This window comes from Pseudonaja textilis, chromosome Z, assembly GCF_049901715.1.
Source record: "Pseudonaja textilis isolate UNSWEBS1 chromosome Z, rPseTex1.2, whole genome shotgun sequence".
NCBI classification, from domain to species: domain Eukaryota; kingdom Metazoa; phylum Chordata; class Lepidosauria; order Squamata; family Elapidae; genus Pseudonaja; species Pseudonaja textilis.
The window spans coordinates 91,629,179-91,701,267 of NC_142008.1; the positions used below are offsets into that span (position 1 = coordinate 91,629,179).

The following is a 72,089-nucleotide window of genomic DNA, read 5'->3' on the forward strand; positions in this document are numbered from 1 at the left end:
ATTATTATCAAGGTGTAATGTCATCATATTATGAATTCCTAATTGCATGCAAGTCCACAACTGTCCAGATGATATTTATTATTTTGACATACATTTTAGCTTTATCATTCATAATTAAATCTACAAATTCACTTCCATGTCATTAACTAGTTCTAAGCAAAAGCAGAACCACAGCTTAAGTAACGTTGGCATGTGCATGTCAAAAATAAGATAAGGAAACGGGCAGAGACAGTATAAATTACAGCATGACTGGCTGAAATGTTTTACACAAACCCATCTGGGTGACTGTTTCATTAGGTATGCCTTTGATTCAATTTGCCATGAATGCTTTCTTACAAGGAAACTTTAAACAGTTCTCATGTGTGGGGAGGTATATCATAGACTGGTAATGAATGCAGCTCATGGATGGATGGAGGAGTACCTTTTATCACCACACTTGGCAACATTTTCAAAGGTATATTCCTTCTTTTAGGACAGAGTGTCACTGGGAGTGGTCTAAGATCATCCAGCAGCTGGCTTCATTCTTAAGGCAGGACTAGAACTCACAATCTCTAACCTGTGCCTTAACCATTACACCAATCTGGCTCAAGTTGCTTTACACTGTGTAATCAGACTGATATATAACCATCTCCAGAAGAGGCACAATATTTTTTAGAGCTCTATTTCTTTATATGGAAACATATTTTCTTAATTTTAGGTTTTACAACTATGTAAATATGTTTTAAATTTTATGTCTTTTTGTCACTTGTGATTGGTCACTGGCCACAATGTTATATACACATGATATATACTTGCAGCAATCATTTTCATATGTGTTTTTTCTCATCCATTGTTTCTTCTGCTCCATCATTCCATGAAATATTATTTTTCATATTTCCCCTTAGCATTGCTCCACACAGTTTGTATCCATTCTTTTGACTCTGCACTAAGCAGCTTTCAAACAATGGTTTCTTATTTTATATTTATTCTGTTAGGAGATGAATCTGTCTTCTAATAGTTTTTTCTATGGAACTACATACTGTGATATTGCGTTCGCACAAGACGCTGACACGACACGGAACTTCTTCAAGACAAAGCAGTTTACGATTCTGCAGAAGCGGGTTCACATCCAAGGCTGCAGGATGGAACCCAGAGCTAAGTTAAATACACACTTTTATACTCCCAGTACAAAGAAGCGAGATACAATGTATCAGTAATACGGAACATTCTGTTGCTTCATCTATCTGGAACTTTGCACGTATACTAGCTAAGCAATAACCACTTCCTTGTTCTTTGTTTCTCCGAAAAACCGCTGAGGTTGCTTTTTGAAACACACACACATACACACACTGGAAAAGTACAAAATACAAAATGGAGAGCTTATCTAAAATGGAGTTACATTGGTTCACTTCTCACAATACTTTCTCTCTACAGTGTGGTAAAATCAATTTACAGTTGTAATAAAGTGGACTATCCCACATTCCAGAACTAATTTTCCTTATGTTTCATAATAAGCAAACTAATCATGCGTTCACATTAATTCCTTTGCTATATGTAAGCAGACTTGCAATAACATGACAAACAGCCTTTCAAGCAACCTTAAATTTAAATATTGTAAAAGTATCCAAACTACTTCTAAACAGATAATCCTTCACAATTTCTGCCCAATTACTTTGTGTACCCTCATCTCTTACCCATCCAGCCATTCAGAATAATTTTCTCCTGGATCACTTTTATTTAAAATGTTTTCCCCCAAAATACATCCTAGGTTTTTTAATTACTACCTAAGCATAACATTCTCATAGTATGAATTTCTAATTTCATGCAAATTCACAATTATACCAATTTAAACTTTTGACATTCATTTTAGCTCTGTCATTCATAATTTAACCTACAAATTTACTTCCTTGCCATTAACTTAGAATTCTTTTACCACAATCCTATTATTTATATTGCATTTTCTTATTTTTGTTCTTTCGTAAACCAGTCTTCTGCAAAGACATTATATGACATTTGGTCCATAGTATGAACGCCTTCTAAGAATGGCACTTAAACTTAGTCAATAAACTTTAAATAGAAATGCAAACACTGTCATATTGCACTGAAGCATATCATCTATAGTGACCTGCTTAGTTGAATTTTCTTTTATAATGTCATTAATATCACTTCATGCCATGGGCTTGCAAGTAATACTTAGTATTATATTAGCAAAGGAGGAGTATGACAGTAATTCTGGCATTTATTTACCAAGGGTTACTGCCTAGCAATGAAAATATTTTATTGTTTCCTTAGATGACAATTAAATAAATAATTTAGTTTAAAAAACAGTAACTAGAAGTCACATTTTGCATGTCATGAATTGGTTAGAAAAATAAATGATTAACCTTACCATTTTTTTATGAACTTCAGTTTTCAGTCACTCCAAAGTGGTGGTGAATACTGCCAGAACTGTAACCCCAAAACCTAAGGAACATGTGAATATGCTTGCAGAAGTAGAAAAAACATTGTAGATGAAAAGTAATCTAATGAAAACAGTTCATTTTCATAATTTTTTATTGGTGGAATCCTATTCCAAATAACTTTCTGTAGGAAATAAAGTACATGACATCATTATTTTGCAGGCATTTGTATATTCAGCATTTTCATCGTCTTACATTCACAGGTTTATATCCAATATGATATGGTATGGGTTTCTCTCCACCTTTCCTTCTTTTCTAATTATGCTTTGTTTTTCTGTGCATCCAAAGGCAGAGGCCTAGTCTGAAAATATCCATAAATGAAGCATGATAATTGTTTCAATAAGATCTTTTCACACATGGTATAAAACTCATTGTTTAATATTTTGAATATACATTATTTGAGTCTATACATTTATAACTAAAGAACTGCTTTCTGAAACAAAAATATGAAGCTATTTGCTTCCTGTTAAATAATATATTTATGAAAATGCAATTGCAAAATAATTTTTTATGATGCTGCTGAAGTCTTGTGAATAAAATACCTGAATTTCTCCTTTTACTAAAATGGCTACATTCGATATCATATTTGTCTGTGAAACATGGCTCAACACATCTCTCCCTGACTCCATTACCACAGTAAGAGATTATCATGTTTACTGATCGGATCGTGAAATTCATAGAGGAGGTGGTGTTGCTATCTTCTATAAAAAGTCCTTACATCTAAAAAACATCCAAGTTACCCAGGAGCTTGCTCTTCCTGAGACCATCATCTGTGAACTATCCTTAAATATCATATTTCGATTCTTACTATGTTACAGAGGCTCTGATTATGACATCGAACATGTAAACAAGCTAAATTCACTACTAACAGGGGCAACACCCTGCCCACACGCTTTTATCTTTCTTGGTGACTTCAATCTACCTCATATTAACTGGACCCTAAATGAATGTAAAACTGAACCCATACATGCAACCTTCTACAATGCTGTTACAAATCTGGGACTAGAACAACTAGTAACCAACAATACTTAAATTCTTCCTTTTTAATTTTCATCCCTTTTATATTCTTTTCATCTCTAATATTTCTATTTAGCACTTTCAAAGTTAATGCAAACAACAGAGGTAATAGTGGGCACCCTTGTCTTGTTCCTTTTCTTATATCAATAGAGTCTGTCAGTTCTCCCTCTATCATTACCTTTGCTGTTTGCTTATGATATATAGCTTCTATTGCTTGAATAAATTTTCTAGCAAAGCCCATCTGTTCCAGCAGTAACAATATGAATCGCCAATTCACATTGTCAAATGCCTTCTGTGCATCTAGAAATATCAAAGCCATTTGTTTTTCAGGATGTGCCTCGTGGTATTCCAAAGTGTCCAAGATTACTCTCATATTGTCTTTAATTTTTCTCTTTGGCAGAAATCCATTTTGATCAGGATGGATAAAATTATTTAAGTATTTTTTTAAGTCTTTCTGCCAAAAATTTTATAATCTGCGTTTAGTAGAGAAATAAGTCTATAGTTCTTGATTTGTAATGGATCAGCCTCCTCTTTTAGAACAAGTGTAATATAAGCTTCTGACCATGATTTAGGTATCCTTTTCTTTAACATAACTTCATTCATAACTTCTAGCAATGGAAGATTCAACTATTCTTGTAATGTTTTGTAAAATTCTGCTGGAAGTCCATCTGCGCCTGGTGCCTTTCCATTATTTTGCTTCTTGAGTGCTTCAGTTAACTCCATCATCGTTATATTGTTTTCTAATATTGTTTCAATCTCTTTAGGTATCTGGGGTAACTTAGCATTCTGTAGGTACTGTTTGACTCTTTCCTCATCAACATTCTCTTGTGTGTATAGTTTCCCATAATAGTCTCGAATGATTTCCTTCTTCTCTTTACTACATAGCAAACTTGGCCTTGATCATCTATTAATTGCAATATTTTCCTTGATTCTTTCTCCTTTCTTAATTTATATGCTAACCATCTACCTGGTTTATTTCCACCTTCAAAGTAATTCTGTTTAGCACCTCTAATTTTCTGTGCTAATTCTTCTTTTTCTATTAGACCCATTTTATGTTTGGTTATATCCATTTTTAATTCAATGTCCTTTTTATGTGGCATTTTCTGTAGCTCTTTTTCAAGTCCTTTATACTCATCCTCTAATGCCTTAGAGGCTAATCTTTTCGTGGTATTTCTTTTCCTTGTATAGTCTATTATCAAGCATATGCCTTCATTGTATCCCATACATTCTGGATTGATGTATCTTCTTTTTTGTTTTGTCTAAAGAAAAAAGCCAGTTCTTTCTCCATCCAATGTGTGAAGTCTTTTTCCTTTAAAATAGCATTATTTAGAATCCATCTAGATCTTCTTCCTTGTCCTTTCCATTTAATTGTCATTGGGTTGTGATCTGCCCAAGTACTTGTTTCAATATTTATTTCTTGAATATTAGTTAACAATTCTGTTGACATCTATGTCATATCTATTCTGGACCATGATAAGTGTCTATTTGAGTAGAAGGTGTATTGTTTAGTTTTAGCATTTCTTTCTCTCCATGTATCTTTTATTTCATCTACCATATTAAAAAAAGATGTAGGGAGAGTCTTTCTGTTTTGCTTTATTGTTTTCTGTGCTGTATAGTCCAGTTTGTTGTCTACAATTCCATTAAAATCTCCCATCATAACTATATTAGCATAGTCCAGTTCAATTATTTTGATATGTCATTTTTTATAAAATTCTTCTTGTTTGTCATTTGGGGCATAGATTGCAATCAGGAGTGTTTTCGTATTATTATCCATTATTTCCACCATTAGTATTCTTCCATCATCATCAGTATAAATCAATTTCTCTGGAATGGTCTCTTTAATATATAAAACCACTCCTCTTTTCTTGCATTGTGTCAAGGAGGTAAATATTTTCCCTAGTTTTGGCTGTATCAACAATTGTTCATATTGCTTTTTAATATGTACTTCTTTTGTAGGCAGATTATATCAAATTTTAATTTCTCTAATTTATGGAAAGTTTTCCTTCTTTTAACGTCTGAATCAAGTCCATTTATATTAATTGTAATCAATTTTTTCTCTTCCATGGTTATATTTTATAATTAGGTTTGGCAGCTCGTGGATCTTGGTTCACGTTGTTCTTTGGCTTCCTCCTGTCCACCTACTGCACGTTCACCTTTTTCAGTCATCATTTGGCAGTCCTCTTGGAATTCAGTTACTGAAATTTCTTTTTCTGCCTCTTCTGCTTTCCCTCTGAAAAATTCTGTATAAAATGATTCAGTTTTCTCAATTGAATCAATTCTGTATCTCTGTTCTTGCCATGTGAACATTAAACCTTCTGGCATCAGCCATCTATAATTCACCTCTTTTTTAAGTAGCAATTTGGTCAAGAATCGGTATTCTCTTCTCATCTCTCTCACTCTTCTGGGTACTTGTTTCAAAACCACAATCTCCTTATCTTTATATTTCAATGTTTTCTCTCTTGCCACTTGCAATATTTGTGTTTTAATGGCTTTCTTTGTAAATATGATGGGAACTTCTCTTGGTAGGCTATTTCTCATTGCGTATCTTGTGAAGACTCGATAAACCTCATCTATTCCATCCATCATCTTCTCTTCAGTTATTTCCAAAGCTTCAGCCAATATTTCTATCATTATCTCAGCTAGATTTTGTCCTTTTTCTTCTTCTATGTTTTGGAATCTGAGATAAAATTCTGATCTGTCCATCTCCCATCTTAGCATACCACTTTTATCTTGTTCAGCCATAGTTAATCTAGTATCAATGTCTCCAATATTCTTATCTCTTTTTTATCCTTTTCTTCAATTTTTAGTAGTCTCTCATCATACTTCATCATCATTTGTTGGATGTTCTCGACTTTTTCATTGGTTTTCCCTGTTCTTTGTTCAGTGTTCTCTGTTCTTTGTTCAATGTTCTCTATTCTCTTTTCAATATTTTCTGATCTTGTTTGAATGTTTTGAATTCCTTGCATAATCATCTGCAGGGTCACTTTTTCTTTTTCTTTCTCTTGCCTTAACATTGTCTGTATTGAACGTTGTCCTCCAGATGGTGGAGAGGAGGAAGTAAAAGTTGAAGAACCAGGAGCTGTTAATTTCCTACTCATTTCAAACAAAATCTTCAGGTTCTTCTAGACCTTAATCCAATTGTGAAGTAACCAATTGCGATTCCAAATAAAAATAGTAGAGAATAAGAAGCCAAATAGTAATAATAATAATAAAAAAAGAAAAAAGAATTTCTTCAGGTTCTTGTATACCTTAATCCAATCGATTAGTTAGATAACAATGAACATTCAAAAATGAAGGAAAAAAACATAAACATACACAAAAGAGAAAAAGTTGTAAAATCCTAAAAAAGATGGAAAAGTGAGGAATAAAAAGCTTTAAAAAAGGAAAAATTCTTCAGGTTCTTCAACACCTTAATCCAATTAAAGGTCTCAAATATAAAAGGCTGCATAAGGGAAAAAGAGAAAAAAAGTCAGGAAGATAAAAAGAAAGAAAAAAACAGTATTGGAGGTAGATGGAAAAACAAAAGTACCAGAAAGGCAAAAAGAAAAAAAGGCTACTCCCTTAAAAAGAAAAGGAAGGGAATCATTAATACTAAAACGTTTCTTTTAAAATAAAAAACAAACGTAAAAAATTAACTTCCAAAGACAAGCATTTTAAAAAAAAGGAGCAAAGACAAGTTCCAAAGAACTAAAAATCCAAATAGCTATTTCAAAAAGTAAACTGTTGAGGAGCAGTAACACAGCTTAGGAAAAATCAAGAAAACACACTGCACTTTGTTTAGTTATCCAAGGCTCTTGTTATAACACTCTTCTCCAGAAACTTATCACCTTTTCTTTTCCTATAAACTTCAACATCAGACTTCAGCTGTTGATAGAAACCCAGAAGAGCACCTGCAATAATACTCTCCCATGCTCTTCCCTCTATCTTATCAAATAGCAATGTCCTTGAAAAAAAAGTCTCAATTCTTTCTTTCTCAACTTTGTCTGGTCACAAGAGAAATAGAATATTTCCAAGCCTCTAGTTGGCAGTGTTACAAAGTTTCTTTGCTTTCACTTTCCCCCTCCTTTTCCAAGCAAAATGCAATAAGAATTAATTAAAAAAAAGAAAAAGATATTTTAAAAAGAAATAACTAAAAGGGAGTCTCTAGTCTAAAATGTTACAAAATCAAAAAGGAGGAAAAAAAATAGATGGAAAAGAAAAAACCAGTCCAGTTTCAAAATATAAGATCATGTATAGAAAATCCAGCAATGAGAAAAAAACATTACTTTGACATTCCTGTTCAAAATCTCCGCTTAATCACTTCTGTCAAAACTTTTACAGATTCTTCCTTTTCCTTAGGGTGTCCTTTCAGATCTTAGAATAAAGAAAAAGTTCTCACCAAACCAGCACACTCTCTCTTTCTATTCTGTTTCGGAGCTGTCCCAACTTCAGCAGGTTTAATGGCTGCCTCTTTGCTGCTGGCAAGAAGAGCTTCTCCTGGATCTACCAGGGACTTTGCAGTATCCCTGGGATCGACAGGATGTGCTCTTCACTTTCACCGTCTCTTCGGGATGGTTTAGATAGGATCATCTAGGAGCAAAGATATCGGCAGCAATCTCAGACCTCCAAGATCCCATGCCGTATCGTCGCGATGCCAGCTCTGCCCCCTGGAAGACCTATTGAAAATTCAGATAATGAATAAGATTAAGTACTTGGGGATATACTTGACATCAAGGTGCAGTACACTAAAAGAATAATTATATCAAACTTAAACAGCAGATAGCGCTAGATTTGACAAAATGGGAAAATTTACAACTGTCATTAATAGGGAGAATATCAACAATCAAGATGAATATATTACCCAGAATTTTATATTTGTTTCAAACAATTCCAATTAGGCTTGGAAAAGACTATTTTGAAGATTTAAATAAAATTGTGTTGAAATATATATGGCAAGGTAAGAAAGCGAGAATAAAGTTAAAACTTTTACAAGATGCTAGAATAAGAGGAGGATTTGATTTGCCTAATTGGGAGTTGTATTACCAAGCTACAAATCTGATGTGGGTTAAGGAATGGATAACATTAAGAAATACTAGATTGTTGACATTAGAAGGACATGATCTGTTATTGGGGTGGCATTCTTTTTTATGGTATAAAGGAGCTAAAACACAGGGGTACTTTAGAACAGTGGCACCCAACCTTTTTTGTGCCATGGCCTGGTACCGGCATCACAAAATGATCCCTGGCCCGGTACAAGCATCAGCACGCATGACAAGGCAAAGTGAGCCGAGCGACCGGCCAGCCAGCCTTCCCCCACTTCTCCCCGCCACCTTCAACTCCTCCTTTGTACCTTTTTTGTGCTTTCTTAATCTCCTCCGCCATCGGGATGGCTCTTCATTCAAAGCCACCACCCCCCTTCAATGAAACTAAGGCGCGAGGATTCCTTCAGGACCCAAACGCCGCTTTGCAATTGGAAAAGCTCACCCAGAAGCACTTTCTCATCAAAACAAGATGGCGGCGCCTAGCAAACTGGCGGCCTGGTAGAAAATGATCCACGGACCAGTACCAGTCCGGGGCCCGGTGGTTGAGGACCCCTGCTTTAGAAGACATTATATAGGGGAGTCTCTGTGGTTAAACTGGGAGAAGATTAAAAGACAATGCTCCTGATGAGGTGGTGGATGGTCTCCTGAGGGATCTCCTCCCACACCTGGATTAAAGCATCTCCCAACTCCTGGACAGTCTGTGGTGCAACGTGGCATTGGTGGATGGAGCGAGACATGATGTCCCAGATGTGCTCAATTGGATTCAGGTCTGGGGAACGGGCGGGCCAGTCCATAGCATCAATGCCTTCATCTTGCAGGAACTTCTGACACACTCCAGCCACATGAGGTCTAGCATTGTCGTGCATTAGGAGGAACCCAGGGCCAACCGCACCAGCATATGGTCTCACAAGGGGTCTGAGGATCTCATCTCGGTACCTAATGGCAGTACCTCTGGCAAGCACATGGAGGGCTGTACAGCCCCCTAAAGAAATGCCACCCCACACCATTACTGACCCACTGCCAAACCGGTCATGCTGGAGGGTGTTGCAGGCAGCAGAATGTTCTCCATGGCATCTCCAGACCCTGTCATGTCTGTCACATGTGCTCAGTGTAAACCTGCTTTCATCTGTGAAGAGCACAGGGTGCCAGTGGCAAATTTGCCAGTCTTGGTGTTCTCTGGCAAATGCCAAACGTCCTGCACGGTGTTGGACTGTAAGCACAACCCCCATCTGTGGACATCGGGCCCTCATACCGCCCTCATGGAGTCTGTTTCTGACTGAGCAGCCACATTCACATTTGTGGCCCACTGGAGGTCATTTTGCAGGGCTCGGGCAGTGCTCCTCCTGTCCCTCCTTGCACAAAGGCGGAGGTAGCGGTCCTGATGCTGGGTTGTTGCCCTCCTACGGCCTCCTCCATCTCTCCTGATGTACTGGCCTGTGTCGTGGTAGCGCGTCCATGCTCTGGACACTATGCTGACAGACACAGCAAACTTTCTTGCCACAGCTTTCATTGATGTGCCATCCTGGATGAGCTGCACTACCTGAGCCACTTGTGTGGGTTGTAGACTCTGTCTCATGCTACCACAAGAATGAAAGCACCGCCAGCATTCAAAAGTGACCAAACCATCAGCCAGAAAGCATAGGAACTGAGAAATGGTCTGTGGTCACTACCTGCAGAACCACTCCTTTATTGGGGATGTCTTGCTAACTGCCTATGCTTTCCACCTGTTGTCTATTCCATTTGCTCAACAGCATGTGAAATTGATTGTCAATCTGTGTTGCTACCTAAGTGGACAGTTTGATTTCACAGAAGTGTGATTGACTTGGAGTTACTTTGTGTTGTTTAAGTGTTCCCTTTATTTTTTTTGAACAGTGTATTTAATATTGGATTGAAAATACAAGATCATATACAATGTAATTGTAATTGAAGACTACGAAATGGAAGCACAAAACAATTTGTAAACTGCACACTGTATGTATATGGAAGATGTTTTGTTTGTTTATGTTTGTTTTAAAAACCAATAAAAATTTATATATAAAAAAGAGTTGTTAACCTAATCCTACATAGCTTTTCTCTGGTAATATCACACTACTAACTAGAGCATACAAAATATTTGCTAGACCAATACTTGAATACAGCTCATCAGTCTGGAACCCACATTACGTATCTGATATTAGCACAGTTGAGAAAGTCCAGAAATATTTCACAAAAAGAGTTCTCCTCTACTCGTAGAATACCTTATGCCACCAGAGTTGAAATTCTAGACCTAGAAAACCTTGAATTACGCCGTCTTCGGTCTGATCTAAGTATGGTATATAAAATCATACATTGCAATGACTTACCTGTCAATGAATACTTCAGCTTCAATCATAACAACACAAGAGTACACAATAGATTCAAGGTTAATTGCCCCAAGAGTACACAAGGTTAATTGCACCAAAGTTGATTGCAGGAAATACAACTTCAGCAACAGAGTCGTCAATGACTGGAATACTCTACCTGACTCTGTGGTTTCTTCCCCAAACCCCAAAAACTTTAACCTTAGACCGTCTACTATTGACCTCACCCCTTTCCTAAGAGGTCTGTTGGGGGCGTACATAAGTGCACCAACAAGCCTATCATCCCTGTCCTATTGTTTCTTTTATTTTTCTTATATGTACCCATTTCATGTATTCATAACTATGTTTTAACTTATACCTGTTATCTTTTAAGCAATTGACAAATCAAAATAAAAAATAAAATAAATAAAACTCTGAAATTCCTTTACATCTGTAATGCATGCCCATTGCTCCATTTTCCTTGCACATTTTATCCTCACCTTCTGCAGATTGAAGGCACATTCAACATGGAGATCCTGGAGTTATTATTGCACCTTTACCTATTGCTCAATTTAAAGCAGCCAATACTGAGCACTGAGCAGCCAATCAGCACTCATTCTCTCTGCTTTAGGTTGGTCAATTACAGTGCTGAAATCACCATGAATTTGTCTATATGGACTTGTATTTACACAGGTGGTCTTTCTCAGATTACCATGGCAATTGGGTCTGGAATTTCTTTCACCAACTGATGCAGTTATAAAGCATGATGCGACATGACTGAATAGCTTAGCAATGGCAATCCCAGCATTCCCCATTGCCATTGTTAAAAATTGCAAGTTTTAGGCAATTTAGGTAACGACCCACAACTTCCTTCAGCTTCCAACAAGCAAAATCTGTGGGGAAATTGCAAGTTTTAGGCAGCTCGCAAACAGGATGGCGAACAGGTATGTGGGTGAAGGAGTGTGTGCAAGAGTGCAGGGGTAGCCATCAAGGTGGGTGGATGCTGTGGGTAGGGGATATAACTAGGCCACTCAGGAGAAAAAGCTGCTGGACTGCAAGTGACCTACAGAATGACTTGCGAACTTCCCTGCCTGTTTCCACACTGACTGCTTGTGAAAAGTCAGCAGAAAGGGTTTCAAATGATGATTGTGTGACATGAGATGCTGCAACCATCTTAAGTGTTAGCCAATTGCCAACCATGTGGATCATGATCATGTAACTTCAGGGGTGCTGGGACTTCCTTAGAACTTCAAGGACCAGTTTTAAGGAGCATTTGTTCAAAGCTGTTGTAATTACAAATGGTCACTGAATGAGTGGTTGTTAATCAAGGGCTACCTATATTGATCTGGAGGTCTGCAGAAGCATTTTTCCTGTTAGACTACTATGATATGAGTTGCAAGGTAAGGTTGACTTTGAAACTGCTCCCACGTGTAAAGGTGCCTCAGAATTCTTTCTTTAACCTTGGTGACATATCAGCATGCAGGAGGTATTGTTGAAAATCTGAATATTGTTATTAAACTTGCAAACAATCTAAGACATTTAGGGCTTTTTTCCAGTCTGAGAATGGGCACTCCAATTAAAAAAATACCCATTAGCTCTGGGAAAATGTGCTGAAATTGGGGTTTCCTTCAAAAAAGAAAAAGAGAAGTGCTGGTTTGCAAAGAACAATAGATACAAACTTTTTACTACAAAATACTGGGTTTTGATCCATACAGTGCAATGGGTGTTGCGTAATAAGCAAGAGTACGTAAAGCAGTGTGGGCTTAGTAAATGTGATAAAGCACTTTAGTTGGCATAAGAAGCCAAGTGGGAGCAATTTAACTTTGTATAGACATTATTGATTGATTCTCAATAAGCAAGCTGTTCAAAAATCTAGTTTACTCTGATGTCCTGTCAGTTCCTTCCTATACAAAGCAAATTTCCCAAACTCTATTTAAAGGCATTTTCACATTGATTACGTTTACAAAACACATTTTCCCTTGCCTTATTTAATTAGTTCAATTGGGTTAATTAATTGGTTAATTATGGGTTCATATAATACTCTGAATCACAAAATAAATACACTAGCAAAAATAGTACTGTCCAATTTGTAGAATGATGTTTAAATATATCAAAAATAGGATTGGGAGCATTATGCTGATCATCTGTGGATTTTCAAGACATCTATAACTGAGGCCTGTTTTGGATTTTAAATGAGGGGGGAGAGGGGGAGGGAGGGAGGAATGGAGGGTGGGGGAGTGGGAGAGGGAGATATATGTGTTTCTGTCTATCTATATCTATCTATCTATCTATCTATCTATCTATCTATCTATCTATCTATCTATCTATCTATCTATCTATCTATCTATCTATCTATCTGCCATACATTTGGATAGGACAGTGGGAAGTAAAGGAACTATGAAATCCATGCACAGTTACTGTTTATTCTGTGTAAATCCAACACTAAAGTGATCTCTGATCCCTTCATAGTAATCATCAAGAAAGATATTCAGTCAATGCACGAGTATAGAATTTTAGTTACATACTCTTTTTTTAAGTGCTTTTTTTTTCAAGTCCTATATTACAAATCTTTGACTTGTGGTCAAACCTGTGGTTACAGCTGTGATGCAGCTATTATTATCTCTGACATACACTTTTTTTCCTTTGATTTTGTGATTTTTCTGGCCAAATATTTCTCACAAGTGTGAGATGGAATACATAGGTTTAAATAGTTTAAATCCCAAAGAATCTCTAAAGAATCTCTTGTTTCCCCCAGAAACAAAGGGAAAAAGGAAACTTCTTGACCCTAAACATCACAATCTTTCTGCTATCAGGAAATAAGTTTGGCTCCATCTACACAAATAATGTTTGTTCCTATTGTAAATAATATGCCTTATCATGAACCAAAATGGAACAGTTGCTTCTAAGAGTCAAACAAATTCCATCACCTTTACTGGAATAGCTTTAGGTGCATAAATGTGTCCCAAAATGTGACTTCCCAATCTGTATTAAAAAGCAGAAAAAGTCTTAATATGTCTTTTATGCCCTGATAAAGAAAAAAATATTTATAAATTTATATAAATTTGGACTGGACATAGCTATTATATAACTATGTCTATTACTGGAGTTGTGCTAAAAATAATCATGATTGTTCTAAGTGAAAAACTGTTTCATGTCCTGGAGATTGCCTGTCAAAAATAGTGGTGTAGTAATAATATAAAGAAGAATTCAGGCTCCATATCAGCAGCTGACATCCCAGGTCAAATACTAAGTTGTAAACCAGGGTTAGCATCTTTACCAGGCAAGCCAATCTGAGGTACAAAAAAAAAAAAGAGTACACCATATCATTTCTAGCTGCTATATCTGCTATTCCCTCAAGTTTGCAATAGCTGTATTTAATCACAACACAAACATGTCCAGCAAACTTTTTTCCGCTGCCTATCCATGAAATTGGCTTTTCTAAGCCCAACCTTGTTGGGATTTTTGTTGTTTTTTTCTTGGTTGTACACTGCCCAGAATCTCACAACTGGTGCAGCTTGCAAAGGCTATAAATAAATATATAAAACAAAAGACAAAGAAGTTTCTTTGACTTCCAAAGTACTCATGAAAAAGTGGCGTTTTTCCATAATACAAACATTAAGACATGAGTTCCTGTCATTTTATCAGGAAAAAAAATTGCCAAAAACTTGGAGTCTGTTGAAAGTTTGCTGCTTGAGATAATACACAAAAATGACAGCCCACCCAGACTGAAACCACACAGTAAATTTAAGGTTTCCGATAAAAAGGGTGATGAGAGCAAAACGGTGGTAAGTAAGAAATATTCACCTTCTGTGCAAAGTTGTTCTTCTCATTTTGTTATTTTATATCGGTGTTTTTGTAATCTTAATGGATGTTCATTAGAACCTTCCTGTAAATATGTTCCTTTGAACACTCTTACTTCGTCCAGGGAGGGATGGGGGATTTGGAAATCGCTTCCTGCCCTGTGATTTACTGCTCTTCCTGCCAGCGTCGAAAAGAGAAAATAGTGCATATATCCTGCAGCTGACTCGCATGACAGGGTAAAGGGCATACTATACTTAGGAAAAGCCCCGTCGATCGCTGCAATATTTTCAATTCTCCACACATGGAATTTCTCAATTTCGGAAACTACCGATGGAAGCAACAACCCATTCTCTAACAATCCCCGCCCTTTCCGAGCAATTCGTTCTCTCATTAGCTGCGGTCCCTCGAACGGTGTACAAGCACCTACTCAAAAATAAGCTTGTTAATGTTGTAAGCGTAAGGTAGAACACCGCAATATTTTCTAAGAATAGAAAAAAATACGAGTTAATTATCGGCTTCTTCAAAAGAAGCAAAAGAAAACAAAATAAAGCCATTCTAACGCACTACCTAATCCCCTGCGTATTTAGCTTCTCATCCCTACAAGTCAAAGATTGAGTTTCTCCGGAGCGCCGTTTAAAGGATAGACGAAGGTAAGAAAAAATAAACTTTTTTTTTTAACTTAAAGCTTGCTCGGCGGCGGATTGTTGAATATTATTCTTCCAATTAAGCAAACTTCCCAGGGACAGGAATGAATCGGGAGTTCTTTTACTTGCAGAAATTATAAATACAGTGTTATGTATCGCTTCTAGTTTTTAAACTAACTCAAAAACGATGGCGCGAAATAAAATGGGGAACTAAAGATAACAAACAATGTTTGAAAGGCGGACATTATCTTCGTGTATACATTGTTTCCCAAATCTGGGTAAATTGTTCCAAATCAGTCAAAAATAACTTTTTTCTGAGTAAGGATACACAAACCCATTACCCAATCTCAACAGGGACATTTTGAGAAGGATTTTGGGCAAAGAAAGAAAATGTTTTGGAAACACTAATGTATACAATATTAGATGCTTCATCTTTTCTTTAAAAAAGAGTGTTTCTTTTTAAAAGTATCGGCTATACCAAGGATGTATTCAAACTTCATGTTGGTGGATAATAGTATTTTGACACAGAAAACCACTTTCCTCAAGTGGAAAAGCCTAAAATTAAACACTGTTGCTGTTGTTTTGATCCAATCCCTAAAGCAGGGGTGTCCAACCTTGGCAACTTTAAGGTGTGTGGACTTCAACTCCCAGAATTCCCCAACCAGCATGTGCTGGCTGGGAAAGTCTGGGAGTTGAAGTCCACACACCTAAAGTGCCAAGGTTGAACACCCTGCCCTAAAGCCACTGGAGGTTCTGATATTTCCAATTCAGGCCAAAGCAATCATTCATGAAATCTGGAGCAATCATCCACTTATTTTCTCCATCTGCACTTTAACATACTTTTTATAATTGGCAACACACCTTAAACTTTATATCATATAAACTTTAGGATGGGTCAGATGGACTGTCTGAATGTTGGCTGTGGAATTCTGAGTTGAAGTTCACCCAGCTCTAAGTTGCCGTGGTTGAGAAATACGGCTTTATAGCATAATTCAATGAGAAAAATCAAACAGGAAATTGAAGGAGACTTGCCTGGTTACATACTTATTTGAGTGGAGGCATATTTTTTTCCCCACAGGGAATTCCACAGACTTTCAAGTAGGGTATTCATTTTTAAAGACATTTTATTCAATTTCTGTTGTGAACATTCCCATTTTAGTTTAGGGATATTTAGTGGAAGGGACTAGGAGTGTGCACACCCTGCCAGATCTGATAGGATGGAATGGTGGTCCCTGAGATAGCCAGGTCTTGTATCATATTGGGTTTTCAAACGAATCACTTGCACTTTTAATTGCACTTGGGGGTGGGAAGAAGAAGGAAGCCAGTGCATTTTACACAATAGAGATGTTACATGGACAAACATACCCCCACCCCAATTATTGTGTATACTACTGCATTCTGGATCAGTGGAAGTTTCTGAATAGTCTTCAAGGATAGCCCTATGTAGAGCAATCCAGATGGAAGGTGACCAAGGCATGAGTGAATCTGAGCAGGACCTCAATAAGGCTGCCTGTTATAGTCAGACCTCTTTTGCTATGACAGTCATAAAACAGGTTACCACCTGTCAGGACCCAGTTTTATTTTTTTCACTGTAGTTGTAAAGCAAATGCCATGGTCATTAAGTGAATCCATTGGTCGCAGGGAAGGGATAGCCAAAACCTGATTTCTGGCAAAAATGTCATAAATCGCGGTTACCCAAATGGCAGTAAATGCTGGCCAGTTGTCAAGTGCCTGAAATTCGGTTACATTATCACATTATGTGGGAGGAGGACTGATATCAGAAGCTGAGCTGTCCCTTTTCCAGCATCTGTCATAACACTGAATGGTTGCTAAGTGATTGGTGTTAAATAGAGAGCTGGTACCTGTACTTCCATATTCTTAGTTTGTCTTTTAAATTAATCTCTGATTAACTTATGATGCTGGGTTGATCACAGTGGAATACAGACTGCAGAATATAACAGGGGTCACCAACCTTTGGGACCTCAGGGACCACCAAACTCATAATTTTAAATCCCAGGGACCACTAACTGATTATGTGGGTGTGGCCTAATTTGTGGGTGTGGCTTGGAGGTCGTGACTGGCTGGGCATGGCTTGTAAGTAAATATTATAAATATTGATATAAATATTGATTTTTTTATTAAAAAAGAGCAACTTTTACCCAAAATCAGGCAAAGCAGGCAGGCAGATTGAGTTGCTCACAGAATCACAGATTCATTCAGATATCTATCTACCTGCCACCAGCTAGCTTAGTCTGTCACATAAAATTTACTTGCAAGCAAACTCACAAAATTAACTCACAATACACCATGTATGTTAATATTGAATATTTAATATATAAAGGGCTACTTTTACTCAAAATCAGGCAAAGCAGGCAGGCAGATTGAGTTGCTCACAGAATCATTCAGTGATCTATCTATCTGCCATTGGCTAGCTCAGTCTGTCACATAAAATTTGCTTGGCGTGAGTCTGCACTGAATAATAGAATCTTCAGTCATAAGGGAGGTTAGGCTGTGCTTAAAAGCAGAGCTGAAGGTCTAAAGACTAGCTAGAAAGCAAGAAATCCAACCATTTCCTGCTTCCTAGCTAATCTAAATCTCCCAGCATAGCAGAACAGCTGATGGTTGGACAAATAGCAATTTAGCAGGCAAGTTTTCTGGGTAAAGAGTGAGTGGGCGGGGAAGGTTCCCGCGTGCCATGTGAGCAGTGCAGCCTTGTGTTTTTCTGCACAGCCTGGATTAATTGCTTTGGGGGGGGTGCTCTAGGGGTGAGATTTCTCTGCAGCTCACCAAAATTTTCTCATGGCCCACCGGTGGGCAACTGCTGGACTAGAAGTCCTGAACTTGTTAATATCAGGCTGTAACATTTCACAAGTTGTAGAACTACACCATCCAACAAGATGCAGCAAGATGGAATTCAGTGGTGAGAAAAATAAGGTCCTGCACTTAGGCAGGAAAAATCAAATGCAAAGGTATAGAATTAGTGGTACCTGACTCAACAGTAATAATTGTGAAAAGGATGCAGGTGTCTTAGTGGACCACCATTAAGTATGAGCCAGCAGAGTCACTATCATTATAGTGAAATATCATAAGAAGTAATAGTAACAATGACACACTGGCTATTGAGGCCACAACTTAGAAAGCTGCATTCAGTTCTGACCACCATAAGACAGGTAAGCAAGAGAAAGGAAAGGAAAGGAAAGGAAAGGAAAGGAAAGGAAAGGAAAGGAAAGGAAAGGAAAGAGAGAGAGAGAGAGAGAGAGAGAAAGGAAGGAAGGAAGGAAGGAAGGAAGGAAGGAAGGAAGGAAGGAAGGAAGGAAGGAAGGAAGGAAAGAAGGAAAGAAAAGAAAGAAAGAAAGAAAGAAAGAAAGAAAGAAAGAAAGAAAGAAAGAAAGAAAGAAAGAAAGAAAGAAAGAAAGAAAGAAAGGCAACAAAGATTGAAAGGGGTCTGGAGGCAAAACTGTATAATGAACAATTAAGAGAACTAGGCCTAATGAAGAGAAGGAATAAGGATAAACAGTTGTCTTCAGCACTTGAGGGGCTACCCAGAGAAGAGGGGGTTGACTTATTCCTAAAAGCACCTGAGGACTGGACAAGAAGCAATGGGTGCAAGCTGGTTAAAGAGTCCACCAGGACCTAAGGAGAAATTTACTGTAAGAAATTTACTGTAAGAAGCTTGCCTCCTGCAACTGTGCATGGTCCATTGCTGGAGTTTTTCGAGAAAATATTGGGCAGCCATTTGCCTTGGGCAGGGTTCCAACATTCCTTCTAGTCCTATGATTCTATGAAAACTTTCCAGCATTTCTAAATAGCACAGATAGTGGTGAGCTGCACTGGTGGTTGTTATCAAGCAGCATCTGAAGACCTATATGTTCTCCAAATAACAACCCACTACCCATATTTGGAAAAGCTATTGTAATATTGAATTAGATTACTTCAAAGCCTTACAAAATATGCAATTAGCAATACATGTTTTAAGCCTAGGAAGTGACAATGTAACATTAAAAAAAAATCTCCAAATTGCAACTCATTGCATGGATTCAATATTAACTAAATCATAATGTGTTTGGGTTAGGTTGGGTTGGTGAGAACCCAGACAGTTGTAATTTGTTCATTATTAAACCAGGGTTTAGCATACTGTGTGGACTTAGTTATGATTTTGTTTCTTTCCTCATTCCTTCTCTTAGACAACATTTCTTCTTCAGATATGACATTTTATAACGCAACTAAATCTTTGGCAAAAATGATAGATTCACATGGAGATTGGATTCCAGTACCCAGCTTGATAGACCAGAACAATTTTAGGCCCTTTTGCGTGCTGCAAAAGAAAAGGAAGACATCGTGGTGGCAGAGCTGTCCTTTTCTCAAAACTGACTATCAGTTACATCATCTGCTGTTATCAGGAAATGACACTTCAAGTCTAGGTAATCTTCAAGAGTCTATCTCATTCATATATTTTTACTTATGGAATTATCTGTCTGTTACATTTTGCGAAAAGTATAAAAAAATTGAAGAATACAACATTTTTATCACTAACTTTTGTATTACCCGTATGTATGTACTCAAAATGTATGAACAAAGTTTTCTGAGATTTTCAGAGGCAGAAAGATAAGAGAATGAATATTCAGTGATTGATGGTAAGCTTTCAGGACCCTTGATCTCATGTTTATGAAAACTGGAATAAATAGCAAAGTTGAAAAAATAGATTATCCAAAATCCATTTATACTGTCTAAAACAAGACTCAGCATGCATTTTTATAGCGTTTATGTCCTACTAAAGCTTTGTAAGGCTAAGGAGATGATGTCACAGGTGTTGTTGAGACTGCAAGTTTTGGACTCATTTTCCCACCCACTGAGGGGTATTTAAGGACCAAGACTGAGTGCCCGAGGGCTACCTTTTCTACATAGAAACATTTTTACCATCATCATCATCATCATTATTATTATCATTATTATTATTATTACAGTATACATAGAAGATGAGATAACCATGCTTCGTTTCGTATCACAAATCACTAGTCGAACACTTCCCAAGTGTTTAGGACTGCGTGATGTATTGGCGAATTATGCAAGCAGATCCCAGTAAGATGGCCTTCTGCAGCTCACCAATGGTGATCTTGTCAGTGCCAATTGTTTTTAAGTGCTTACCTAGGTCTTTAGGCACAGCACCCAGTGTGCCAAGTACCACTGGAACCACCTGCACTGGTTTATGCCAGAGTCTCTGCAGTTCGATTTTCAAGTCCTGATATCTGGTGATTTTTTCAAGTTGTTTCTCCTCGATTCTGCTTTCACCAGGTATGGCAATGTCAACGATCCACACTTTTTTCTTCTCCACAATCGTGATATCCAGGGTATTGTGTTCCAAAACTTTGTCAGTCTATATTCGGAAGTCCCACAGTAGTTTTGAATGCTCATTTTCGACCACTTTCTCAGGGTTATGATCCCACTTGAGAATAATAATAATAATAATAATAATAATAATAATAATAGTTGTTGTTGTTGTTGTTATTGTTATTATACATAAAAATGTCTACATAAACAGTGTGTTGTTTGGGTACAGTTCATTTTGAGAAATAATAATGATATAGCAATAATAATCACATCATCATCATGAACATCATCATCATGAACATCATCATAGCTTATCCATTTTAGTAAACCTTCCTTATATAATTAAGCATTCTCTTATGCTTTTAAATGTCTAACTTCTGTTTCTGTTAGTTAGCCATTCGTAAAACAAATCCAATGTTAAAAAACATTCAGTTTCTTCTTTCTCCTTAATTTTAAGTATTAATCTATCCATTTGTGCACTTACTACACTTTCATCTGTAGGGATCCCTTCATTTTTCCACTGTTGTGCAAACACAATTCTAGCCACTAGAATTTAACCCATGTAAAATTAAATATGTATTTCCTTTATTGTATTTTTCTGGTAAGATACCCAACAAAAATATTTCTGGTTTTAAATCTATATGTTGCTTTATCATTTTTTCTCACCATGTATGTATTTTTGTGCATTTTTTTTTGTTTTTGGGCATGTCCACCACATATGATAATATGAACCCAATAACTGATTACATTTCCAACATTTAGCGGACATGTCATTAAACATCTTTGCCAATCTTTTTGGTGGAAAGTACCATCTATAAAACACTTTATATAAATTTTCCTTATGTGCAGTTGACATTGTTAGTTTATAGTTCCTATCCCTCAATTTCTATTTATCTAACTATAGTCGGGGGTGGGATTCAAATTTCTTAAAAACCAGTTCTGTTGAGAGCAGTTACAGCAGCACAGGCGACTCAGGAGTAAGGCTGCAAGGTAATGACCCCTCCCTCAAAAGGATAAAATCCAGGTTTAAAGAAGCATTCTTTGCAGAAGGCAAAGATGCTCTGAAACTCAGCCTCGTGGACATTATAGCAAGTATTTGAAAACTCTTGTAAACTATTTCTTATCTGTGGGTTTTGGCAGCCTCGGAGAACAACTTGACAAGGCTCTTTCTTGTTGGAGTTAATTACTGGCGGGGCTTGTTGCCTTTGCCTCCTCACTCACCAATTGGTGGAAGACAAGGCAGAAACAACGGTGCAGTGGGCTGCGGGCGAGGGAAGATGACAGCAGGCAAACAAAGATGGCGGCTGGCCAAAGATAGCAAGCAAAGACTGGGTGACCCGGGAATTGGCATTCAACTGGGGCTGGCAGCCGTGGCAGCAGGAGATAGGCGACCGCCTTACTGCCTTTGCCTCCTCACTTATCAATCGGTGGTGGAAGGCAAGGCAGGAACAATGGAGGGCCGCGGGAAGACAGTGGCGGGCAAGGCAGGCAGTGTCGGCAAGGGCATCTGCAGTCCAGGAGTCATTGTCGGGACTCAACCGGGGCTAGTGGTGGCAGCAGGTAGGCGACCGGGTGTTGCTTGGAGGTCTCACTCACCAATCTGCATTTTTGGTAACAGAAGCCAGTCGGGGGAGGCAGTCTAGGCAAAGCAGGCCGTCCAGGCAAGGCAGGAAGGCAGGCCTGGGAGGCAGGCTGGGCAAGGCAGGCCTGGGGGGCAGGCCTGGGGAGGCAGGCGGGGCAAGGCAATCTGGTCGGGCAAGGGCAGCAGTCCAGCCAGGCTAGAGGGAGGTAGCGACCGGGGCTTGCCCTCCCTCACCCAGGGCAGAAGAAGGCAAGCAGCAATGTCTGGCTAGCTGGCTGGCTGGCTCAGCTGCTGATGCTGCTGGGAGCAATGGTGCCGGGCAGGAAAATGTAGGAAGCGTAGCACATGAGCTATAAGTAGTGACTGGGCGGGGAGGAACAGGGCAGATGGGGGAGAATACAGTCAGCTATTGTCATGCATGTGCGTGATGTCGTGCATGCGCAATAATGGCTGACTGGGCCAGGAACTGAGGAGTGGGTGGGGCGGGACTGGCAGCAGGGGAGAATGCCATCCCCGATTGTTGTGTATGCATGCAATGTTGCGCATGTGCAATAATGAATGATTGGACCAGGAACAGAGGGGCGGGTGGGGGAGAATGTTGCGCATACGCACAAATGTCGCACATGTGCAATAATGAAAAACTGTTCCAGGAGCAGGTGAGCAGGTGGAGAGGGGCGGGGTCAGCCAGGGGCCCGTTTTACTGGTTCTCCAAACTACTGGGAACATTAACAAGCGGTGTGAACTGGTAGAATCCCACTCCTGCCCACGGACCATATCTAAACATCCAGTACTGGTCCGCGGGCCTTGAGTTTGACACTCCTGGTCTTGACTCTAGAAAAATAATGCAGTCTCTTGAAAGGCCATTGCAAAGAATAAAAGACTCTTATAGTCAGGGTTCCAAATAGAACAGAATTTCTTTGTTCCAAATAAAAAGGTAGAAACAGTCTTGATTGATGACAAGTATCACAAGATGATATCTGCCATCAGAAGTAGCAAAACACTCAAATTTGTCTTAACAGTTCTTTGTCAAGGTAGATTTACAATATTTTTTCTCTTAAGCATAGGGAAATAAATAAGTAGCTGTTGTGAAACAACTATCTATTATTCACAGACAAAGATGAAACAAGTTTCTAGAGCACACCCTCACCTTTCAAAGGCACTTTTCAAGAGATGTCAAGAAGTTTAAATTGAAAATATACCAACGTGCAAGTGGAAATATTTCCCACTTTCTGGAACTCTTAATATGAACTGTAATTAATTCTATAATACTGATTTAGATTAGAAACAGTTTGATTCATTATCAACAAAATGCTTTACTGGTAGGATAGTTTTTCTCTCATTAAAATAGTTGTCTGCTGCTCTATTTCTATGTGTTTCTGTAGTACTTCTTCAAACTTATAATTTTTGACAATATTTGTCCTCTAGTTCAGAAGGATTCAGAGTTATTCACCCTTGAAGAAACTGTAGATGGAATGCTGAAGGGGGATATTAGTGGAATTACTGACACTGAAATAACTAGTGCTGTCAGCATTTCTCATGAAAGGTCTGTAAAGATGAAAAAGATACATGTTCCAATTGAAGACCTTGATTCTTTGATGAAAGAAAAGTAAGTATAACATAAACAGCCAAATGAAAAAAAGACTCCAGTCACATTTAACATTGTCCTCAAGTTTGCCATTCTTCTAAAACAGTGCTTTATATAAAGTCTCTGATTAACTGACTTCAATTAGTTTTAATTTTTGCAATCACAAGCTTTTCTGCAGGAGAATCTGTACCCAACCTAATCTTTCAGGTCTTCCAGTTGAGCCTATCTTCCTTATTGTTGCTGGTCCTCTTTCCTTCTACCCTTCCTAGCATTACAGCTTAGTCATAGAACTATGTCATTGGGACTCCAAAATATAGTATAATTTAAAGCCTTTAGACAGCTATAAATCTTCAATTGCAACAAGATTTAATTATTTCTAAGCATTAACCAAATATGGTAAAGAACATAGCTTAGAAATGTACGCAGAAAATGGAAAGGAAATCAACAGTATAGGATTATGAGCTGTGGTGGTTAGAATGGGCATTGTTATAATTACCTGAGAATGCCCTTTCTATCTACGCTGCAAGAGTGTCCAGGAATGAGTTAAGCTCCTCCTTCCAACATCATAGAGCTGAGTCTGCCACTATAAAAAGCCAGCCTCAGGCTGGCCCACCCATCTTTTAGGTGAGGATACTTGACAGACGTACTGTCTCTGGAAGATAAAGAAGAAATTAATTTCACCCCTCCCCAACCATCATAACCAGATATATAGGGTGGGGCTGGACTCTCTTGCAGCGTAGATAGAAAGGGCGTTCTCAAGTAATTATACCAATGCCCATTCTCCTATATGCTGCTTCGAGAATCCAGGAATGGGACATACCAAAGCCTGCATGTTCATGGGAGGACCAACGTCTGGTCCAGTCACTCTGACTGAGGAACCACCTGTTGAAGCATCCTCTGACCAAACAATACTTGGGCTGAAACAAATAAATTCAGGCGATAATGCCATATAAATGGCGAAGTCAAAGCCCAAGTAGCTGCTCTGCAGCTCTCCAGTGATGCCTGAGTAGACCAGGCGGCCAAAGTAGCTGCACTCTTAGTGGAGTGGGCTGTGACATGTCTGGAAACTAGCATGGACAAAGTTTGCTATGCCTTGGATATACAAGCTCTAATCCACCTACCAATTGTCAATGCAGTCACCTTGTTCCCCAGGGTAGAGGGATGGAATGACACAAACATGGCTTCAGATTTTTGAAAGACTGCCATCTGTTTGATGTAAATCCGAAGGGCCCGCCTCACATCCAAAGTATGCTATCTGTGTTCCAATTCATGTTGTCATCTGGGGCAAAAGTCTGGCAACACATCTTGTGCCAGGTGAAACCACATGTTTATCTTAGGGATAAACGTGGGGTCTAACCTAAGAACTACCCTGTTCTGATAGAAAAGACACAGGTCCTGTCGCACCAAGAGTGCTGCTAATTTGGACACTCTCTTGGCCAAGGTAATGGCCACTAAAAATGCTACCCTGAGGGACAGCATTTGTAGAGATACAGATCTGAGGGGCTCAAAAGGGGGCCTTGTTAGAGTTTGTAACACTTTAGGTAAATCCCAAGTGGGAAACCTATGTACAACAGGGGGTCGAAGGTTAGACCCCCTGCACACCGAAGGGTGATGGGACCAAGAAGCATAACTGTCCCAGGATAGAACAGGGGAGAGAGGCACTACCTGGCAGCGAAGCGTGTTGGGGCAAGTCCCTTGCCTAAGCCCTCTTGTAGGAACATTTGAACCTCTGCCACAGAAGCAGAAGAGGGGTCTCTGGCCAAAGGCATGCACCAGGAGCAGAATACTCTCCAAGTCGCATCATAGATGCATGTGGTAGACGGCTTTCGGGATGCTTGAATGGTGTCGATTACCCTTTCAGGAAAGTTGGAAGCCCTCATAGAGTGCCGCTCAAGCGCCAAATGGTTAAGCTGAACCACTGGGGGTTCAGGTGAGTAATGCCCCCTGATGCAGGGAGATCTTGGATGCCAGGATCTTCCATGGCTGGGACACAGACAGGTTCACCAGATCTGCGAACCAGTGTCTCCTGGTCCACTGGGGCACCAGGAGAATTAGCTCCACCTTTACCTCCAACAACTTCCGAATTACAGCCAGAATAATGGGAAGAGGAAGAAAGGTGTAGAGGAGACCCGGAGGCCAGGCACTCCAAAGCACATTGGTCCCCTCCACTCCCTGGGTCAGAAACCTGATGAAGAACCTGCCCAACTGGGTATTCTGGGGGGTGGCAAAGAGGCCTATGGTTGGAGGATCCAATCAGCATGACAAGTCCTGAAACAGAGAGAGGTGTAGACTCCACTCTGCCTGGTCTGCTGTGGACCAACTCAACCAGTTGACCTGGACATTGTCAACTCCCAATATATGGCCCACCCTGATTGAAAGGAGGTGTCTCTCTGCCCACCTCCCAGGAACTCTGCCTCTCTCATCAAGGCCCTGGACCTGGTCCCCCCTTGCCTGTTGGCATGGGCCTTTGCGGCCACATTGCCCGTCATGACTAACACATAGTGAAGCCACCCTGTTCTGGAAGTGTTTCAGGGCTAAGAAAATAGTTCCAGCCAATTTATGGGGCATGTCATTTCTGACTGTGACTAACACCCCTGGGCTATTTCCCCTTCTAGATGGCTCCCCAGCCGTGGAAACTGGCATCTGTGTTGAGCCGGATCCTGTCTGACTCCTTGAAGGGAAACCCCCTCTCTAGAGCCTGGGACTGCCACCATGTGAAGGAGCGAAGGACCTGATAAGGAACCTGTACCCTTATGGTAGCATGGCTGGCTCCTGCCTGTTGAAAGGGGAGCAAGAACCATTGGAGTTCCCGGGCATGGAGATGGGCCCACGGGATGATCCCAATGTAGGAGATCATCTTTCCCAGGATCTGGGACAGTAGAGACAACGAGACAATGCTCTGTCGCCGAATCTGACTGATGCCACTTTAAAGGCTCTCCCCTCGGTCCGGGGAGAGGAACACGGTGTAAAGTGATGTATCTATAATTGCCCTGAAGTGAAGCAACCTGGTCGTGAGGGAAAGGTGACTTTTCCTTAGATTGATCAAGAACCTGTGGTCTCTGATCTGCAATGTGATGTGAAGGTTGTGATTGGCCGAGTGGGTTGACTGTGATTGTATGAGTATGTCATCCAGGTAGCACTGGACCCTCACCAATATGGTGTGAACCGAAGCTGCCAAAACTGCCAAGATTTTAATGAAGACCCTTGGAGCTGACGAGAGACTGAAGGGTAAAGCCTGGTAATGGAAATGGTCATTCTGATAACAAAAATGGAGAAACTGGCAATGATGAGGCCAGATAGGAATGTGGAGATAAGCCTCTGTGAGGTCTATGGAGGAGAGGAGGTCACCCTCTAGAACGCTCTCAAGGATAGAAGGCAAGGTCTGCATCTTAAAACACCTGTATGGGATACATTTGTTTAAGAATTTAAGGTCCAAGATGGCTCGCCACCTCCCCAAAGGCCTTTGGGATCATGAAGAGGCAAGAATAGAAGCCTTGCCCTCATTGATTCTCCGGAACCGTTTGAACACCTTATATGTCAATGAGATCTTGGATTGCCGATTCTGTAAGGGCCCGTTTAGAGCGGTCCCTGGAAGTGGGGCAGCGAATGAACTATTATGGAGGTGGGGAGAGAAACTCCAGTTGGAGGCCCGACTTCACTGTCTCAAGAACCCAGGTGTCCAATGTAGACTCCTCCCATTTGGAGGCGAAGAAAGCCAAATGGCCTCCGATGGGGGGGAGATGGTGCACCCATTTTGAGCATCTGAATGAATGACCTACTCCCCCTCGAAAGGGCCATTTACTGGGGACTTGTTGCTGCCTGCCGGAAGCTTCAGGACACTGTTCTTGGTGAGCAGGAAAGGACCTCTGAGGTCTAGAGAACCGAGAGCTGGGTTTGGGTCTGAAAAACGAGGGGCAAAAGTATGGCCCGGGGCGAGACTCAGACCTTTTCCCCATCGAAGAGAGGACCTTCCTCTTGTCCTTGGTCTCTGTCAACTATGGTTTAAGGACATCACCAAATAGGTTATCGCTCATGCATGGAGCTGATGCCAACTTCCATTTACCATGGGAATCAGATTGCCAGTTGCATAGCCAAAATAGCCACCTGCCCACCACTTCATGACATGAAGAAGTCATGGCCCTGGAAGCGAACTTGGCCGAGCTCAGAGTGGTGTCTGCCATAAACTCCGCCGCCGCAATTATGTTATTGAGATCTTGATGTGCTCTGAACTCAGTGGCCGGGAGCCTCTATTGAAGCTGGGGAAGCCAGTGCAGTGAAGATTTTTTTAAAAAAAGAGGGTGCCGTTGGTGCTCTAATCGCCCAAGCTGCTGCCCGGTGAGTGCGCTTTAGGGTTTGCTCAGACCATTTGTCCTCTGCCTTGAGCACATCCTCTGGTTCAGTGTGGGTGCCTGAGGAAGAAACAATGCCACCAACGAGCATTCACCAAAGGTACCAGCAGGGCATTGGCCAGGGACGGGCCCACATTATAGAATCGTCTGTTGTGAGCAGACGGGCGAGGCCCTGCCCCTGGAGAGGTACACTGTTCCTTCACTAGATCAAGGAAAATCAGTGGGGAGGGGAGCACCTCTGTATGTACCACTGGCTTGGAGAACAATGAATCAGTGTGACCAGATTGGTAGCCTGTGGTTCTGGGGCCACCTCCTCAGGGTTTAGCTGTGCAGTAACCAAAGCCTTGTGTAACAGAGGCTTGAATAAGGAAGGCCTCAAAACTCCTGCTGATGGAGGCTGATCAACTCTAAAGTCCTCTTCCTCAGACATATTGGGGTCTATGAGTTCTCCTTCCTCTTCCTCAGAATGAGTAGAGCGACTATGGTCAGAGGCCTCGGAATAGTCTACTTCTTTTTCCTCCCCCCACTCCAAATGGGAGGGCTGGAAACAGAACTGCTGTCTGGGAATACCCTTCTGAGAGTGGGGGACTCCTTGGGGAAAACCCTGATGTAACAAGAACATGCCTTCCCCTTGTGGGTGAAGGAATTGTTTAAATCCTTCTGCTAGACCCTGCCTTATGGTTACAGAGACCATTTCCCTAAGGTCCTCGGGACTATTCTCCTCAGGAGGTAAGCCTGCAGCTGTGGGGGTGTAGGTTGCTTCAGGCTTAAGCCTATGCCCCACTTGAACCCCCTGACCACCGAGGGAGGAAGGAAGGGCCAGACCCCCAGGTAGCCTGTCTAGAGGAAAGCCCTGATCTGCTTAGGTCCTGGGAAAACTGTTCTTCCTCCACTTTCTCTGGGGATCAAGCTAACAGGTGACTGTGAGCAGATTCCGGCCCCCCTTAAAAGAAACTTCAGGGCTAACGTGCACCTCCCCAGAGTGAGGAGAATGCTGAATCTGGGCCTTTATCTGAGCCTTTTGCAAATTGTTCCTTAAGTGCTGCATTGAAGCAGCCTCTCTGTTAGCAGAAAGGCCTCTTTGTCTTTTCTTTTTCCTCAAAGGGGCTTGGGAGTGTTGGGAGTCTTCCAGTCCTTTGGGGCCAGGTTGAGGGGCTTCCCTCTCCATCTGGTTAGCAGAGCAGACACCAAGAGTACTGTGAGCTTCCTTCATGTAGGTGCTACCTGTTGCCTAAGCCAGGCGAGTTAGGAGACTGTGAGGCCTTGGGGAGGCACTTTCCACCAAAACAAAATGGCCACCTGGCAATTCTAAAATGGCTACCTGGCAATTCTAAAATGGCTGCCCGGCAATTCTAAAATGGCCACCCACCAGTGGGGTGGCCCTGGGATGACCTAGCCACCATCTTTGCTCTTTAGTCTCTTACCAGGCCCTGAGCAATCGAATTAAGCCGGAACAGCTGAGAAGTGGCAGGAATGAAGTTCCGGAGTCAGCTATAAAGCGGTTTGGCTGGTGGCGGCAACAACAAGGTTGCTATCAGTGGGGCTCCGTGGGAGGTTCCTCTAAACGTTCCCTGGGTCCACAGTCCTTGTGCAGCAGGGCCGAAGCCTCGGCACTGCAGGAGAGTGGATCCCCGCTCTCCTGGAGACAGAGCTCTACCGGATCCCCGGGAGCTGGATTTTAAATGTATTGCTATCTCTTTGAGTTCAAACTTTTCCTTTAGCTGTTTAAAAGCACTTCTTCCAGAGACTATGCTGTCAGACAAGAAGCTGAGCCAAAAGATGGGCAGTCCAGCCAGAGGCTAGCTTTTTATAGTGGCAGACTCAGCTCTATGATGTCAAGGAGGAGCTTAACCCATTCCTGGACTCTCAAAGCAGCATAAGTACTGCAAGCTCCTTCTGCTGACTGCTGGCTGCAGTTCAGCAGTTCAGTTCTCACCAGCTCAAGGTTGACCCATCCTTCCATCCTTCCATCCTTCCAAGTTAGATAAAATGAGGACCCAAATTGTTGGGTAAACCTCTTAGAGCAGGCTGTAAAGCACTGTAAGGCAGTATATAAGTAAGTGCTATTGCTATTACTTATTGCAATGGAACCTATACTTATTGGATTGGGGGTTTTGTTCCCAAAAAGTTATACATTCAATTGCAGTGTATTTTACTGAGGTATACATGTATTCTTTTTTAGAAAAATCAACAATGAACATCCATTTATTAAACAATCAAAGAAGCTTCAGAGGAACTTATATCTGATCACTGCATCAGCAGAAGCTGTGGAAACGGCAACGTTTGGAGAATCTAACAAAGTGGAAAGCAGCATCTTTCATAAAGCCTACATCAAACTAAGCCTGGAGGTCTAATCTGAACACTGAATTATCATGAAATTGAAGGAAAGAAAATGCATTTCCTCTCACCAAGTTATTTTATCCCATATAGCTGATGCAAGATTTTATTTTGTCTTTTAGGGTGCCAGAGATAGGAAGAAAATAATCACTATTCCAAAGGGATGCATCTTGGCATTCAAAGCTAAGAAATTATTTATAGGAGAAGAAACTGTAGGTAAGGGGGTTTTTTTATCTGAGGCTTGTGTCAATGACTAGTTTTCTGGAAATGTTACTGTTCTAGCCAAGCTGAAAGTTTCAATGATCTAGCAGTTGGCTGATAACAGATAGAAGTGAGCCGGATAGATATTTGGTATAATAAAGTGCTCATGTTCATCCATTTTCTTAAAAAAGGCAGATGTTGGTACATTTGAGTTCAATCTTCTATTCAATGCAGCACAGCTGCCTATATCTCCTACTCCCAGTCTCTCCACTTTTCAACTGCTTTTATTGTTAAACTTGCTTTACATAATGCAACTGAAATCTTTCTTCCTACAATTTAAAGTCATCATTTTATTCCTGAATTCTGGAATGAATGAGAGCAATGTATGTTCTTCATAACATACAGGTAGTCTGTGATTTACAACTACAATTGAGCCCAAAGTTTTCAGTGCTAAGCAAGACAGGTGTTAACTGAGTTTTGCCCTATTTTACAAACTTTCTGGCCACAGTTATTAAATGAATAACTGCAGTTGTTAAGTTAATAAAAATGTTGTTAAGTGAATCTGGCTTTCACATTGACTTTGCTTGTCAGAAGGTTGCAAAAGGTGATCACATAATCCCAGGATAATGCAGCCATCATAAATACATGCCAGTTGCCAAGTGTCTGAATTTTGATCATTTGACCATGAGAATACTATAATGGTCATGTGAAAAAGCAATGTCACTTTTTTCAAAGCCGTTGCAACTTTGATAGGACACTAAAAGAATAGTTGAAAGTCGATGACTATCTATACAGGTGTTTGAAGAGTGCTATCATACCCTTCCAAGAATAGAATAGAATAACAGTTAGAAGGGACCTTGGAGGTCTTCTAGTCCAACCCCCTGCCTAGGCATGAAACCCTACACCATTTCAGACAAATGATTATCCAACATCTTTTTAAAAACTTCCAGTGTTGGAGCATTCACAATTTCTGGAGGCAAGTTGTTCCATTGATTAATTATTCTGTCAGGAAATTCCTCCTTAGTTCTAAGTTGCTTCTCTCCATGATTAGTTTCCACCCATTGCTTCTTGTCCTGCCCTCTGGTGCTTTGGAGAATAGCTTGACTCCTTTGTGGCAGCCCCTGAGATATTGGAACACTGCTATCATGTCTCCCCTAATCCTTCTTTTCATTAAACTATACATTCTCAGTTCCTGCAACCCTTCTTCATATGTTTTAACCTCCAGTCTCTGCACTGTTTCTAGAGACTCAACATCATGGCGACCAAAACTGAATGCATTATTCCAAATGTGGCCTTACCAAGTGGTCTTAAATATCACGTGATCTTGATTCTATCCCTGTTTATGCAGCTTAGGATTCTATTGGCTTTTTTGGCAGCTGCTGCACACTGCTGGCTCATATTTAAATGGTTGTCCACTAGGACTCCGAGATCCCTCTCACATTTACTACTGTTGAGCAAGGTACCACATATATTGTATCTGTGCATTTGATTTTTCTTGCCTAAATATAGAACCTTACTTTTTCACCATTGAATTTCATTTCGTTAGATAACACCCAACATTCCAATCTGTCAAGATCGTTCTGTATCTTAAGCCTATCCTATGGAGTGTTGGCTATTTCTACTAGCTTGGTATCATTTGCAAATTTGATGATTTCCCCATCTATCCCCTTGTCCAAGTCATTGATAAAGATGTTAAAGAGTACTGGGCCTAAAACAGAGCCTTGGGGTACTCCACTGCATACTTACTTCCATGTAGATGCAATTCCATTGAGGACTACACGTTGAGTGTGGTTGGTCAGCCAGTTACAAATCCATCTGGTGATGATGCTGTCTAATCCACATTTTTTCTACTTTACCTAGTAGTAGGTTATGGTCTACTTTATCAAATGCCTTACTGAGGTCCAAGTAAATTATATCGACAGCATTCCTCTGGTCAATTAATTTTGTCACTTTGTCAAAGAATGCAATCAGATTAGTCTGGTATAATCTGTTTTTAACAAACCCATGTTGGCTTTTGGTTATTACTTTGTTTGTTTCTAGGTGTTCGCTGATTCATTGCTTGATTATTTTTTCCAGAATCTATTTCTTTAATCCTCTTATCATTACTTTCCTTCTCTGAACTTATTTATTCTATCTGGATATGTCTGGAAAGGAAGTGACTTTGACTGAACACAATACTTAAAATAATGTTTGACCAAAATAAATAAAATCAAAGTATTACTTCCATGATAAAAAGTAACTTCTATTGGTACAAACCAAAATTTCATTTGCCTTTTTGCAGCCAGCCATATTGCAAAATGAACACAAGTCAGCAATGTAATCAACTATTATTCTAAAATCTTTTCCTGATTCCACACTTCCACCATCCTATTTCCTAATCCAAAGCATTTCTTTTTTCTAATACAGATAACAGATAACAGCAGAGGTGAAAGTGGACATCCCTGCCTGACTCCCTTTCCTATCTCAAATAAATTTGTCGTTTCTCCATTAATTATTATCTGTGCTTTTTGGATTGAATATATTGACTTTAACATTTTTTCAAATTTGTCCCCAAATTTCATCTCCCTTACTTGCTGTCTCACGAATTGCCAATTTACTTTATCGAAGGCTTTTTGAGCATCCAGAAAAAGTAGTACAGCCTGTTTTTCTGGATGTGCCTCATAGTACTCCAGGATATCTCATACCATCCTTGTATTGTTTTTAAGTTGTCTTATTGGAAGGAAACCATTTTGATCTGTATATATGTATCTACTCAGTATTTTTTTAAATCTCTCAGCCATTATATTCATAAATATTTTGTAGTCAGCGTTCAATAAAGAAATTGGTCTATAATTTTTTATCTGAGTGGTATCTGCACTCCCCTTCAGTATCAGTTTAATGTATTCTCTCCACGACAGTGGTAGCTTTGCCTCTGTAAGTGCCTCATTATAAATTTCTAAAAGAATTGGGTCAAATATTTCACCTAAATTTTTATATACAGTTCTACAGATAATCCATCTATTCCACTGCATACTTACAGGGGGGTTTATTATTTTTTTGTTTACTAATTGCCTCTTTTAGTTCCCCCTTAGTGTTCTCTTCATTTAATCTTTCCCTTTCTTCTGTTAGTATTGGAATATTTTCTTCCTCTAAGTACTGTTTAATTCTGTCTTTATTCATATCTTCTTGTTTATAGAGTTCACTAAAATATTCCAGTACTATTTATTTTCCATATTGTTTTGTATCTTTCCCTCCTTATCTTGTAATTGCTGAATCCATCTCTTTTCTTTTTCCTTTCTTAACCTATATGCAAGCCACCTTCCTGGCTTATTTGCATTTTCAAAATAATTTTGCTTTACTAATTTCAATGCTCTTAAATTTCTTTCCTGTTCCAATATGTTCAGTTTATGTTTGGCTAAGTTACATTTGCTTATAATTTGCTCATTCTCTGGTATTAATTGTGCTTGTCTTTCCAATTTTCTAATATCATTCTGTAACTCATTACTTTCTTTTTCTCTTTCTTTTCTCTTTCTGGCATTATATGCTATTGTTATTCCTCTTAGGTAGGCTTTCGTTGTGTCCCACAGATTCTGTAAAGAAGTATGTTCTTTTATATTTAATTCAAAAAACAAAATTATTTTTTAAATTTAGCTAAATATTCTTTATCTCTCAGAATTTGTGGGTTCAACGTCCATCTTCCTCTTTGTTTTGATTGGCCTTTCCCTGTTACTATTAGAGGGTTATGGTCTGCCCACACATTTGGTGCTATTTCTACTTGCACTATATCTTTCATTAGAGTTTTACTTATCCACGCCATATCAATTCTCGGCCATGATTTGTGGGGAATAGAATAAAAGGTGAACTGCTTTTCTTTTAGGTTATATGTTCTCCAAATATCAATTAAATTTTGTTCTTCTGCCATATTAAAAAAATGTTTTTGGAAGGGTGTTCTTTTTTTTCTTTTTTTTAACCGGTGCTTGGTAGTCCTTTTTTATGTCTGAGACTGCGTTGAAATCTCCTATCATACAAATATCTTCTTTGCCTAATTCTAAAAAATGTTAATAGAAATTTTGTTGTTGTTTGTTAGGAACATATACTGCAATAAATAAAAGTTTCCTCAGTTCCCATACAACTTTTATCATTAATGTTCTCCCCACTGAATCTGTATATAATACTTTTGCCTTGATTCCTTCTCTAACATATATTACTACTACTCTCTTTTTTTCTTCTGCTAATGCTGCATAGAATTTTCCTAGTCTTTTATATTGTAGATATTTCTTATCCTGAGCTCTAATGTGTACCTCCTGGAGGCACACTATATCCATTTTTTGTTTTACCAATTTCTTTAAGGTTTGATTTCATTTAGATGGAAAATTGAGTCCATTTACATTTACTGACAATATTTTCAAATTATTTTCCATTTTCCTTCTTTGTTGTTACTACTTAGTTCCTGTTGTTTTTTGCCTCTGTTTGTGCCCTTGTTCTTACTCTGTTCTCTTCTTGTGGTCTTTCTTCTCTTTTCTCTACCTCACCTTCCTGCTCTTTTTCTTTCGTTTCTAATTGTTGGTCTTCTTGGCTGCTCGATTCCAATTCTTCTCTGCTGCTACCTGCTTCTTCTGTTCCTACCAGTTGGGTGTGGAAGTCTTGCGCCTTTTCCAAGGTATTTATCTTAAATCTTCTTCCCTTGCCACGACACCAACATTCCCTCAGGTGTTATATCCATCTAAACAATCTGTTATTTTTATTAAATTGAGAGTCCAGGAAGTGATATTCTTTCCACTGTTCACGCACTCTTTTCGGGATTTGCTTTAGCGTAATAATTTCTTTTCCTCTATAGGACATAGGCTCATCTCTGGTGATTTTGTAGATTATATCCCTCACTTTTTTTCATGCAGAACGGATGTGGACCTCCTTTGGCAATTTAAATCTTCTGGCATAGTTCATGTAAACTTGGTAAACTTTGAACAATTCATTAGTTATTTTGCTCTTATCTCTTTGGAGAACTTCTGCGATTATTTCAGCCATTATTGCTGTTAAGTCTTCTTCCTTCGCCTCTTCCATATTCAGAAATTGCAGGTAGAATGAGGCTCTCTCCATTTCCAGCTGGATCAAAGAGTTTTCCACTTCCTTATTCTGTTCTTTCATTTTCTGGTCCACCGATTCCAACTTCTGTTCTGTTTTTTCTGCTCTCTTCTCAATCATTTGCAGTCTGGTCGTTTTTTTGTAAAACCTCTTGGATCAGCCCCACCTTCTCATCCAGCTTCTGAATATCATTTCTGACTTCTCTTTTCACTTCCTCCCTTTCAATCTTCATTTCTCCATGGTTTCTAGTCATATTTTCCTGTAGCTTTATTGTTGTAGCCTGCATGTTTGTCACAGAGGTTGTTTTGTCTGTTGTGAACATTCCTTCAATAGATCTTTGTGTAGATGGGGATGGTATAGCTGTTGCTCTTGCTGGAACGGGTTTCTTCCCAGTCTTCATTGTAATTGTTGTGAAACTTGTCATTTCTTGCAGTATTTTATGTTACTGTCCTAGTATTTTTTCTATCCTTTCCCACAACACCATTCAATGTTTTCCTGATTTCTCTGGTCCTTCTTTTTACTAGACTAGTCAAGTCCAGTTCCTATAACTGTTCTTCATATGTTTTAGGCTCCAGTCCCCTAGTCATCCTGGTTGCTCTTCTTTGTACTTTTTCTAGAGTCTCAACATCTTTTTTATAATGTGGTGACCAAAACTGGATGCAGTACTCTAGGTGTGGTCTTACTAAGGCTTTATAGAGTGGTATTAGTACCTCCCTTGATCTTGATTGTATCCCTCTGTTAATACAACTTAGGATTGCATTAGCTTTTTTGGCTGCTGCTGCACACTGCTGGCTCATATTTAGCTGGTTGTCCACTAAGACTCCAAGATCCCTCTCACAGTTACTGCTATTGAGCCTGGTTTCACCCAGTCTATATGTGTACTTTTGGTTTTTCTTGCCTAAGCGTAGGGCTTTACTTTTCTCTACATTGAATTTCATTTTGTTAGATACGGCCCAGTGTTCTAGTCTGTCAAGATCCATCTGGATCTTGAGCCTATCTTCTTGGGTGTCCGCTAATCCTGCCAGCTTAGTATCATCTGCAAATTTGGTAAGTTCCCCTTCTTTTCCCTCATCTAAGTCATTAATGAAGATATTGAAGAATACTGGGCCTAAGACGGAACCTTGTGGCACCCCACTGCTTACTTCCCTCCATGTAGACTTAGACCCATTAAGGACTACTCACTGAGTATGGTTTGTCAGCCAGTTGTGAGTCCATCTAGTGGTGGTGCTATCTATTCCACTTTTTTCTAGCTTACTAAGACGTAGGTTGTGGTCTACTTTGTCGCATGCCTTGCTGAAATCTAAATATATTATGTCCACAGTATTTTGCTGGTCTACTAATTTAGTTACCATGTTGAAGAATGAAATAAGATTGGTTTGGCATGATCTGTTCTTAACAAATCCGTGCTGACTGCTAGTTATTACTTTACTTGTTTCTAGATGTTGGCAGATCTCAGGGGTGGGATCCGACGGGGTTAACTATTGGTTTGGTGATTTACAAGATTTGGTGATTTACTATGTGCATTTCCTGCATGCTGTGTGTGCGTCTGTAAATCATCATCAGCCTGGTACCTGGACAGCTGAGCAGCACTGCATGCCAAGAAGCAGCCTTTGAAAAAGTACTTTTTTCCTGCTTTTTCAACTATAGCTGTGCCTCATACGGCAGCTGAAGTTGAAAACTCAGGAAATAAAGGTCAGGTAAGAGCCTGGGTGGGCAGGTAGGCAAAAACATCAGCAGACATAGAACCGGTTCTATGTCTGCTGCTCTTCAGAGCTACCGGTTCTACAGAAGTGGACAGAAGCGGTAGAAACCCACCACTGGCAGATCTGTTTTTTTATTATCTTTTCCAGTCTTTTCCCAGGTATTGATGTTAGGCTGACTGGTCTATAGTTTCCTGGGTCTGTTTTTTTTTTCCTTTTTTGAAGATGGGAACCATATCAGCTCTTTTCCAGTCCTTTAGGAGTTCCCCAGTGCTCCAGAGTTTTTTAAAGATATGGTGCAGTGCTTCTGAGATGACCTCTGCCAGCTCCTTTAAAACTCTAGGATGTAATCCATCAGGCCCTGGTGATTTGTGTTCATCAAGATCAGAGAGGTGTTCTCTTACAATTATTTTGCTTATTTTAATTTATTTCTGGTCTGTCTTTTACAGTTATGTTTTGGGTGGGTTGAGCTATAGTTTGTTTTTGCGTGAAGACTGATGCAAAGAATGAGTTACGTAGTTCTGCTTTTTCTCTGTTGCCTTTTACTTCCTTTCCGTCTTCTCTCTTTAGTCGACCGACTGTTTCCTTGATTTTTTTCTTGTTATTTATATGTTGGAAGAAACTTTTTTTATTATCTTTGACTTTTGTAGCAAGTCTTTGTTCGTTCTGAGCCTTTGCTATCCTGACTTCGTCTCTGCAGATTCTGGCCTTAGTTATATGTCCTTCTTTCCATTTTTTGTACTTGTCCTTTTTTTCTTTCAATTTGCCAGAGAGATCTTTGTGCAGCCATGCTGGTTTTTTCTTGGATTTCTTGTTATTCTTTCTCAGAGGTATTGTGCTGATCAGGGCTTCTATGATCATACTTTTCAGAGTTTCCCAAGATTCTTGGGTTGTTTTCCCCTTTAGGATTTTCATCATGGAATTTTTCCCAAGTTCTCTCTGAATTTATTAAAATCAGCTCTTTTAAAATCGAAGACTCTGGTGCATTATGTTCTATTGCTTGTGTTTGTGTTATGTTGAATTCTAGTATGACATGGTCACTCTCACCCAGGCTGCATTTCACCCAAGGTTCCTGCAGTTTCAACTCCTTCTATCACTTCCTCTCTGTTTGTAAGAATTAAGTCCAGTATGGCTGTCCCTCTAGTTTCACCGTCTACCTTTTGGACAACAAAGTTGTCAGCTAGGTTGGTTAGGGACTTATTTGATTTCTCACTTGGTGCAGAATTAGTTTTCCAATTGATATCAGGATAATTGACGTCTCCCATAACTATCGTTGTGTGTTTCCTGCATATGTTTGTTAGTTGCTTGGCAAAAAGGACATCTATTTTTTCTGCTTGATTTGCTGGCCTATAATATGTACCTATGACCATGTCATTCTTTTTTTCTTTTATATTGACTCATATGCATTCTAGGAGGTTTTCATCTTTGGTTTCATGCATTTCTGTAGCAATATAGTGGTCCTTTACATACAGTGCAACTCCATCTCCTCTTTTATGGGGTCTGGTTTTTTTAAATAGTTTGTACCCTTCTACCAGTATGTTCCAATCATGGGTTTCATCCCACCAAGTTTCTGTTATTCCAACTATATCATATCTACCTTCATATATTCATAGTTCGAGTTCACCCTGTTTGTTCCCCAGACTTTTTGCATTTGTATATAGGCACTTGAGATCTTTATGTCTGACACTTTGTTTACTGTCTGCATAACTTGTGTTGTGCCTGTCTGCCCCTACTTTCTTGCCACCTGTTTGATTAATACACATGGTATGGCACTCACTATTAAAAGCTTGGTTTTGGTTGACAGGAAGATTGATAATCTTACCTGCACAAACATCTATTTTGTATGCATTCGTATCATTATTAATTTTAGATTGATGGGGACAGAAATGTTCTGTTTCTCCATAGAGCTGCTACGAGCATCCAGAGTGGGAGGTGCTCCAGTCTCGGCTCTCACAGGCTGAGCTTGAATTGAGGAACGCTCCTCCCCATCACGTGGTCCCTCATAGCGTTCCCCAGTTTTAGCTCAGCCTCGTGACAGTCAGGCTGTGTTTTCTTGAGCTCTTGGCTGATTCAGGTTTTCTCTGTAGGATTTCAACACCAGGTTGGACCTTTGATTTGATTATTTCTGCGCAGTTGCCTTGGGGTCTATAGCTCCCTACGGGAATTTCCCCCATCCTGGGGGTGGGGGGGAGTTTTTAATCTTTCCTTTTGGGCAGAATTCCAGCGCTTTGCGTTGCTGGTGCCCCCCCACCCCCCTCGCCTACCACTTTGTTTGCTCTATCGCTGAGCACCATTTCGTTCCTGCCTCGATCGGTTGTTTCCCCCCCACTGAACACCCGTAACCAGGAGATACATCTACCCCCTGTTCCTCCCATTTTTGGGCCCTTATAGGCCTCTTCAACACTGGGAGAGTGACCGCCGCTGATAGCCCCTCTCGCAACTCACGGCCACCAAATTTCTCACTAGGCAGATCCCCGGGGATTGCTTAAAGCTGTAGCTCGTTCCCTCAAGGTTTTTTTTGAGGGTTCCCGAGCCTCCACAAGGTCCGTTGGCTCCGCAGCCATTCTCAGCTGGCGAAGTAGCAGCACTTCCAACCCCCCCCCTCCAGTCTTCGTCTGGGGGACAGCTGCTGTAGGCCATCAGACCACAGGCCTGGCGTTCTTTCGGCTAATTGGTCTCCACCTGCACCGTACAACTGCTGCTCCCTTCGGAGCAACTTAAACCGCTCTGATAAGAGTAGCAATGAAACTGAACGGGCAATAGGCCCAGCTTCTTTATATATTCCAATTCAGTCCGTTTTCAAAAAAAAAAAAAAAAAAGAAGGAAAGCGAAATAAGGAGAATGATTAATGATTAAATGATTGATTCAATGGAATATTTAAATAAATAAATAAATAATTTTTTACACTAAAAGGGAGGCGTGAAACAACTGTTGTGATACCCGGCCTTGGTGTAGGTCGCACTCAGACGAGCCAACCATCTCATACTAACTTAAATAATTTTTTTCCAGCTTCTTTCTAGATGGCAGATGACAATTCTTCACGTGGCCCTTCTCTGAAGGCCAAATCCAAAACAAATTACCTGCGCAAACAGGCACAGGAGACCTCCAAAGCCTCACAGAAGGATGCCCTCATACGCCACAAGGCATTAGAGAGGGAAATAGACAGGCGGTCTAGAAAGTCAAGCTCCGTGCCTCTGGTCCTTTCTCCTGCCACACCCTCAACCTCCACCCAGCCCCCTCCTCCTGCCTTGCCTGCTCATTCTTTGGCCTCGGTGCCTAGACAAGCTCCTGAAGCTACTTTCACCCCCACTGCTGCCAGCTTGCGCCAGGAGGAACCACAGGAAGATTCCATGGCGAAATCCCTGAGAAAATGAGATCCTGGATGGAGTTTGCCATCCACCAGGGAATCGCGCAAGGTCTCCAGCAGATGGCCGGTCTGGCCCCTCGGCCTGCGGCCTCTGAAATCCAGGCTCCATCTGTCAGATCGCTCTCCAGGTCGGATGCTTCACATGGTCAGGTACTCTCCCAGAGGGAACTGCCTCTCTCTCATGGGGTAGAGGAGGAGGAGCAGGAACACGATCAAGGGGACCCGACCCATTTCGGGGAAGAGGAGGACCTTGATTTGGGGTCCATGATCTATAGCAAACCCCTCTTGGGGGCAGACCCAATGGAGGGGGAGATGTCAGAGGATGAAGGCCTCACCCCGGACCAGCCCACCTTTGTGGGGTTGTTTAAACCAGACCTGTTTAGGTCCATCCTTTTCAAGGCCAAAAATATTTCAGGCCTGATCTCCCAACCCCCCCCCCTGAGCCTGCAGCCTCGGGGGGGGCACGACTCCATCTTTAGTCAGCCAGTGGTAGAGACCGAAGTCATTCCGGTCCCACCTATCTTTTTCTGATCTGGTTTCCCAACAACTGGCCTCTACAGGGGCACCTCCAGCCCCCTCCAGTCAGGACAAACACTTTTTCAACCTTGACCCTGACTTCTCTCTCCTGCTAGACCCCCCCTCTGTTGACGAACCCATTGTGGGTTTGGCTTCTTCCTCGACCCCTAGCAATGCCTTAGAGGCCCTGAAACCAGAGGACAAGTGAGCCGAGCTGGCCTTGCGCTGGGCCCACCAATCCGACGCCTGGGCCATTAGATCGGCCACGGCCACATCTTTCTTCACCAGATCCTCAATCAGATGGCTCCGCCAGCTAAAGCAACATGTCCCCATGTCCAATCTCAGGGTGCATCAGGACATCGCAAAGCTCACGGCCGCGGCTGAGTTCTCAGCCGACGCCACTTATCAGGCTGTGAAATTCTCCACCAGAGCCATATCCTCACAGGTCACAGCTCGCTGCTTGCTCTGGCTCCGTCACTGGCAAGTGGACATTAAAAACAAAGTGAAATTGGCATCTGCTCCCATTTCGGGAGGTAAATTATTCAGTCCGGTCCTTGATCCCTTGCTGGTTGAGAGCCATAACAAGTGCAAATACTTCCCCTCTCTTTTTCAGAGGTCCGACTCCAGAGCCCCCCCCTCCTTTCGACGAGGATCCTTTCATTCCTCCTTCCAGACCTCCTTTCCCCCCAGATACCAGAGATCTCCCTCTTACAGGCCACCCCCATCACAAGATCGGGCCGAATCAGCCGAGAGGTCCAGAAGGGGTGGCTCCTATAAAAGGCCCTTCTGGGGATCTGGGAGCAGGCCCTTCCGGTGCTCCAGATAACTCAACCCTCTCTCTCCCCATCGGTGGCCGTCTCAGGTACTTCGCCAACCGATGGGAGGCCTCTACTACTGATGCATGGGTCAGGGACACGGTCTGTTTTGGCCTTGCCCTTGAGTTCCAGTCCCCCCCTCCTGATTTCTTCATGTCCTCCTCCCTCTCCAAAGACCCTGCCAAGCAGGACCTCATGGACGTCAACATCAGTCACCTCCTCGATATAAAAGCTATTCAACCCGTCCCCGTCGCTCAACGAGGACGAGGTTTCTATTCCCATCTGTTTGTAGTGCCCAAACATTCAGGGGGTTGGAGGGCTATCTTAGACTTAAAAAGGCTGAATCGCTTTCTAGCCCCCCGCAAATTCAAAATGCACACGTTACAATCAATACTCCTGGGAACCAGACGAGGGGACTGGCTCACTTCAATTGACCTCTCAGAGGCGTATTTGCACATCGCAATTCGACCCTCTCACTACAAGTTTCTACGCTTCTCCTACAATAAACAACACTTCCAGTATGTCGTGCTTCCCTTTGGTCTGTCTTCCGCTCCCAGGGCCTTCACCAAGGTCTTGGCAGCCCTGGCTGCCCACCTTAGATCCCTCCCGGTCTATCTCCACTGCTACCTGGATGACATCCTCATCCAGTCCTCCTCAAAAGATCAGGCAGAGAGAGACACCAAACTCACCCTTGCTGCCCTTCAGGACCATGGGTTTCTGATAAATTGGAAAAAAAGTCACCTTTCCCCTTCTACCCAGCTAACCCATCTGGGGGCGGTGATTGACACTATCCAGGAGCTGGTCTTCCTGTCCCCAGAAAGGCTCCTTAGCATTCAACAATCTATCAAGCTCATTAGGCGTGCAAAAAAGGTGTCTCTGTTAGACTTGTCAAAATTGTTAGGCAAGTTGGTTTCATGTATCTCTGTTATTCCTTGGGCCCGTTTCACACCAGATCCCTTCAATGGTTCCTGCTTCCGCATCAGCGATCAGGAAGGAGCAACTCAAGGCTCCTGGTCAGAGTCCCTCCAAGAGTCCTCACATCCCTCCTTTGGTGGACCAGACCGGCCATCAACAAGGGCCACTACTTCAAAGAGCCCAACCGGCTGACCCTCACCACAGACGCGAGCCTCTTCGGATGGGGCACTCACGTCCACTCTCTCTCGTCCCAGGGCAGATGGTCGACCACAGAACGACTCTGCAGCATAAATTGGTTGGAGCTCCACGCTGTTTACCTGGCACTTCGCAGTTTCCTACCTCAGGTACGCGGGCGCCACATCCTGGTCCTTACAGACAACGTCACGGCAAAAGCCCATATCAACAGGCAAGGGGGCACCCAATTGATACGGCTCATGAGAGAGGCCGAACGCCTTTGCCGATGGGCGGAAGCAGACTATATCTCGGGGGCTCTAAACATGCAAGCAGATTGGCTCAGCAGAGCCACCCTAGACCAAGCAGAATGGTGTCTCCACCCATCCCTATTCAGGGAGGCAGCCTCAATCTTCGGCCTTCCCAAGGTGGACCTTTTTGCATCCCTCCTCAACGCCCAGCTACCAAGGTTCTTCTCCAGGTACCCCTCTCACGGGGCAGAGAACCACAACGCCCTGCATTGCCCTTGGCCCCAGGGCTTCTTTATGCCTCCCCCCCCCAACCCTTATCCCCAGGATCATCCACAAACTGATCCTGGAGCAAGCGGAAATTCTTCTGGTGGCCCCTTATTGGTCCAGACGCCCGTGGTTTGCGGACCTCCGCAACCTCTCAGTGGCCCCCCCCGAAGGATCCCACCCGACAAGATTTCTCTGTCCCAGGGCCCACTTGCACATCCGAAACCCCAATGGCTCCAATTAGCCGTCTGGAGGTTGAGCGGGACCACTTAAGGAGAGAGAAGTTTTCCAACCAGGTCATAGACACTATCCTGGCAGCCAGACGGCCCTCGACCACATGAATATACAACGCCACGTGGGTTGCCTTTCGTAATTGGTCTCACAAACTCCAGATCAATCCCCTCTCTCCCTCCATTGCACAGGTCCTGGATTTTCTTCAAGAGGGCCTCAACAAGGGTCTATCCCCTAACACCCTAAGACAGCAGGTCGCGGCCCTGGCAACCGTTATTCCCACCGGTAGTGGGGGTTCCCTCTCTCATCGCCCCCATATCCGGGCCTTCCTTAAGGGAGCTTCCAATCTGCGCCCCCCAACTGTCCACCGCTATCCCACCTGGGATCTCAATAGGGTTCTTGTTTCCCTTACCAAGCCTCCCTTCGAACCCATCAGGGAGGCCTCCCTGCAGTTCCTGACACTAAAAACTGTTTTTCTTGTGGCTATCACATCTGCTCACCGGATTTCGGAGATAGCAGCCCTCTCCATCAGAAAGGATCTTTGTGTGTTCCATTCGGATAGGGTCGTTCTCCAACCTGACCCCACCTTCCTACCCAAGATTAACTCAGCTTTTCACAGAGCTCAGGAGCTCATCCTCCTGAACTTCTGCCCCAGACCTTCTCGGGAGAGGGAGAGACAGTGGCACACTCTTGATGTGTGGCGCGCCCTAAGGATCTACATCAGACGCACCCAGCCCTTCCGGAAGTCAGAGGCATTATTTCTGTCCTTCCAACCCAAGTCGCTCGGTCACAAAGTGTCACCTGCCACTGTTGGCCGTTGGATTAGGGCCGCCATTTCTAAGGCATACCAGGCACAGGCTCTACCTGTTCCCCCCAGCATAACTGTGCACTCCACCAGGAGCATGGCTACCTCGGCCGCATGGGCCACGCAAGCTTCAATAACTGATATCTGCCGGGCTGCCACCTGGGCATCCCCATCCCCTTTTATCAGGCATTACAAAATCGATGTGTTCGCCTCGGCTGAGGCCTCTTTTGGCAGGCGGGTCCTTCAACGGGTCCTTGAGGTTCCAGAGGAGATTCCGAACCAGACAGGATCCCTCCCATAGGACTCGCCAAGCTTTGGTATGTCCCACTCTGGATGCTCGTAGCAGCTCTATGGAGAAGGGGCATTGGTTCTTACCTGATACGCTTCTTCTTGTAGAGCTGCGTAGAGCATCCAGCCCCACCCCTTAGTCCGTCTGGTGGGGAATCTTGTTTCGGCCAATGGATTAGCTGTTAGTTAGGATGAGAATAAGGCCTTTCCTTCTCGTCTTCGCAAAACTGGGGAACGCTACGAGGGACCATGTGATGGGGAGGAGCGTTCCTCAATTCAACCTCAGCCTGTGAGAGCCGAGACTGGAGCACCTCCCACTCTGGATGCTCTACGCAGCTCTACGAGAAGAAGCGTATCAGGTAAAAACCAACGCCCCATCCATCTCTGTCCCTGCTGTTCAGTTTAAATTTTTATCCAGGAAATCTATGAATTTAATGCCAAGTAACCCAGTCTCTTTCTTTGATGGATGCAAATCATCTCTTTTGTACAGTTTTTCATTGGACCAGCTGCAGACATCATGACTAATAAAACCAAAGCCCTCCTTTTTACACCACTCCTTTAGCCACACATTAAACTCCGTTACGCACTGGCCTTTCCCTTTTTGTTCCTTGTATACTGGTGGAACCTCTACAAAAGAACCAAATACAAAAGATTTGGAAGCTATTTATTTTATAAAAAAAATTGAGTTCCACTAGTATACATTTCTTCTTACTTTCTTGCTTCCGATTATTAAACCATCCACTCCTTTATGTCAATGAAAACTCATTCATCCAGGCCAAAGGGTCTGAAGGTTGAATCATGGCAACTGGACCAAACTTTGTTAATCTGAGACATTTCATTGCTATCCAAGCAACTTCATCAGTCAGAGCAAAATTAGACCAAGTCAGAAAATCATTAGAAAGTACCAACTCTTAATCCTGTTTGCTTTGATTTTCATACTTTGGAAGTATATATTTTTTACATATATACCATCTTAGCATTGTTTTTCATCCCTGCTAGGAGCTATTCTCACCAGGCTACAGTGAGACTGCATAGCAGGATTTGGAGGCAATAACAGGATCCTGGTGATAATTCACCCCTCTTTTCAAAAAATGGGAGGGAGATTTGGATGTAGAATTAAGGTGTTTCTTTTTTTTTTAGTGTTAGATTTCTTTGAAAATTTAAAAATTACTGATGTTCTTCTTCCAAAAATTTGTATACCATATTGTTAGCTAGCATAATATAAACAATTGAGTTTTCCTAATTTTTACTTTAGGTATTTGTTATTACTCAACTGACAAAACAGGAACTTTTGGTAAGTGTACTTCAGCCATTTTATTTTACTATTTTAATAAATATATCATGATATACCTGAATTCTTTGTTCTGTTACTGCTTCTAAAATAGACATCACTATCTAGATCAGGGGTGCCAAACCCGTGGCCCGAAGGCTGGATGCATCATGTGCTGCCCATGCCCACCCCAGTTTTAGCAAAGGGGGGGAAGTTGCAATGCATCATGTAACAACAGTATGACACCACAAGTTTGACACCACTGATCTCGATGAAGAATCCTGAAGCCCAAAGCACGCCTCTTCCAAGATTATTGTCATAGCAGCAGTCCTCTGTAATAGGCAAGACTACAGAAATGGCTGGCTGGCTGAACATCATCAAATGAACTTACATGGTTGAGGGAGGACTTGAACATTAAACATTAAAACAAGAATTTATCAATTAAGCACTGATAACATTCAAAATAAGTCAGAGGTTTAAAATAATACTATCTGTTCACTTTCATAAGAAAAAAGTAGGCTGTTATAAATCCATGCCCAGCTATAACTACAGGAGCACAAATTCTCATTGGGAGAGAAAAGGAAACTTGGTATATCAAACTTAAATTAGGCATATTATATGTGTGTGGTTTTTAAATCATAAAAAAGCCTAATCTTGCCTTTACTAAGACTTAGCCTGACTCATTGACCTCTAAGAAATATGTGGAAAAATATATGAAATTATGCACTGTAAAGATTGCTTGGAGATGGGAGACATTTCCAACATAATCTCCCTTGCATGGATTACCCGTGACTATGTAGGACAGATGGGGAAGAAGCTAATCACCAAATTGCAAGAATACAAGCAAGCAAGATTAGGAGACCCAAACTCATTGTTGCCTCACATTACAATAATCACCGACAGACATTCAATTTTGCAGCTACTAAGATTGTTGAATGACCATAATAGCCAGAGAAGTGATTGAAGCCTAGGACACAGGGCCCCTCATCAATCAACAGAAGTGCTGATTTACCCCCAGTTTATCCAGAACTTAGGAGTTGGAATTATCAAGTCAAGGAGTTTCTTGACAACACAAGGAAACAAGAGCCAACAACTTAATAGCCAGCCATCAACTCCCCAATCTACATCTAAAAAGCTACACATAACAGGCAACATATAAATACCACACATGGAACATCCCAAAGCATACAGAAAAATACCTGAGGATGGGCTCCAGCATGAGTTAAAAAGCTCGTAAGGCAAAACTCTGGCCCCTATGACTCAGATTGGATCCTGAAACATTATCCTGGGACACATATATTTGGCTTAATTTGAGAAAGACTTATTCCAGGTCCCTGGCTTTAAGATAAGTGAATGAAATATTGTAAATTTATAAGATAATATATGAACTTTTTGAAAAGTTGTGTTTGGCACATCATTGCTCTAAATCTAAAATATGGGATGACAAGAAGTGTTCTTTATATGCAGAAGTGTTCTGTCTCGCCTTTCCTCTTTCCCAAAAGATGAAAGAGTACACACACACACAAACACAGGCAGGCAAGCTGGCTTGGACTTCGCAGAGTTAATTCTTTGGAACTGATAATATTCTTGCCATTCCACCACGTCCTGCCTGTCAAGTCCGAACTGGCAGCAAATAAAGTTTTACTCACAGAGATAAATGATTCTTTTACTTCATAAAAATCACAAGGTAGTCCACAAAATAATCATTCACGAAGAAAATCTGAAGTAAGGTTAAACTTTGTCCCGTACAAAGTTTAAGGAGAAAACACACCCACTTTTATTCCCTGTGGGGTGTGGCTCAATGACTCAGCTCACTCTCTGACCCTCCCACGCCTCCTACGTTGCTGCTCATGTTTCTCCCTACGATGCTGCTTGGGGTCAAGCCAATAGTCTTCCTCTTCACTCCCTGTCAGGGGCTGCTCCGACATGCCTTCCTCCTGATTAATCTCAGGCTGTTCCTTTCGGTTGTCTGATGGAACCTGAGGCATTACAGGGAGGAAGGTCCTGGGGAGGAAGGCATTCCCAGTTCCTCCCCCTCATCTTCCAGGTCTTCTTCCTCTGACAGCATAGGCTCGGGAATCAGGGCCACAACACAGAAGTATGTAAGAAAAAAAGTAGATAAGAAAGTACAGATTTTTTTCAAAAAATTTATTGTACTGGATGGGAAGTTAAACTAAACTGACAGGTCTGAGATTGATATTGTTATCTCATTCTATTTCCTCATTTTATTCATGTAATTCTTTTGCATTTCAGAAATACAAATTGCGTCTGCAAGTGCAGGTAAAATCTTTTTGGTCTTTCCCTTTCATTAGTCTTTTATATACATACTTCATTTCAGAGTTCTCTTTGCTATTACGTGAGTATGTTTAGCAAGTCAATCAAGCCTAGTTAAGCAACCATGGTAAATCTAAAGAGTTTGCTAAGTTCAAAGTGAAAAAGCCTGCAATAGATGCCTTAAAACTTTAGCAGCTATTTATACGAGTTACCTAGGGAAGTATTATGAATACTAATAACCATTTAAAATCTTGCTAGCTAATACAAAATGTTTCTATTGATTACTAATAAAAAAAAATTCTTTTCTTTTTAGATTTTTTTAAAGATATGGCCGTGAGGCTGAGCTATGGAAAGGGTACATTGATTTCTTCATTTATATTGAATTTTATGGAAAACAGATAATGGGATTTTTAAAAATGTATAATTTTTTTAAAAGAAAATGATATAATCTAATACTATGGTAGGAGTTATCAATTTCCTGGAAATTCAACTTCATAGCAGAAAACATGACATATTTTGGTCAGTGCTCATGTGCAAGAATGGGGACAGTCAATATTAATATTTCAAAAGGACCCAGTTACAAATGCAAGCACCAGAAGAATTAAGAGCCTTGGGATTTTTTTTCCCAACTCTAGTTCTTTATTCCCTCAAAATTTCTTTTCATTGGCTCTCTGTCTTAATACCAAACATGAAGTCAGAAATATGCTTATGATGTTTACCGGGGGAAAAGATGCTTCCATAGTATACCAGTGTAATTAAAATAAAGTATTTTGCATTTTCCCCCTTATTAGAACCAGAAAAGAACGGGTCTATGACAATTCGCCACAGCCAGCCCATCATGACCAACCTGCCACAGCCAACTCGCCCTGGCCAACTTGCTAGAGGACAGCTCACCACGGCCATCTCACCAAGGACAACTCGCTGCAGGAAAAGAGTTACACTAATATCAAAGAAATGGTGGAATAGAATCATTAAATAAAGGATGAAAAAGAGGAACAGAATTAAAAGTGAATGGCAAAAATTAAAATAATATTTATTTTAAATAATTAAATAGAATTGTTAAAAATGTTCTGCAATGAGTTGTCTTGCAGTGAATTGGCCATGGTGAGTTCACCCACTGCAAGTTGGCTGTGATGAGTTGGCAGTGGCAAGTTGGCTGTGGTGAATTGGCAGTGGCAAGTTGGCTGTGGTGAGTTGGCCGCACTGAATTTGCCACAGCAAATTGGTTGTGGCAAGTTGTCCCATTCCCAAAATCTTGTCCCCCAATATGTGTCTTTTATGGAGCTTGATTGAAAGTCTGTAATTTCATTTGAAGCAGGGGATGAGTCTTCTAACAATAGCTAATGCCTATCTGTTTTGTCTACTATGGGCCTTATGGGATCAAGACACAAAAGATCTAACAACACAGGTTCCTAGACAAAACACAACCACTTGCATTTTCACATACTCTTTTTCACTACTCTTCTGCACAATTACTGCTGCTCTATTACTGCTATTCCAATTACTACCCTTTGTGAGTACTACTAGAGGAAAACATTCCTTTTTAAGCTGCTTTATTTCTGCACGCAAACATATGCCTCCTTCTTTCTTTTTTTCTCTCTCTCAGACATACCTTCAAGCTGTTTCATTCAAAGCCTTTATAATCAACCTTGCCATCCTGATGCTGGGGTGGGGGTTTAAAGAAAAGGGAAGAAAGCATCATAGATGCTAACAATTTTCTGGAAAGCCTGCTCTCTCACAATTAATAATAAAATACTAAAAATAATAACATTCAACATGATTCATTCAGAGACCAAATTGTAAAACATATAGAACTTAAAAGACTCTGCAATGATATTATACGCTGGCAATATTTATTACTGGGCTCAGTTAAAATAAAATAATATCCAAATTTTTATTTTTTAACTTTTTTATCCTGCCTTTTTTCATATACAACTTAAGGTAACGAATATACTAATTCTCCCTTTTCCTCCTGTTTTATCCACATTTTTTTCTTCTCATATTAGCCAGGAAAATAACAGAAAACACAGATTTTGACACTTTCGTCTCTGTTTGGAAAGGCAATAAGAAAAACCTTCGAAAGGAAGTTGAGAAAGAATATGTACCATTTTCTTTAATGTCTTCAAACCTGCGTGGCAAATTTCTAACTAGTTTTGTGGTTTTAATGAAGAAATCTGACCTTTTGGAAAAACTAGAGCTCCAGGTAAAGAAGTTTCTGTTGTTAATATTGTGGTTCATTTATTTTGCTTCTCATAGATCTACATAATTGTGGCAGCTGTATATGACCTACACAAGATTCTATTGTTATATAATTGCTGACTTCTTCAAAGTTTTCTCACTGAAGAAGTCAATAGGTGAACTCTCTTATTATGCTTCCCTATTTGTCTCCCAATCAGCAATTACGTTTTAATATTTGAGATATAAAATTTTTCTGCTGCCATTACCAAATTTATTTGTTTATTTACTTACTTACAGGGTTTATATGTCTTGTATAATGATCCCAGGAAGCTTACATCAATCAGTAAAAACAAGAATGAAAACAAAACCATTATTCTGTCCTCTATAATTACTGACAATGTATAAAGGCAGATAGGTAACTCCACAAAGCATTCATACGAAGTCTTTTTATTGGTTCATCAGGCATTCTCAATAACGCATGGTTATGTCGAGATTCATGTCAATGTCCAACTCTTTGCATAGCTGACTTTCTGGTGTAAAAGGATGGTAATCTTTCATTCCCAAAATGAAGGAGCAAGGGGGTGAGGCAGCAGCATGTTGCTGGGTTCCAGGCAAGAGTGCAGAAACCTCCCCCAACCCACCAAGGGTCAATTCAGTGACCAGTTAGGATTACAGATGTGGCCACATGACATGGACTACATTTCCCAGGATACCTTAACTACATTTACCATGATGCATTCCCTTTGTATTTCTTTTCACATTTAGATCTTAAGTAGACCAAACACTTTTCATAAAGCCAGTAAAAAGTTTTCTTTATCATTAGGTGGTGCTCTTAATTCAGTTTCCACTTTCCACCTTTTAGTTTTCTGCTTTTTTAAGCTTTTAATAACTTCACTAATTCCCAATTATTTGCTGTTATTTTCTTTTTGAAATAGTCAATTTCAGCATTTAATCAATACCTAATTAGTGCCAAATTCTGTATAAGTATCCAATTCAATTTCTTAATCTGTTATAGTTGAACGTTTTTCTCTAAATTATTTCATATCCATTTAAATATTTTCCAAAGTCCAATTTCTTATGTTTTCAATATTTCCTCTCTCTTTCAAATCGCCTCTTCTACAATCCTTAACAAGAACTCTTTTCTTCTATTCCGGAGTTACCTTTTAATGTCCAGATATTTCATCTGGTCCACATACCATTCACTACTTCACCGTTCCAGCACAACCTTAGTTCCCAGTTAGCCTTCCATCTTCATAATAGCCATTTTGAGGCTACTGCTACAGTCCATCTTCAGAGGGAATGTTCCTAGCTAGGGAGGGGAGATGCGGCTCCCCTTGACCTGACAGGCAGTCTCCCCCCTTTTCACCACCCCATAGGGTAGCTCCAGTCCCATTCGGGACCCTCCAATGGGTAGAGCACAAAGCGAAGCCGTGAACAATTGCAGACTCGGATCTGTCTTTGATGGAAGTGCCACTGGAAGTTGAGACTATTCCAAAGAGTATGGTGACTAGAGAAGACATGCCTCCAAGATCCCATGAGATGACAGTATTTAAGGGAGGGGACTCCCCAGCCTATCTCCTTTCGGAATGGACAAATAACCCCTGGGGACAAATAGTCCTGCATGTAGCCTGGTCCTGAGCCATGCTGGCATTCAAAAGTAATAACCAGCACCTTAAATTGTACCCAGGAATAATTAATAGTTACTGAAGCTCATGCAACAATGGTGTAAGTTGGATGAATCACGGGACACCCAGAACTTGTGTGGCATTGCATTCATGACCAATTGTATTTCTAGTTGGCCTTCAAGGGCACCCCCATGTGGAATCATTTGCAGTAATGCAATTTGAAGGTGACTAAGACATAACCAAAGCCTCCTAGTGCAGAATTGGCTCACAAGATGATTTTTTTCCAAAGGCTCTATGATGGGCAGAAAAAATAATCCTGAGGGACAGGAAGAAGAGCCAAGACAACCAAGACAACTATTAGGTCAAAGACATCTGAGCCTAGCACACAATTGTAACCTGAGTAAGCATCTCAGACAAGAGTTTTGAGTGTCCACAAAGATAAAAGAGAAGGAGGGGGAGCACACTGATATTTTTGCAAGATTAATGTCAATTCTTCAAGATAAACTAGACCACATTAGAAAACCAAAGTCATGAATTATATTATTTCTGTTACCATAACTTTATAATAAGTAGCATTAGCATGCATGACTTTTCTAGTCTGGTTACCTTAAAGGGCTGCCATTTATCCTTGCAAAAAAAAATTTTACTTAATTTTTGGGATTATTGGGTTCTAAGACCTAAACAACTGCCAGGTTTTCCAACTCTCGGGTATTACTGTTTCTCTCAAAAGAGCATTTGGGGGAAGCTCAAGAAGATCTGGCAGACAGGAAGGAGGAAGTTACACTGGGGGACTGCCAGCCTATCAGTTACCAAAAATCACAATATCCTTTTTGCCCAATGCTAGAAAAGATTTTGAAAAAAATGTCTTACGTTTCCTCTGTCACAAATTTAAAAAAGCATTTTCCCCTGTGGTTCTTAAGATTTATGTTTAAAAATTTCATTTAAATTCCCAATGAACTGAATTCAGATTCAATTCTCACATTACAGTAACCCATCCATATACATATGTACCACCAAGTCCATCTGTAAAATATTATTTTCCTGCCTATTTCTCCAACTTGAATTCTAGCTGGAACAGGTTCTTGAAGATCCTGAACAATTCAGACTAAATATGGACGAATCAGAGTTTAAGGATCTGATGGACAACTTGCAAGATGTCAAAGGAGCCATTGTCACTGAACTTGCCGAGGCTACCCTCTATTTTCTTCAGGCTCTTGATGGTAAAAATAGTCTCTTTCAAATTACAATGGTCATTAATAATTCACTAACTTTCAGCCTAAGAGCAAGTAAAATTGGAAGACAAACACATCTTTACAAAATTCTCCCTCTCTCTCTCTCTCTCTCTCTCTCTCTCTCTCTCTCTCTCTCTCTCTCTCTCTCTCTCAGGAAGAGAGGTGGTTAAGAAATGCAAAATATAATTAAATAAAAAATTGTAAGGTGTTTTTGTACAAATATCTATATGTTGTTCGAGTGACTATAAACAAGACTTATTAACTGATCAGATAATCAATTAGCTGTTTGGCTACCACTTCCTGGACTTGTACCTTAACCAACTTTGCATGGAGGCTGAACAAGCTAATACTATAATTTTCAACCAAAACAGAAGAAAGACCTTAGAAAACAATTGCACCATGACCCAATCAGAGCAGGACCACCATACAAGGGTGTGGGCAGGAATGAGGGCAGGGGAGAGAGATTTCCAATATCATTGATCCTGCTTTAAATAAACCCTACACATAATCAGAGTGTTATGTCCCAAACAGATTGAACATCTTCATCTGGAAATGCATAGGTATGCCAAAATCTGCTGAAGTCTATTGAAGCCAGAAGAGGGTCATTTTTTAGTGACCCTAATCGGGACTGTCAATTCACTAATTAAGTGAGGCAGTTACCAGTGAAACCTCTGTCATGCTTATAATCTTACCTCACCTTCCCTTTGCTTTATACGCCTGCAAATATTGTGAATGCGTGGATTAGTCAAAAAGTTACTTTTTTTCACCATTGTAACTGCAAATAGTTGCTAAATGAGGCAATTACTAAACAAAGACTATCTGTACATTTCCATAGGCCCATAACTGGATGGGCAGACATTGTCATACATAGCATAAAGAAACCTGAAGACTTGTCCCCAAAAGTTTTCTTAATGAGTAATCTTTATTATAAATAAATGTTACAGTTGTATCTAAGATTAAACTGAACAACAAAAAATTCAGAAGATACAAGGGAATGCAACTTTAGACATGGGTGGAATCCACCCATAATGCTAATTCATAATGACTTTACATACTGTATGAACACTGCTATTAAAATAAACCATGTTTAAGGGCCAATAAACTTGGTTAATCACTTGATCAAAATTTATTAAATGATTTTTCACTTTGTGAATTCACAATGGCTGAATTCACATACAGTAGAAAGATAGAAACATAGGAGCCTGACTTAATATGATACTGATGTAACTGACCACTGAAAGGTAAATTGCAAGGAATCAGAACAGCTATGTGATTTAGTATGGTTAATCCAGTTTCATTTATTTATACCGGTAGCACATTCCAGCTTAGAATTAACTATAGATAATGTAAGGGGTTATTCATTCAAACTGATCTAAATCATCTGTTCCAATTGAGAATAAAGAATTACTGCTACAGAAATGTTGGGCAGTTATTTTTGATGTAACATTTTCTAGAACAGACCTATTTTCTCATTATTTTTTTCTATAAAATCCAGAACTGACAGAATTCCAGATAATGCTCCTGATAGAATCTGTGGAAAAAAAGATTGTATCCCAGCAACTGAACCTGGTAAGAGAACTTAAAGTAAAAATAATTTTGCTTTTGTGAACATTCATTCTTCTCTGAGGCATTAAGATATTACACGTGAGTTTCCTCTAGCTCACAGATGAGAAACTCAATTGCGTCATGTGATGTCACATGACGTACTGTGACTTTTTTTGCCTTTGGGGAGGCAGGGTGGGCATGGCCTGTGTGTGATGCATCCGGCCCACGAACTGCATTTGACCCCCCCTGCTCTAACTGAACTAAGAGGCTATATGTACAAGGCTTCTGCTTGTTTATTGTAGACTTTTAACAGCAATGCAAAATGAACTTTGGGTTTCTATTGTATTTGTATGCTAATAAAACATTGAGGCATACAGAAGAGATAGTCCTCACCTTATGGCCACAATTGATACCACAGTTTCTGTTATTAAGTAGGGCAGTTACCAAGTGAGTCACACTCAATATTATGGTCAATTGTGTGACCCAATTTTATGACTGATTTTATCACCACTTTTGCCATGAATGTTAAGTAAATCACTACAGTTGTTATGTGAATCCAGCTTCTCCCATTGACTTACCTTCTTGGAAGCCAGCAGGGAGAATGGCAAATAATGATCCCATGTCTCTAGAGCATTGCAAATGTTGTTAAATACATGCTAAGTGTCAAGCACCTGATCTCTGATCATATGACTGTGGCAATGTTGCACTGTTGTAGGTACAAGGACCAGTCCTAAGTAATTTGTTTCCAGTGCTGGTGTAACCTTACAGGATTGCTAAACCAATGGGTACAACTGAAACAATTTTTTGCTATGCAAACTGTTTCAAATCCAAACATTTTGAGATTGAAATAGATCATTTTACTGTTACCACACCGGTAGTTCATGCTTAGAATGCTTTCAGGATCCTCAAAGCAGAATTGCATCACTTCCAATAAGACTGAGGCAATTACAAGGTTACAGCATTCAAATTTGAAATTTATTCTAATAGAATGCCATATACACACTGCATTTTATATTGGCCTCAATTGATTTTCAACGTGTATGTTACTGATCAAGTACTGCAAATTCTATTTTATTTATCTTTTGTTTCCAAAGGTTGGAGGGATCCTAGACAAATATTTTTGGAATGAAAAACAGAATTTCACTGTGGAAATCCAGCAGTTACCTGAAGAGGAATGGGATATAACTGGAGCATTAATTGAAGAAATAAGTGGAATATCTATTCAACGAAGTGGATGCACTGTTACCGGATCTATACCCCCTGATTCTTCCTCAAACCTCTCTGCGCTATATGTGGCTCTATTTGCAATTGATCTTCTATCTAAGAAAAGTTTTTAAGCCATTCTTGTAAATCAGAGCATTTTTGCAGATAGAAAAGAATCATGCACAAATGCAGCAGTTTAATATACTCAAAATGAAAGTTGTAATCTGATAGCCTTATTTGAAAGGAAGCTTGCCTGAGAATATCAATTTATATTAGATAATTACTTCTTGCATTCAATTTTCCATCACTGCTTTCACACAAAATTCTAAATCATTTGGAGTTTGGCATAGTAAATTGTTCAAACTTAGATTAGGGCCAGTCAGAAACCATTACCATGAGCCATTGTGGTGCAGTGGTCAGAGTGCAGTACTGCAGGCTATTTCTGCCGGCTGCCGCAATTTGGCAGTTCAAATCTCATCAGGCTCAAGTTTGACTCAGCCTTCCATCCTTCTGAGGTGGGTAAAGTGAGGACCCAGATTGTTGGGGGCAATAGGCTGACTCTCTAAACCATTTAGAGAGGGCTGTAGAGCACTGTAAAGCTGTATATAAGTCTGAGTGCTATTACTATTACAGTGATTAAAATAATCACTAAATATAAAGAGAAAAAGAAAAACTAAGAAAAACTAGATTTGCAGGTAGTCTTTGACATAAGACCATTCATTTAACAACCATTTGAAATTGGGAACTGCTGAAAAAAGTGAGTTATGATCAATCCTTGCACATACATTCAGACTGGATTTGTTTAATGCGCATGTGATTCATTTAATGATTGCAGCAAAATGATCATAAAATTGGGCAAAGCATATTTAACAACTACATTGCTTAGCAAATAGACAGTTCCAATTATGGTTGGAAGTGGTGGACTACTTGTATATGATTTCAATATAAAATTAATGTTCTTAAACATATTATTAAATCTAAACCATAAACACATTGTCCCATCTTCTCATTTTAGAACATAACACATTTCAGAAATGGATAAAGAATCACATTTTAAATCTAGTCCTTATTACATTGGTGTAATTAGTTGTACAATACTTCTATCACAATATATCTTCCAGGCACCTTCTCCTCAATTCATGTCTTATTGGCAAATATAAAATAAACAGTAAAACAGCCGCTCCTTTAGCAAGAACCACATGACTACGGAAATAATTTCTCCCCATATATAAATAATCCGGTTTTCCTACTGTGTTTATGTGTATTACTTCCTGGATGGGGGAAGAGATGGGAGCAGCAGGCAAGTATGCTCTCTGCTTAACTAAGATTAAATTAACCTATTCTAATTGTTAACTGCTTTTAAGGCTATTTTTCTATCATATCTTAGTCTTCAAATTTTTATTTTTATTTTTAAACCCTTTACATTTTTGAAATTTTTGCAGTGTGATCACTAATCTAGTTATATTTCAGCTATGGTTTAGCTGTATTTTTAAAAAGCCCGAGCTGGGCCTCAGCTATAGGAGGGCCTTGCTGCTGCTTCTTTGTTGTTGTTCGAAAGATCTTACTCCTTTAGCTGGAAGTCTAGCAATGCCTAGCTTTGATGTGATTTCTCTTATCTGATTTATTCTATTTTTATCCACTATTTTTATTATTTTATCATTTTTATTTACTCATGTTCCCTGCTCTGTCGGGAGGGCAGGATCCTTGGTATATACATGTGAGGAGCTCTGCCATTGTTTGCATCAGGACTCATTTCTTCTCAACTCCCGATTCCTTTTCCTCTGGATTTAGGACTTGTTTCAGTGACTAGACTCTATGCTATATTACACAGCTCCCCCTCTATTGTTCTACTTAACATAATGAAGACAAGAAAAAGGAGCAGATCTCTCACTGACCTGGTTCCTCAACTTTCTTTGAAGCAACCCAAGATTGAGGACTTGGTTTTAGCTAGGCCTCTCAGTTTGAAAGCTCCTGCTCCCTTTTGTCTGGCTGCTGTTGTCGCCATCTTCCGACGGTTGAGGGCATTGGCCCCCGAGTTGAGAACAAAGGCTTATTTAAAACTATGGCCCCCAACCAATCCTTAAATGAGCCCACCCTTACAGAACTTTTGGCTCAGCAGTGTTTCTTGGTTGCAAAAACTATAGCGAGCATTCAGCTCCAGCTTGATAAAATAATAAGTACTTTAAACTATTTAGTTTCCTGGACTACCAGTGGGAGTCCTGGGTTGACCGCTCGGCAGCCCGATGCGGTGGCAGGGTTCTCCCTGCCAAGCCTCAGCAAAAGCACTGGCCAATGTAATCCTACCAATAGTTTGAACTTTACATTTTTTGATGCAGTCACCTGGTCTTACAATCAAAACAGATGGCCCTCATCATTAATCCCATTAATGGCAACTTACCTCACTGGGGTTCAACACAGCTGGTGAGGGGCCATATATTAGATATTGGAGCTAAAAGCTGATGATTTGAAGAAGGTTGAACTTTTACCCTCTCCTGAATACTGCACTAGAGTGCTACTCAGTTTTGACAATTCCAACACCCCAAAACTATTTTTCAGAAGAGGATCCATGTTAAGATCCTTCGGCATTCTGCCAAGAAGAGTCTTCAAAGATATATCGATTAAGCCACTCTTGAGTAATTGACAATTTGTGAGTGGCAGGAGATTTATTGCCCCCAAAAGATCCTCAGCAGCACATATTAATGTGCCAACCTTGAATGCCATCTTGGATACTACATCACGTACTAATTATACATCTATTCCCGCAAAACCTCCAGTTGGCGTCCTCTCAGATGGTAGCCTGACTGTCCCTCCTACAACTGGTCAAATTAACCCCTTGCAGCGAGTAACATCTTCCCAGGAAGCTTCCCTTGATTTGATCAGCTGGGAAGAAATGGCCCCAAAGGAAGCGACACCAGCCCAGGGCATCCAAGATTCTTTAGTAAATAAATAAGCCCCAGGTCAGTGCTTCTGGGATTCCATCTATTTATGAGATTGACTTATGTCAAGACAATTTATGGAACCAGGAGGAGACACAGCTCTTCAACTCCTTTTGTGTGCTTCCACAATCAGAAAGGGCCCAAATCATAAAGCATCTGGATGCAGTCAAATCCAAGCTCTGGAGTCTTTCACTACCTGTTAAGGATTCCCTTGGACTCCAGGGAGTCTATACTGATTTACCAATGGAAGTTCCCTTGGTGCTCCCTCCAGAATGTCTAATTCATAAATTTGAAGATCCAGGGCTACTTCAAACTCCATCTGTTGATGCTGCTGAATACTTGCCAGCTAAGCAACCAATTAATGCCACAAGTACAAACGAGTGCGCTTAGAGCCCTACAGCCCCATGAACAAGGCTCTCTTCCCCTCCCTCCTTCCCTGCCTTTGCCTCCTAAGAGGATGATCCTGCCACTTAACAACGGGTGTATCTTTTTGGATCCAAAGGGCGCTCTGGGAAAAATTAATCACACAGAATGACTATTAAATCTGGCAAAAAAAAAAAAAACCTGCACGCTTAAGTGCCTTTCATAGAACATAGCAGGCTGGAGGAGAAGGTGTGGCACCACAGAATTTGCCAACTATATTCACTCATTTGATGTGGTCCTGCTTCAGGAGACCTAGGCATGCAATAAGATATCCCTTACAGGGTTTACGGTCATTTCCTTGGCCACTACCAGACAATCTATGACAGGAAGGCCTAAGGATGGTCTAGCTTACTTGGTCTTTACTTCTTTGAAAGTGGACAGTGGAGCTGCCTCCCTGAGGCTCTTTAGTTATGGTACTCCTAATTAAGAGAGGATGCAGCAAACTGTTAGTGTTCAACATTTATCATCCCCCAACGATGAGGCAAGCTGATACTAAGGCTCAATGGGGTGTGCTGGAGAATTACATTACTTGTATGGAAACTAAATTTCCAGTGCTGTACATCCTTATAGGGGGCAACTTTAATGCCTGATTGGGAGTCCAAGTTCCCCCATCGATTGAGGCACTCTACTCCCAAGAAACCCCCCAGGCCATAGGACACCTGATTTCAGCCAGACATTCTAAGGATGAATTAACAAATTTTGCTGGCATTCAGTTAGCCCTTTTAGCAGCCCAACACAATAAGATAATTCTTAATGGGAGTACCCTAGGTGATCTAGCTGGTGAGTTTACTTTTAGTTCCTCACATGGGAGTAGTGTTATTGATTTTGTGCTGGTATCCCAGCTTCTTAGAAAGGCAGTCCATGCTTTCTATATAGACTGCCTTACAGAGAGCGACCACTACCCTCTGGTTACAATCATTGGGCTTTCCTCAAATATACATCTCCCTAGGGGTCCCCAGATATTTGATCCCTATGTGGCCTCGTATACAAGGAGGATCAAATGGTCTTCTAATACTGAAAGAAAGTCCCACTCCTTTTTATCATCTCTGGAGTGTCTCAGCCTATACAATCAGGCTCTAACAAGTAGTGGCCCAGGGACAATCTCGGCCTTTGAATCACTAATTAATAGTGTTCAAAGGGAGCTAAGAGCCGTCCATAGGCCGAGAGGTCCATATCATTCAAGAAGTAATTCTTGGTTTGACAAAAAGGTTTACCTGCTCTATCGTAATCGAGGGGATAAATGCCCACCAGAGGACTACTATCGCTTGAAGCGGGAGGGAGGACTAATTGTTAAGAAAAAGAAAGCTAAAGAGATAGAGAAGTGGGATCTACTTCTCTCCATTCAGCAGAAGAACACTCGATTATTTTGGTAAATTGTTGCCAGCTTCTTGCAGGGTCATAAAGAACTCCCCCTCTGCTGTATTTCTAACAGAGATTGGGAAAACCATTTCTTGGCAATTTTCCAGGCATCAACAAGTTCAACCGTGCTTGGGCCACAGCTGCCTCCTGCAGTTCCTGACTGGCAACCCATGATTCATGCTGAGATTACCGAGCTTATCTCCAAACTCAAGTCAGGCAAAGCCCCTGGCCCTGATGCTATACCCCCTGATTTGCTAAAATCCCGAGAGTTGGATTCCTCTCTTAGCAAGACTCTTTATGCATATTAATACCTCTGGCAGGATCCCTACCTCCTGGAGCTTAGCAATTATTGTTCCAATTTTTAAACGAGGATATAGGAACAACCCAGCCAACTATCGCCCCATAAACCTGCTCTCCATCTTTGGAAAACTGTGTGCTAAATATCTCCAATGTAGACTCCTCACTTGGGTTGAGGAGTCTAATATTATTGGTGCTGAACAGATTGGGTTTCAAGCGGACTGTGCCACATTGGACCACCGCTTTGTCTTAGCACACCAGGTCAATAGATATACTACCATACCAGGTGGCAAACTTTTTACTGCTTTTATCGATCTAAAGTCAGCATTTGACTCAGTCCCTAGGGGATTGTTGTGGTCAAAACTGCTCAAAAGTTCTATCAATAGACGTCTTCTGTTCCTAATTAGATCCTTGTACAACCAGACCTTTAGTCAGGTCAGATGTGGTTTGCAGGGAGAACTTTCAAATTCTATCCCGATTAAGAATGGAGTAAGGCAGGGTTGTGTTCTGGCTCCTTTTTTGTTTAATTTATTCTTATCTGACTTGGCCTTTCACATTGGACATATTGAGTCCCATGCCCCAAAGCTGTCAACTACAAAGATCCCGCTTCTCCTTTATGCTGATGATGAGGCCCTCCTTTCATTGTCAAGGCCAGGTCTGAAAAGATTACTTACTGCATTTGGGTCTTACTGTGCTGAGAACTACTTGTCCATTAATTATGACAAATCCAAAGTATTGGTGTTCTCTAGAGCCCGGAAATTGTATAGCTGGGCTATCAATGGTAATGCTGTTAAGCAGGTTTTCCATTTTAAGTATTTAGGTATTCAACTTCAGAACATCAGTGCTTGGACTAGACATCAAACCCAGGTGCTGAATTCAGCCTCCTGTAGTCACCAGAGATTTTAAGATTTTTTTTATACCCAAGGAGGCCAGTTTATTCCTTCTGCTCTGCATATTTACAAAGCCAAAACTTTGGCTCAAACTCTTTACGGAATTCCCATATGGATACAGGGCTTCAGGGATTGTATTGAAAGAGCCCAGGCTGTCTTTCTTAGAAAACTTCTGGGTCTTCCTCCTTGTGTTGTTTTTGCTCCGATGTACCTGGAATTGGGCACTCGATCAGTCGAATGTATGGCATGGATTAACACGTTTAAATGGTGGTTTTGGGTGCTCTTTATGGAAGTTCCTGGTAGCTACCTCTCCCTGGTGTTTGCTGACTCTCATATTTATCCTTGGGAGAGGGAGCTGATGAAGAAATTACACCTGCTAGGTTTTACGGGGGATGCCCTGGGAGATTATGGCCTTAAGGATGCCCAATTTAGGGTAGTCCAACAGCTTGTGGACATTGACTTGCAATACCCAGAGCTAACAAAACTTGCTCCCCTCTGATCTTCAGCCAATTTAATAATTATGGACTGAGAATGGCTTCCTATTTTTACACTTTAACCATTCCCAGGTATAGAAGAGCTTTCTCCCTAGCTCGCTTTACTGTCTTGCTCTCAGCACTATGGATGGGCGATTTAAGAGGCTCCCGATTAACAAGCGGCTATGCCCCTGTGACAGAGCTGAGGTTGAAATGGTGGAACATGTCCTTTTATATTGCCCTATGTATAACGCGGGCAGATCTAAGTTACTGTCTCTCCTTGAAACAGACCCTTCTAGACCCAATGTTAGTAATTCGTTCTTATATTGTCTAGGGGATGGCTCCTCATACATCACTTCTCAGGTTTCCAATTTTTTTTTAAGAGCTGTAACCATCAGAGAACACTGTAATTCCCCTTAGTGAAGTTTTTGATGACCTATTGTTCATGACTAATTTTCCCATGTCCTACTTTTGTTGTACTTGTGTTTTGGTCTGTGACCGCAAATAAAGTATTATTGTTGTTATATAAATAATCCTTCAGACACAAATCAATATTACAGCCACTAACTAAAATTATTTCTCTCTTTTTCTTTTTAAAATAATATTAAATTTTTGTGGCTTTAAGCAGTCACACAAAAAACATTTTTCACTCTAGCATTTGCCAGTAAGTCATGGAAGCATCACTATCAAGCAGCTACTGTACATTTTTATAAAAAAGCAACACCATGCCTGCATTACCAGAGGGCTTGGAGCAGATTGAAGACTCTCCAGTTTCAGCCCTGCTTGCACTATTTCTTACCCATTTTGTTTCATAATCCTATTATATTTAATATACTATGGGAGAGAAACAAAATTTCATTTTAAAATTATTTCAGACAGGAAGGAGACAGAATCTACACAGATTCTGTAGTACCATCCTACTGCTTCCTTGACACAACACTTCTAAGATAAAGGGAAACTGGCCAGTCACAAGTTGAGTATAATTGTGTTTTCTAATATGGCTATTCTTAAGCTAATTTTGATAAGTGAATAAACTGCACTGTCTGGGTTTACAAAACAAGGAAATAATAAAAAAAAACAGCTTTCAGTGCAATAATGGACCAGTCAAATACTGTGATTTGAGTTTCTTGTTTGATCCACAAGTTGAATTAAACTTAATTTATTTAATCAAGGCTTACTGAATAAATTCAATTGGTTGAATTGTATTTTGGCTTATTATGATGCCAGGATCAGCTTATACTGTATATACAATCTGCATGTAAAATTGAATTATGCAGCTTTTTGCTAGAAGTTAATTATATAAAATCATAAATCTTGGGAGTTGGGAGGAGCTGGCGCCGTAACGATACGGCTTGCAATCGAGCTCCTCGATTGCAGCCGATATCTTCGTTTCCGGCCGGTCCAAACGGACCTATGCTGTCTCGTAGGGACAGCTATCGTGAAGAGCGTACCCTGGGGACTCCGGGGACATCGCAAAATCCCTGGATGACCCAGGAGAAGCTCTTTTTGCTGGCAGCGGAGATGCAGCCCCCATGCTGCTGAAGTCGGGGCAGCTCCAGAAAGAACGGGTCTGAAAGAGAGTCTGTCGGTTGGGTGAGAAACCTTTTTTTATCTAATTTTTTGAGTTTTGAAAGTTCACTCTGACTACTAGAAGAAACCTGTATGATTTTTTTTGACAAAACTGACTAAGCGGCGTTTTTTTCAAGGGAGACGTCAAAGCGAGGCTTTATTTGCTTTTTTTTTCTTTGCTACCAGACTTCATTGTTACTTACTGGATAACCGGACTGTTTTTTTTTTATATTTATATATTTCATTCTCCCTTTGGATTTTTCATATTCTAATTTTTTTTAAGGCTAGAGGCTCCCTTTGGTTACTTTTTCTTTTTTTTTTCTTCTTTTTTGCCTTTTATATATGTTTATATATTCCCTGCGGGCTTTTTTTTTTTATTTTAATTATGCTGTCCTGAGAGGAGGGGGGAAAGTGAGAACTAAGAAACTTTGTAACACTGCCAACTAGAGGCTTGGAAATATTTTACTTGAACTGGAAAGAGATGTGAAAGACTCCTTCTCAAGGACATTTCCTGATAAGATAGAGGAAAGAGCCCTGTAGAATATTATTACAGGTGCCTTTCTGGATTCTTGTTTATAATTAAATATCTATGGTTTAGCTTTGAAGCTTGTGGGAAAGAGAAGGGAGTTATAATTAGAGCCTTGGACAATTAAGCAGAGGGCAGTGTATTGTTTCTTACTTTCTTTTTCTAATTTTTTTTAGTTCCGCCACCCCCTCCATCAGCATTACCTGATATTTTTATTCTAGCAAGGTTTATATTCTTAACCCTTATTTATTTGCAAGGGGAAGCCTTTGAATTCTTCACTCTTATTTTATTTTGATTTTTTTTCCCTTTCTATTGGGATTTTTGCTTTTCTTTTTAATGTATATCAGTGGACTATCTTTTTTTTTTCTCAATTGAGATCTTTTTGGTTGGATTAAGGTGTGGAATTTGAAGAAACTTATTCCTTTTGTTCTTTTTTCTTTTTCTTCTTTTTGGCCTTAGTCTTGTTTATTATTATTATTACTGGGTTTTTTTTATTTTTTATTTTTTTTGTGGATTACTTTTTAATTGGATTAAGGTCAGGAAGAACTTGAAGATTTTTTTTTTAACTCCATTTTTTTTCTTTTTTTCTTTCTCTTTTTTCTTCTTTTTCCCTTATTATTGGGTTTTTTATTATTGGCTTTTTTCATTCTGGATTATAATTGGCTACTCTTTTCTTTTCTTTTTTTAATTGGATTAAAATTTGAAAGAACTTGAAGAGCTGGAATCATCTAAAATGAGTAAGAAACTTATACCTTCGGGTGCCTCTGTGTCTACCTCTGCCTCCCCACCATCTGGACAGCGTTCAATTCAGGAAATGTCAAAGCAAGATAAAGAAAAAGAACAAGAAAGAGTAACCTTACAGATGATTATGCAAGGAATTCAAGATCTTAAGATAAAAACAGATACCATTGAACAAAGAACAGGGAGGACAGAGGAAAAAGTGGAAAATATTCAACAGATGATGGCAAAGTATGAGGAGAGACTTCAAAAAGTCGAAGAAGGGGGTAAACGAAGAGAGGAGAAGATTGGAAATATTGATAATAGATTAACAGTGATTGAACAAGAAAAAAGTGGGATGTTGAAGTGGGAGATGGATAGGTCAGAATTTTATCTTAGATTTCAAAATGTAGAAGAAGAAAAAGAACAAGAGTTGGCTGCGATAATGATAGGAATCTTGGCAGACGCCTTGGAAATAACAGAAGAGAAGATGATGGATGGAATAGATGAGATATATCGAGTCTTTACAAGATATGCGATGAGAAATAATCTGCCCAGAGAAGTCCATATTAGATTTACTAAAAAATCCATGAAGACACAAATTTTACAAGCGGCAAGAGAGAAGACATTGAAATATAAAGGTAAAGAAATTTTGGTCTTAAAACAAATACCTAGAAGAGTGAGAGAGATGAGAAGAGAATATCGATTTTTGACTAAAATGTTATTGAAAAAGGAGGTGACTTACAGATGGCTGATCCCAGAAGGATTGATGTTCACGTGGCAGGAACAGAGACATAGAATTGATTCAACTGAGAAAGCAGAACTGTTCTACACAGAATATTTTGGAGGGAGAGAAGGAGAGGCAGAAAAGGAGGTTTCATTAATTGAATCTCAAGAGGAACAAATGGAGATTGGAAAAGAAGAAGGTGCAGTAGGTGGACAGGTGGATATTAAAGATCAGCATCAATCAAGACCCACGAGAGTGGTTAAATCTAAATATAAAATATAACCATGGAAGAGAAAAAACTGATTACAATGAATATAAATGGACTGAATTCAGCTGCTAAGAGAAGGAAGATTTTTCATAAATTAGGGAAATTAAAGTTTGATATAATTTGTTTACAAGAAGTACACATTAAAAAGCAACATGAACAATTGTTAGTACAACCAAAATTAGGGAAATTGTTTACCTCTTTGACTCAATGTAAGAATAGAGGGGTGGTTTTATATATTAAAGAGGCTATTCCAGCAAAACTGATTTATGCAGATGAAGATGGGAGAATATTAATGGTGGAAATAATGGACAACAATAGAAAGATACTTTTGACTGCAATTTATGCCCCGAATGATAAACAGGAAGAATTTTATAAAAAATTACATACCAAGATGGCTGGTCTGGACTATGTTAATATAATTATGATGGGAGACTTCAATGGAATCGTGGACAATAAACTTGATTATATTGCAACAACAGCAAAGTATAATAGAAAAACTCTTCCTAAATCTTTTTTTAAAATGATAGATGAATTAACTCTAAAAGACTTATGGAGAGAAAGAAATGTTAAACTTAAGCAATATACTTTCTATTCAAATAGACATTTATCATGGTCCAGACTTGATATGATTTGGATCTCAACAGATTTAATATCTAGCGTTCAAGAAGTAAATATTGAAACAAGTACTTGGGCTGATCATAACCCATTGACAATCAAATGGAAGGGACAAAAAAATAGATTGAGATGGACGTTAAATAATACTATTTTAAAGGAGAAAGAATTTACACAATGGATCGAGAAAGAACTGGCCTTTTTCTTTAAAGAAAATAGAAAAGAAGACACTTCAATACAGAATGTTTGGGATACAATGAAGGCTTATGCCAGAGGCTTGATAATAGACTATACAAGAAAAAAGAATATTAGGAAAAGGCACGCTTTCAAAGCCTTGGAGGATGAATATAAAAGACTAGAAAAAGAACTGCAGAAAATGCCACAGAAAAAAGACGTTAAATTGAAACTGGATATAATTAAACATAAAATGGACTTAATAGAGAAAGAAGAACTGGCACAGAAAATTAGGAATGCTAAACAGAACTATTTTGAAGATGCAAATAAGCCAGGTAGTGTGACTATTTTACCTTGGCTCTGTCTTGTATTTTTCCACAGGAAGAAATCTTGCTAAAAAGCACGTATTCAGTTCAGAACATTATAGAAGAAAAGCACTGACAGGAAGGGAGTTAATAAAAGATTAACCTCAGACAAAGAATGTGTATTCCAAGAAGATATGCCTGTCTATAGCAGTTACAAAATAGCAGCTACAGAGTATGTGGCTCATGTCACGTAGCCTGGTCTAAAAGATTAACATTGTATCTCTTTTTCTTCCTGTAAAATTCCTCTCTCACCTCCTCCCTTGAATTAGCACAATAAAAGAGGACAGCTAAAAGCCTGGGGAGAGGGGAGAGGAGCAAGAAAGCCCAGAAGCCCGGACATTTCCATCTGTTCCAGGGCAGCCAGGGAATCCCATCTCCCCCAGGCTCAAAGTGTTGCCTCATTTTTAAAGATCATTTGTGTTTTGTGTGTTTTATTTCTTGTGCTTGCTTGGCAATCACTCTTTCGAGAGTCTTGCCTAGCCTCACCCTTGAGAGGGTCCCGCGCTATCTCGCCCTTGCGAGGGCTATTTTCTCACCCTTGCGAGGGTTACTTTAAACTTCGTCCTTGCGAGGACTAATTCACCCTTGCGAGGGTTATTCTCTGAGAGGAATTCAGCAATCAACCAGAAAGCCGAAACAACAGACCGGTCGCTCAACGCGACAAGGTAGATGGCTAGCATATAAGTTGAGAAAGGAGAAAGAGTCGAGGAAAATATTGCAGTTAATAGATGACCAAGGTCAAACTTGTCATGGCAGCAAAGAGAAAAAAGAAATTATTTATGATTTTTACAAACATTTATATAAGAAAGAAGACATTGATGAGGAGAAAGTTAAACAGTACCTGCAGAATGCAAATTTACCTAAGATACCTAACGAGACTGAAGAAATGTTAGAAAGTAATATAACAATGATGGAGTTAAGCCAAGCACTTAAGAAACAAAATAACGGAAAAGCACCAGGTCCAGACGGGCTTCCTGTAGAATTTTATAAAACCTTTCAAGAATCACTGTGTATTCCATTGTTAGAAGTTATGAATGAAGTTATGTTAAAAAAGATGATACCTAAAACATGGTCAGAGGCTTATATTACACTTATTCCAAAAGAGGAGGCGGATCTACTTCAAATTAAGAATTACAGACCGATTTCTTTATTAAATGCAGATTATAAAATTTTTGCTTCAATACTAGCAGAAAGACTTAAAAAATATTTGAATAATTTTATTCATCCAGACCAAAATGGGTTTTTGCCAAAGCGACAAATTAGAGACAACATGAGAGTAATTCTGGATACTTTGGAATATTATGAGGCGCATCCTGAAAAGCAAATGGCTTTGATATTTTTAGACGCCCAAAAGGCATTCGATAACGTGAATTGGAGATTTATGTTACTTTTAATGGAACAGATGGGCTTTACTAGAAGATTTATCCAGGCAATAGAAGCAATTTACAATGAACAAACAGCTAAGGTAATGATGGAGGGAGAATTTACAGATCCTATTAATATAAGAAAAGGCACAAGACAAGGTTGTCCTCTTTCTCCCTTGCTATTTGTATTGACTTTGGAAGTGTTGAACAGAAATATCAGAGAAGATAAAACTATAAAAGGAATGAAAATTAAAAAGGAAGAATTTAAACTACAAGCTTTTGCAGATGACCTAGTCTTTATCTTGGAAGATCCTATAGAAACAGCCTTGAAGTTGCTGGAAAAGATAGAGGCATATGGGGAGGTGGCCGGTCTGAAAATAAATAAAGATAAAACAAAGATCTTGTCAAAGAATATGTTGCTAAGACAAAGAGAAAACTTGGCAGAATTGTTAAAAATCCAAGTTACAAACAAGGTTAAGTATTTGGGGATATATTTGACGCCAAGATGTAGTACATTAAAAGAGAACAATTATATTAAACTTAAACAACAGATAGCCCAAGATCTGAAGAAATGGGAAAACCTACAATTGTCATTAATAGGGAGGATTTCAACAATTAAGATGAATATTCTACCCAGAATTTTATTTTTGTTTCAAACAATACCAATTAGGCTTGGAAAAGACTATTTTGAGGACTTAAATAAAATTGTTTTGAAGTATATATGGCAAGGCAAGAAAGCAAGGATAAAGCTAAAGCTTTTACAGGATGCCAGAACTAGAGGAGGGTTTGGCCTGCCTAATTGGGAGTTGTACTATCAAGCTGCAAACTTGATGTGGGTTAAAGATTGGATAACATTAAGGAAGACTAGATTGTTAACATTAGAAGGTCATGATTTGTTGTTGGGTTGGCATGCTTTTTTATTGTATAAGGGAACCAAAACACAGGGTTATTTTAGAAGACATCATATACGGGAGTCTTTGTGGTTAAATTGGGAGAAGACAAAAAAACAATGTTATTTGAAAATCCCAGTTTGGTTATCGACGATAGAAGCGTTCTCTTACCCTATAACTTATAAAAAGGAACAAACAGTTAGCTATGGGGAATTACTAGATGAAAAGGGTGAACTTAAATCGATACAAAAACTAGAGGAACAAGGTATACAGATGAATTGGTTTTCATATTTGCAGATACACTCAAGATATGATGAGGATTCCAAAACAGAGGGATTTTATGATAAACAGACTGATTTAGATAGGATTTTGATGGGCACTGATGAAAAGGTGATTAAAAAATTATATGGTTACTTATTGGAAATTAAGCTAGAGGAAGAACAAGTTAAAGAAACTATGATTGCCTGGGGGAGGAATTTTGGATATGGGATTGACTTAGAGAAATGGCAGAAATTATGGTTGCAAAACTATAAAATGACAATGTCTACAGCCTATAAAGAAAACTTGTATAAGATGTTTTACAGGTGGCATTTTCCCCCGACAAGGATAGCAAGAATGTTCAAGAACAAATCCGAAAAATGTTGGAAATGTCATCAGAAACCTGGTTCATACTACCATATGTGGTGGACTTGTGAGGATGCTAGAAAATATTGGACTAAAATCCGCATGTGGTTGGAAAAAATGACAAAGAAGCATATAGACTTGAAACCGGAGTTTTTCTTATTGGGAATCTTACCAGATGTTTATAGTAAAGAGTTGAAATATTTGATTGTAAATGTATTAACTGCGGCTAGGATTGTATTTGCAAAAATTGGAAAAATGAGAAAATTCCATTGCAGGAAGAAGTTATAAAGAAAATATTAGAATGTGCTGAGATGAGTAGATTGACTTTTGAAATTAGAGAGCAAGAAGATAAACAATTTTATATAATTTGGGATCTTTTCTATCAATGGCTGAATGATGAAATACAAAAATAGAATATTTAGAATGTTAGACAATAAGGAATAATATTGATTTCACTTTTCTTTTTTTCTTTTTCTCGGTATTTGATATTATATTTATATAATGGCTTTTCTTTTCTTTTTTTTTCTTTTATTTAGGATAGAATTGGTATGACTATATGATTTGTTATAGAATAAATTATTTAAAATATAGTTATCTCATAAGGCATGATTGAATAAAAGTATAGTCAAATCTCTTTTTCTTTAATAATGATATGATGATTTATAAGTTTGTATTGACAATAAGAGTTATTATATAAGGTAATTGTAATTGTGACTACGAAATGAATGCACAAAACTGATGAACCAACCGACTCACTGTTTGTATATAAATACGGGAGAGCTGATGCTTTTATGTTTTGTCTGTTTTGTCTGTGTTAAAAAACAATAAAAAATTTTTATATAAAAAAAATCATAAATCTTATCGAATTCCTACAGAATTAGCTTAAGAACCAGCACTAATTTGTGGTTTTTGTGGACAACTATGTTTTCGTTCCAGGGAACATATGTGTGTTCACATATGCATGCATATGCTTATTATTCATCACCTCACATATTAACAGAGAACAGATAATCAGAGTTGGAAGGGACCTTGTAGGTCATCTAGTCCAATCCGCCCTGCCCAAGCAGAAGACCCTACACCATTTCTGACAGATGGGCATCCAATCTCTTCTTGAAAGTCTCAAGTGATTAAAAAGACATTAAAAAATCTTCACAAAAAGTATGCTATCCAAAATAGTAATAATAACTTTAAGTTCCATAAAACTATAAGCTCACAATTCACAAAGAGTCCTACACAAACTCAGTTTCAGGTTCACTGCAGCAGCCAGTTGATGGAAGATGTTGTGTTTTTAGTATAACTGAAGTTTTCACTCAGGTCCGTAGTTTAGGCGGGAAAATCTCTTGAATGTGATTGGCTGGCTTATCTGACAGCCCCTATAAAAGGGGAACTGTCAGATGGGTTCAGCCATTCTGTTCTCACTGTTAACTTAATAAACAAGTTGGGTTGTTACCTTTGGCTGCATGCTTCACTCACTACAAAACAGAAGACTCTTCTCCTGAGACAGTTAGCAAGCTTTCCTCTCCAAGCTGATCTGTTCCAGAAC

General features: G+C 40.0%; 1 protein-coding gene across 1 annotated transcript; it reads left to right on the forward strand.

Moving 5' to 3' along the window:
- Positions 1-19,389: 19,389 nt before the first annotated feature.
- On the forward strand, positions 19,390-57,527 carry GSDMA (gasdermin A). Its single transcript, XM_087917517.1, has 9 exons — positions 19,390-19,660; positions 23,575-23,755; positions 30,266-30,431; positions 30,543-30,636; positions 46,261-46,299; positions 50,571-50,752; positions 53,422-53,572; positions 55,080-55,153; positions 56,224-57,527. Exons 1-9 carry the CDS (start codon positions 19,390-19,392, stop codon positions 56,464-56,466), a joined length of 1,401 nt encoding a protein of 466 aa, XP_087773643.1. The 3' UTR covers positions 56,467-57,527.
- The last annotated feature ends 14,562 nt before the right edge of the window (positions 57,528-72,089 follow it).

Coding starts and splice junctions, on each gene's coding strand:
- GSDMA (XM_087917517.1), top strand. CDS start 19,390: ATGATTTTGTTTCTTTCCTCATTCCTTCTCTTAGACAACATTTCTTCT. Junction 19,661..23,574: donor AAATGACACTTCAAGTCTAG/GTAATCTTCAAG, acceptor TTTGTCCTCTAG/TTCAGAAGGATTCAGAGTTA. Junction 46,300..50,570: donor TGACAAAACAGGAACTTTTG/GTAAGTGTACTT, acceptor GGAAAATAACAG/AAAACACAGATTTTGACACT.